Source organism: Xenopus laevis, chromosome 2L (assembly GCF_017654675.1).
Source record: "Xenopus laevis strain J_2021 chromosome 2L, Xenopus_laevis_v10.1, whole genome shotgun sequence".
Lineage (NCBI taxonomy): Eukaryota > Metazoa > Chordata > Amphibia > Anura > Pipidae > Xenopus > Xenopus laevis.
The window spans coordinates 88,598,339-88,670,427 of NC_054373.1; the positions used below are offsets into that span (position 1 = coordinate 88,598,339).

The window sequence follows — 72,089 nt, forward strand, 5'->3', positions numbered from 1 at the left end:
AAATACCCACAAGGGCATTTCACGATATACACTACAAAAGTAGATGTGCAAGTGTAGTATCCCCTGATCTAAATGGGGTTACCCTTACGTGGATGGTACACAGTGTCTCCCTTTTGACAGTTGGAGCAACAGTTACAGGAAAGGCATGGGAAAGTCCCGTTATTTTTTGGGCGTAATACACCTTGCCTCATTTGTTTACCCCCCAGGTCCGATCTCACCAGCATAGAACCAAGGGTTCTGTTTTTGGGGCAAACCACCCGCATGATATGAGAAAGGATACGGGAACACAAGTCCGCCATAAGGTTAAAGAAAATAGATCAGGCGGTTGCAAGCCACTTTGTGGAAAAAGGCCATGGGGTCCAACAATTAAAGTTCCAAGTTTTAGATAATGTGCCCAAACTTCGACGGGGAGGGGATAGAAATAAGGAACTGTTAAAGAAAGAAGCATGGTGGATACGTTGCTTAGAAACCATGGAGCCCCATGGCCTAAATCGTGAATACGATCTACATTCTATATTCCGCTAAGTATGTTTTTAACTGGATTTTTATTTGTGTTTTTAATATTACAGATTTTTGAACAAGGAAATAGCAGCATAGATATGGAGAAGGAGGCTCCACCGACAAAACAAAGTATAGCATGATTAAATCTTTTGTGATCTGTAGTTTATGATGTATTTAAGGATTGAGCCACAAGATAGCGCTATACAAGGTAGTATAAAAATGTGTAACCATGTGTGAAACATTAACTTGATAAAGGGCCATGCGGCTTGAAACGTTGTTGCGATTGTTCAGATGATAAAGCCATGAAGTTACAATAAAGGCTTTTTTAAACAATCTTCAAGACTGGTGCTGTCTACTGTGATTGTGGGATATTGAAGCTGGTGGAAGTGGACACCAATTGACGTGCACCTGGTCGCTACATCTAAAAATCAAAGTGGTGAGTGCTGGCTGACTATTTCCACATTAGCAAGACAACATAAATATCATCAGTCAATAACGCTTCTTGATCAAATTACCGCTGTCAGGAAGGAAATCAAAACTTTATTTTGCAATTATACCAAAAAAGCAATCTTCTACCAAAAACAATTTTATATTGAACATGGGAACAAATGCGGGTCCCAGCTCTAGAGATTAAACAGAGACAAAATGTCACAATCGGCACCCAGAATCCAGAACCAATGCTTGGCTCCCTGGTCTCGGCTCTTTAACAGCCTCCTTTCACCTCGGGATGAGCCCTTGGCTAATTGGATGCCGCCAGGTCTTATAAAGAGAGGAGTCAAGCTAAGGGTTCTGGACCAGCAGAGGGGCACGATCGTTAAACAAAGTCTTTAGGCAGAAGATCACAGTTCAAGGAACAGACATAAAGTGTAGTCAAACAGGCAAGGGTCAAAGCCGGGAGTTCAATTAGAATGGTCAAGACAAGCACGGGTCGGAATACGGATATCAGAATAGTCGGTTTACCAGGCAGAGGTCGGGATAACAGAAATCAGGAAAGTCAGGAAGGCAGGGTCAAAACAGGAATCAGAATACAGGATAAATTAAGCACCCAGGAACTCTCAAAAGATGAACCTAACAACGGGCAATGATAAAAACGGCAAGTCCCCTTTAATACTGTCTGAATTTGGCGCCATTGCGCACTGACGAAAACACGCAGCGCAAGTGCACCTATAAAAACCCAAAGTGCCCTAAGTCACAGTGTCACCAACATTTGAAGGAGGAACACCACGCGTGGGCGTCCCTGCCAAATTGACCCATCAATTTCAAAAACTGGACCCAATCCGGGTCACTATGGGCCTTCCAATTGCTAGATAGCAGAACACTCAAACGTATAGAAAATCATACCAGCATGACAGACATGCGATTGTGCCAAATCCAATACTGGGCACTTAAGGTACATGAGATATGCCCGTTTATGCAATATAAAATAGATGTAAGTAAACCAAAGAAGCAACAGGAGAAGTTTACCCAAAAATAGCATCACTGGTTACAATTAGCAGAATTCCCAAAATATTCTGCTCTGGTTAAATAGCCCATTCAGAGAACCACATGCTTACCTCATTCCTCCACTAAGACCCTTGACGTGACTGGTGGCAAATTATAATTAAGAAATAATTACAATTATAATGATAATTACCATGGAGTAGATTAACATTGCAATCATTGCTGTTCACCCATCATTTTTTATGTTATAATACAGCTAGTTTGTTAATTCTATAAGCTACCTATCATGACATATGTGATCACTCTATGTTATAAGTTACATATAATACAATATGTAGTGCTATGACTATTTGTGATCTGTCAAAAATGTGGATAGGAATTTGGTTTGTTTTATTGAAATTAAAATTGTCCACATGCAGTAACCCATAGCAACTAATAAGATTTTTGCATTTAAGGTAACCAGTAAATGCTACCTGTGTTTGGATGCCATTGGTTACCTCACATGGGCAAACTTAATAGCTTTTATTATATAACATAAATTTGTCAAATCAGATTTTGAAAAGGCAGGTGTTCAGATAGTTATGAGCAGGTACATCTGTTGTTGTAATTGTGCAGGCGACCCTAACATGTCACCTTAACTTTGATGTTGCTTGGTTAGAACTGAAAGCATTCATCAACATCATCAAGGTAAAATGTATGCTGATTAAAGTTAAGAAACAGTTTTTTATGTAGAAACTTAAAACCATATTCAAAATTGATTCTTCACTGGCAAGCAATAACTCCAACAATAAACCGTTTGAAACAGTTGAAACAGTTTGAACCCTAGTTAAAATAAACATCAATCCCTAAAGAGCAGATTTATTAAAATCATATAAATCGCTGTACTTTTCAAATTTTTCCCCAATACTTTTTTTTAACAATAATTATGACCTGACGTTAAAAAAAATGTCATAATTGTGGCAAACTTTTTAAATAAAATTGGCTACAGACTATAATGGTATTTTCTGCCTCACAACTTTAGAACACTTATAAGAAAAGAAGAAATACTTGAAATAGTAAATTGCTTAAAATTTGCATTTTTGTATTCACAACAACAAATCTTTCTTGGTTCAGCAAAAAAAAATGCCACCTTTTCCTTAAGCAATTAGTGTTCCAGCAATTTTAATTATTAAATATCAATAAAGTATCAAAATATGGCTTTTAAATAGTGATGACCGCATCTGTCCAGTTTTGCCAAAAAATTCATGAAACTGCAAGAAAATTTGCAAAATGGAGAAAAATTTGTTAAAAGCATTGTAGTCATCAACAGAAGTAAAACTTGTTTTAAACACGACATTTATTTGCGTGTGCAACAATTTTTTCTCACTCTAAATGCATTAAAGTCAATGGGCGTTTTTCTTGTGGCGACTTTTTTTGTTGTGGCGAAATTTTTCACGGTGGATTTTAACCACAGTTTCACTTAAAAAATTTCAGATGGCGAAATGCAGAATATCGTCCATGCCTGGCAAAAATTTGCTCATCACTACTTTTAAATTATAAGGAGAAATTTTTTCTCCTGGCCCTAAGACTATGTACAGTGCATGTGAACATTCATAAAGGTTATTGCAAATCTTTTTTTTTTACATTAAAAATACTTCTATGGCTTTCTCTTTCATGCACTTCTGATCTCAGACATCTAGAGAATCTAGAGAATTATAATGAGCTGGAAAGTCTTACAGCTGCAGCTCTGCTGATTGATACAGTGAAAAACAAGCAGTCCAGTATTTACAGGAAGCTCAAACACTTCAATATTAAACAAACAGGATGTTTTTAATAGACTTGGTTATACAGCCTAATTGCAAAATGTAATTATTCAATAATTTACAAGGTAAGCAAATTTCATCTATTTTTATTGTGAAATTACCCCTGAAGTAATGGAGAGACAATACATATGGAGAACAATACATATTTATAAGCTCGAGCTTGTAAAAACAATTTGAATCCCAAACTAAAGCTAGTCTCCTGATAAAGCTAAAGCTTTCTTTGTTTTGAATGGCCATCTAGCTTTAGCTTTCTAGTGTTCTGAATGGCTACCTAGCTTTTTACTGATGTAAATCCATTAACAGACAGGCAGAGTGTTCAAACTACTGTGTCTGGGCAAAAGAATCACAAGTCACTGATTTCTCATTTTTCCATCCTACCCCCTTAAAAGTATACAGAATGTACTACTCATTTCAAAGGTGTCCAAGAGTATATTTCTGATATAATATAGTAATATGGTCCTGTACAGGGGAAATACCATTTACAAGCAGATGCTATATCTGAAGGTTACAATTGCTTTTTTTGAAGCTGTGACTCAAAAAAGCTTCACTGGCCTACTCTTAACATGTTTGAACATTTCTATAAAATACTTAATATGCAAACCGTGGAATGCCGTCCATTTGTGGCCTTGTTGGATTTTGTATGGCAGAACAACATGAAAAGCAAAGATAATGCTGTGGGCAACGAACACATAGTTATATCACATTTTTCACCATACATACAAGATTTGTGTTCCATGAACATACAAGCGTACCCTCTTTACATAAGTCAAGCTCTTTGGGATCACTGGATAATGGAAAAATATAGCACAGGGCCCTGAATATATATATATTCTCTTTATAGGTACAGTATAACTGCACTAACCATATACACATAGGGGAACATTTACTAAGGGTCGAATATCGAGGGTTAATAAACCCTCGAATTCGACCCTCAAATAAAAATCCTACGAATTCGAATATCGATTTTGAAGGATTTACCGCAAATCCTATGATTCTATGAGAAAAAATCGTTCGATCTAAGGATTTTTCTTCGATCAAAAAAAGCTTAGAAACTGATGGGGAAGGTCCGCATAGGCTAACATGGTACATCGGTAGGTTTCAAGTGGCGAAGTATGTAGTTGAAGTTTTTTTTAAAGAGACAGTACTTCGACTATTGAATGGTCGAATAGTCAAACGATTTTTAGTTCGAATCATTCGAATCTAAGTTATAGTCGAAGGTCGTAGTAGCCTATTCGATGGTGAAATACCCAAAAAAAATACTTCGAAATTAGAAGTTTTTTTACTTCGAATCCTTCAATCGAGCTTAGTAAATGTGCCCCTTAGTAAATAGTGTGGCTAACCTCATTACTATTAGTTAAATATGCATTAATCACTACTCATTACAATTTGAGTAGTTATTATTATAGAAATAACTTGTATTTATTAAAGTAATCAGGTGTTTGAGAACCTTGCTTTGCCTACGACTAAGGGCAATTACCTATTCACTTGGATATATTTGACTAAATTGGAATCTCCCATAGATTCCATTTTAGTCAAATATATCCATTTTTGAAAAATGATTTCCTTTTTCCATGTAATAACAAAGTAGTACATTGTACTTGATCTCCACTAGGATATAATTAATCCTTATTGAAGGTAAAACAATCCTATTGGGTTTAATGTTTAAATATTTTTTAGCAAACTTAAGGTATAGCAAGGCCCGGATTTGCGGCAAGGCCGCATAGGCCCGGGCCTAGGGCGGCAAAAAATAGGGGCGGCATGCTGCCCAGCCGCATTATGGGGACGTTGGTGTCCCCGTTCAACTACACCAGCTGCGCCGGCGTTTTTTCGCTGGCGCGCTGGGAAGGCGGCCGCTAGGACCGTGCGGCCACCTGGTCGGACCGCACGGCCTAGGGGCGGCCGGAAAAGAAATCCGGCGCAGAATAATCTGTCCCATACCTATTCATAAAATGCTTAGTTCTCATAAACATTTTCAAAAATGTATTACTGACATGATATTAAAAAAACATTCCTGGCCAGCCTACTAGTTAATTACAATTCAAATAACAGAGTTCTATCTGTATACATACAGTAAACTGTCCTGATTTTACTTATTCAATTCAAATCAAGGACCAGTAAATAGTTGTTGTTTTTTAAAAAAACTTTAAAATCCCAAAGCCTTTATTAAGAAATAACTTTCCGAAACTCTGCTTGCACTCCTCTTCAGAAAAGGTGACAGGGCGACGATCCATCGTGCAGCGCTCAATTTCTCCTCCCTGGCTATCTTCTATAAGGAAGGCACGGAGGAGAAATCGAGTCCCGCACCATGGAACACCAGATAGCTTTTCTGAAGAGGAGTGCAAGCGTAGTATTGTTAAGTTGTTTCTTAATAAAGTTTGTTTGTAAATATCCTCATTCATCCAGGTCATGATAAATCTATCGAAACAACTTCATCTCAAAGTGTCTGCAGCCCTAGCCAGAGCAAAACCACCTCCATCAAACCTGACAGTACAGGAAAGGGAAGCACTGACATCCCTCAAAAAGGACTCAAATATCACCATCCTGCCTGCTGATAAAGGAAGATGCATAGAGGCAGTTAAAACAGTGAGAAAATGTTATCTAAAAGACAACACTGTTGACAACAATAAAGCTTAACCCAGAGCAAGTATTTTCCTTACTGGACCGATGCCTAAGTACCACATATTTCAAGTACAAGGATAAGTTATACTGGCAGAAGCATGGCTGCAATGTAATTTCTCCTACCGCACACCTGTAGTTCACCAATCCTGCAAATGGTGGTGCGTTTCTTCCGTTGACCCTGCCGGGTCCCTTAGCAACGTATGTGTATAGAAAACGGATCCGCACACACACTGGTTAATGCAGTCGGGGAGTATCCCCTTTTATTCAGCCACCAAACATTCAACGTTTCGGGGGGAACACCCACCCTTCATAAAGAAGCATGGCTGTGCCATGGGATTGCCAGTTTCACCCATTGTAGCAAACCTGTACATGGAGAAAGTGTAAATAAAGGCCATGGATAGCTTTAAAGGAATCACTCCCAGTCATTGGTTCTGTTATGCAAATGATATATGTGTTAAAAAACACACACAGGAGGTACAGACTTTCACTGAACACATCAACACAGTGAACCACAACACCAAGTTTACACGAGAAGATGTGCAAGATGACACTTTTTTGGACTGTTTGGTAAGAGTCAGAGAGGGTGGAAAGCTGGAAATAGAGGTCTACAGGAAACCTACCCACACAGACCAGTACCGGCTGTTTGACTCCCAACTTCTAGTTTAAAGTTTAATTTGTCTTGGTGTTTTTTTTGTATGTATACTAACGAATTACTTTTTATTATTAATATTTAATATTTAAAGCAGTCAAAATCACACATGAAATTTAGGCTGCTGGAGCTGATGTTGTCCTTATGAAACGTATACCTTTCTTCCATATTACAGAAGTTAATGGTTATATAGCTAAGTATTTAAGACAGCTCAGCACATGTGGTGTATACAGTAACTCACCATATGTTAAAGACCCAGGTGTGTATTAAACTGACCACTTTTGCTTTTGGGCTGAACATTGGGATATGTAGAAAGCTTTGTGGCTCATTTATTGTTTTTTTTTTTTGAAAGAGGCAGAATCTGAAAGAAATTTTAACCCCCTTTGGTGATGACTAAAATAAAATAAAATAAGGTGTGGCAATAAGATTGGTCCAATTGCCAGTCTAAATATATACAAACCTTTTGTTTTGTATAAACATTAAACTGACATAAAATGTGTAAGTTGCTTTACCTACATTTAATACCTGTCTGCATTAGTTAAGCTTTTTATACAGAAAAATAGATTTACCAACTAACAACTTATAAAAAAACAAAAATGATAGACCTCAGTGTTGCATAATGTCATATATTTGGAAATATGTGTCCCATTCTCAGCCACTGGTAAAGGTAACTGTTAAGATTATAATTATATATTTTCTATATCCTTCTAGAAAGCTTTCAGGAAGTGGTTAAAGAACAGTTTTTGTCCTAAGATGTTATCAATCTTGGATTCTGCCAGAACATAAAGAAAGTGCTTTTTTAAATAAATGCTCCAATTTTATAAAATGTTAATTTATAGGATCACAGTCCTGTTCAGCCATTGTTTTCTCTAGTGCTGAAACTGTAAGCTTACATAAAAGTTAAGGACTCCTTGATATTTATCAATGGCTTGTGGCATTATAAATCAATATTTAGAATGCCTTTTTTCATCTCTTGCAGAGCATTAGTTTAGCTTAAAGTTTTGTCATAGAGGTCAAAGCAAGTTATATTGACTCATAATATCTGGCCTTGGCATACAATTCAACTTTTATTTTGTTCCTTCATGGCTGATGGGTCCCATCAAGTAAAATTCAATCTATATAACTTGCACATTTCGAGAAAGGAAGTTAAAAAAGAGGAGTATTTTCCCTGGGAGATATCATTTATTTGTGGTTCTGACTTATTTTTTTTTTCAGCTGTTCAGTCACCAAGGAGGAACACACTATTTTTAAGACAGTAATGAAAGGGGAAATTATTGTAAGTCTAGATAGCTGAACAAAATCCATTTTCTTACCATCTGTGCTTTATACAAAATTCAACCCTAGTATTTGGAATTTGTTTTTTGTTCTTTTATATATTCATTATATATTCAGTATTGACAAGCCCTGAAGAAGTAATGATTATTAAGCATAGACTTAGGGACATATTTATTAAGCTATGTATATGATTAGCCAACACACTTTCCATTCTTCATCATGTAAAAAACAGGGTAAAATTTTTACGCATTTTTTGTTAGAGTGACTTCCACCTGAAGCGATGTAAAATAACGGTGGCAAATCTGGCTTTCTCATGGCATAAAGCTTTTACACCATTTTTTCATATTACATAATTAATATGCCCTTAAGTGTTTAGACCTTCTGCCATGCAGTTCTGTCCTAGGTATCTGCAAGAAGTTTGCATGTTCTTCCCATGTTTGTATGGGTTTCCTCTAGTAGCTGTTTTCGTATTTTCCAATATAATGTTGCCACCACCCAGCCTGAATAGCGAATTAACCAGTAAGGCAGGAAGCATCATGTCCAGAAATATAACCAGAACACTTATTACTCTATTTATAATTGATGCCCACTCTATTACAAGACCTCCTTAAAGGAACAGTTCAGTTTAAAAATAAAAACTGTGTAAATAAAAAAGTTTCTAATATAGTTAGTTAGCCAAAATTGTAATCTATAAAGGCTGGAGTGAGCAGATGTCTAGCATAATAGTCAGAACACTACTTCCTGCTTTACATCTGTTTTACGTTGTAGTCAGTGACTTGAAGGGGGGCCACATGGGACATACATGTTCAGTGAGTTTGCAATTGATCCTTAGCATGCAGGTCAGATTCAAAACAAGCAGTGATGACCCATATGCACCCCCCCCCCCTCAATTCACTAATTGGTTACTGCCTGGTAACCAATCAGTGGTAACCAAAAGAGCTGCAAAGCAGGAAATTGTGTTCTGTTTTGTTATGTTAGACATCTGCTCACTCTAGCCCTTATAGATTACATTTCATTTTTGGCTAACTAACTATATCAGAAACATGTTTTTTATTTTGCACATCCTATCTATTTGCACAGTTATTATTTTTTAAAACACTGGTCAGTTTATATCTATGAGAAATGATAAGTTTTTATTTGATAAACTCAAGAAAGAATTGCTAACTAAATTGGGTTTTATAAGATTTTCTGAATAAGGATATTAAATAGTCAAAATATTTCCTGGACATTTTTCTAATTATTTCCCACGCAGTGTTCTAAGTGCTTTATTGTTTTTATTTCTTTAATGTATTTATTTATTTGTCTTTGTTCTAATGTATTTTATTTTGTTGAGTTTTACGTTTATGATTTTTGTTAGATCTTTTTTTTACTATGGTATCTTTGTGCTTTTACATAAATTTTTTTGGAATTTAGTTTTTTTACTGCTTCATTATTGACTTGTTTATGAATAATAATAAACACGTTGTAAAAATGAAATGAACAAATGATAAATTATCCATCAATGTAAAGTTAATTTTATTGCACTTGCTAGAAAGTTTGAGGAAAACTTATCTTGAATGTTTATTTAATAACACAGGTTGCAACCTAACCATTTAAAAGAGCAGTAACACCAACAAATGAAAGTGTTTTAAAGTAATTAAAATACTGTATAGTGTAGTGTTGCCCTGCACTGGTAAAACTTGTATGTTTATTTCAGAAACACTATTTTAATTTATATAAACAAGCTGCTGTTTAGCCATGGGAGCAGCCATTTAGGGCACAGTTTACATAGCAGATGTACTCTGCAGAAAACCATTGTATTTTATTACATAGTGTATCTGTTATCTGCTAAGTAACCAGTGCCTTTTATCCGTTTTTCCGACTGAATGGCTCTCCCTATGACTATACAGCAGCTTCTTTGTATAAACTATAGTAGCCTTTCTAAAGCAAACACATAACTTTTACCAGTTCAGGTCAACAGTTACAGTATATTATATTCAAATTTCTTTAAAACACTTTCACATTTTGCTGTTACTGTACCTATCCTATGCTACAAAGACTTAATATCTGGGGTTTAGTTTTCCCCAAAGTTGGCTACTACTGACAGTGTCAGCAACTTATTGGCCCATGTATGGAGCTATTTATGGATAATGTATTTATTATTATAGATACAAGCTAGTAATTCAGCTAATATACTGTATACTTTTTTTTTATACTTTTTTACATTTTTTTGTTTTATAAATGCCATGTTTGTATGTTACAAATGTTTTGATGCTATTTATAAATCTTTTTTTTTCTGTTATACTGAAGACCATTTTACTTGTGCATCCAGCACATACAATATGGCCATACTCTTTTGTCACCTTGTATTTTAGTAGATTAATAAAGTAGACTCTTCGAGCATTATGATGTTTAATATACATGCAGTAAAAACCATTCTTAACCACATGCCACTATAAATAACAATTATTAATGTGAATACAGAGGCATAAATATAGTGCACGTCAATTAAGGGAAGATTTTGCTGCTGGTTGCAGAAGGGACAGAAAATGAAAAGTGCATTGCTAGACACTTGCTGATATACATTCAATCCTACTGAAAACTCTCCTTAACATGTTCATTTAAATAGTAACAGAAAAAGCTCAATTAGAATCAGACAGGGATGAAATTGGTTCAGTTTCAGTTCTTGTCTATCATGTATATTTTACATAGAGGGATATCGCTGGGCTCAATAAAGCCTTAATGTTTGACAAATGAGGTGCTGCTCAGATCTCTGGAGTTCCAGTGGGAAACTTGTGAATAGATGATCAGTGAAGCAGGGGGCAATGGAGGATGTAGATGTTTTTCTGGAAGCAGAAGGCAGTGAATTTCCAATTATATGACTTCAAAGACTGCCAATTTCCATTTAAAATTAGAAATACAAAAATCCAATATATTCTTAAGGCTCTTACATAGGAAACCTTGACAAAAATAAGTGTTAGGGGACACAATGGGGGGTATGCTGAAATGTTTGCCTGACCATGTTTCTTTATACTTCCACATTTAAAATGTATATAACCCCTAAGAGGTTACAAATTCAGTGCAGAAATTCTCAAAGCAACAATTACCCCAGACAGCCAGACAGAGCTTATGCTTTGTGCATATTTATGCAGACAGGCCATGAAGTCACACCGGGGCAAATGTACTTACCTTCGAAGTTGCGCCAGTGTTGGCTTCGCCGCACTTCGCCAGGCGTAGATTTGCCAGGGCTGCGCAAATTTCCGAAGATCCGAAGTTGCGCACAAGTTACCGATCGTTTGCGAAGTTGCACTAGCGATGTTACGATCATCGGTTCGGAGTTACGTTAGCGATTGGAAATTTGCATATGGCGTGCAGTTAAAGTACAATGGCTGTATATGCAGCAGAAAACACATTACACTAAACAAGGCCAGGGAACCTTAATAAATGTTTTCTAATGCCCTACACATGTGCCCACAGTATAGTTTAGGTGTCATATTTAGGTGTCAAATGTAGGGGGGAAAGAGGGTACCCTAAAAAAAATTCTCGCTCTTTTTCAGCTCATTACCCTTTAAAAGTAAAAGATGCCAGCGTTTTTTGGCACTTAGAAAAAATTTTAACTTTATTTTGAGAAATCCCTATCTACTCTATTGCACTTCACCTGGTCTGAGGTGGCGAAGTAAAGTCTGGTGCAAGAGGTAACGTTCACGAAAATCCGTAACTTAGTGAATTAGCGTAGTTAGGTCCCTTCGCCATAGGGCAACTTCGCCTGGTGTAAGGGTGCAAAGTAGCGATACAGTAGGTCCACTTCGCTAGTGAATTTACATCAGCAACCGTTAGTAAATCGGCGAAGTGGCAAAATGACGTCACGCTGTCGAATTTGCCCCTCAGTCTCCCTCATCAGGGCATATGTAAAAATATTTTACTCCAAATTCTGATATTACCCATGCCCACAAATTGCATCTCAAAACCTTTTTTTTGCAAGCTCTTTTGGGCAGGGTCCGCTCTATCATTTGTATCAGTTATCTGTTTTTTTTTTTTTTGTATGCAATCTGTTTGTTCATTTCATCCACACATGTATTGTATGTTGGCTATAAATACGTTTATAATACTACTACTACTACTACTAATAGCATATATGCTTTTGGTACATATATACATACATATATGTAATACCTTATTTTACACCAGATCAATAGCCACACATTGAAGTAAAATCATTACATAGTCTTCTGAATATGCCTGATTTTAAACTGTGTACATTGACATTAAGGGGGTCATTTTTGACATTTATTATACCCCAATGCTGCAAGTCCAAAAATCCGTCATCTCAGACCTTTTGAGGTCCTGTATAAGTCAGTGGGAGAGGCAGCTATCCCAAATTCACGTTATCATGGTCTTTGGTGGGTTAAGCCCAAAAATACAGCGTTTTCGTGAAAAAAACAGGGAAAAAAATCAAGCTTTACACTCGATTGACCACAATGTGCCCCGTTTATAAAGGATGGGCAAAGTGCTCTTTTTGCACTATAAACTTTGATCTGTTGCACCCTAAGGTAAAACTTATTGCACACGTAGTACAACTCTGCACACTTATGCTGGAGTGTAAAGAATGCACCATACTCTATATGCAATCCTGTCTATAAAACTGCATTCACAGCGGGTGGCACATGGGCTTATCCCTCTATCTTTCATGCTGTTTAGACACATAAGTTAGGGAGCATTAGCATAGGGAGCACATATTTTAGGGCTGCCCCTTGCTGCTGGGGATCCTGCCATAAGATGTGTGCTCTCTATGCAGTTTGCATGGACCAATGCCACAGGTGAAAATTTTTGCCCTATGGATGAAATTTTGTACAGTGTCACCTGCAAAAATAATACCTCATATCCTTTGTCTCATACACAAGTATCCATACATTCAGTCATACATTTTCTCAAAACTGCATACACACATTCACCTATTGTTATTTTGCAATGGCAATGAAACTGCAATGGCCACAATGTGCATACCTCCCAAGTGTCCCGTTTTTATTGGGACAATCCCTCTTTTGACAGCTCAACCTGCAATCCCTCATTTGTACTGGAAAGTCCCGTTTTCCATGCACTGAACAGCCAGAAAAAGAAACAATGTTTCTAACTTAATTGGTTTTAGGCAGAGAGCCCAGAACAACCACCAGGTGCACTTGGAAACTTTTGTAGCAATTTTTTGTAACAATATAAGATAACAGGTCTCTTGGAGAAGCTGTGACTCACAGCTTAAAGGGCAATTCATCTTCATTAGCAAAACTGTAATAACTGAAAAAAAAACCACAGAAATGTGTTCAAACTTTCATAACCTGCCAAATTTTGTAAAATGAAAATGGTAATTTGTCCCTCTTTTTGTTTTCAAAATGTTGGGAGGTATGCACTGTGTGCATATGAAATTGGATGCAAGGACTTGAACAGCAGACAGAATGTCCATCTATCATCTTGCATTAAAGTTTTTTCTCTAGTCTTTTTTGATTGGAGGTGTTTCCACTTAGATTTGGAGCCTACAACAACTTTGGCGCTATAGTGTAGTGGAAACTTGGCCAAACTACATTGATATTATACACACTAAAGCTTCTGTGCGAGACAGTTCTGTGTTCCCTGCAAGCAATTGGATCCAATTTCATATGTAACCAGACTTAGGGGCAGATTTATCAAGGGTCGAAGTGAATTAGAGGAAATTTTCAAAGTAAAAAAATTCAAAATTCAAAGTAATTTTTTGGATACTTCGACCATCGAATATGATACTATGACTTCAACTTTCGAATTTCATTTGAAGTAAAATAGTTTGAATATTCGACCATTCGATAATCGAAGTACTGTCTCTTTAAAAAAACTTTGACTTCAATACTTTTAAACCTGCCGAAGTGCTATGTTAGCCTATGGGGACCTTCTAGAGCAATTTTTTTGAAGTCAAAGAAAAATCATTTGATCGATCGCTGAAAATCATTCGATTCGAAGGATTTAATCGTTCGATCGAACGATTTTAATTCGATCACAGGATACCCAAATTCGCTGAAAAATACTTCAACTTCGATATTCGAAGTCGGAGTATTTAAATTCGATGGTCGAATTTCGAAGTATTTTTTACTTCAAAATTTGACCCTTGATAATTCTGCCCCTTAATGTTTGCAGCTGCATATAAAATGAGGATGCAAGTGGTCAAGTGAAAGACAAAAGGAATGATATCTAGAGTTCATATAATATTGTGTTTGGCTTATAGTACATAATGCTCATAAATTGCATGATATAATCAGGTATTGTTATTGTTCAACAGGTTGGAAAACTAAAAAAAAGTAGTATTGAAGGAGAAAGATCACAGTACAATTGGGTTGGGTGACAAATCACACTTTGAGGAATGAAGGAGACAGCCAGGACTATTTAATGGCATAATGAAGAGGTAAAGTGATATGTGGCAGAGGAAAAAGCTAGTAATAGTAAGAAAAAAAAATGTTAATTATTACTATATGATGAGAAAGTGAAGAAATGATACACACAAAACATCCATTTGCATACTCACAATCATCTATTAGCTTGTTCAAATATACCCCTAGGAGTAAAAGCGAGACTTGGGAAGGTAGTAAGAAGTGTTTCACTCCAACAAGATGGGTTAGGACCCCGCTAGTATAGGGACTTTGATGGGTGAGTTGAGGACCAGCTAGGGTGCCAAGATACAAGAGCCCAAATTGGGGATCACAGAAAATAGTGAATCATTCCCTGGGAGTAATCTGTGCATAGGAGTGTGGTAATCCTTATAGACCCCCTTATCTTATCTCTGGGAAGGAATGTTATAAACTGAGCTTGATCGACCTCAAATGAGTGTTTGTCACTTTCTATTATTTAGTTGTTGAACATTAATACATAGTTAATTGATGCCAGAAATATCTGTGACCTGGATCATTTACTAAAGGTTTGGAAGGTGCATGGCTAACCGGGTATCCACTTGAATTACTTGGCTGAAATCCTCCTAGTGGATGAGACAGGACAAGGCGGTAATACAGGGTGCCAGGAGTTACAGGGAGTTACAGGGAATAAGGGTTTCAGTAGCACTGGGCAAGCACTAAAGCCATACTTTCACAATACACTCACAGGTGTGCTACATGTACATTTATATATTCATGCCCCACTATTTACAATCCTCCATCTGAATAACTGAGTCAAGAATGAGTATATTAGCTGGTATAATAATATGAGAACTGTATACTATGTATTAGAATCAGCAAATCATAATATCATAATCATGATATAAATTTGTAGAAGAAAATATAAATGGTATTTTAAGAAATAAAAACTTAAGGTCAGGCAACTTTGGCAGGTTTTACTCTTCTAGGGCAAAAAGAGGAACCATTAATTAAACACTACTTGGCTACTGTAATCCGGTGTCCCTATAGCCTTTATTAAACTGCAGTATTCTTCACATAGTTGAAAGTGCTGCAGAGATTATAAATGGCATTCGCAAGTTAGTGGTTCAGGTCACTGCAGTTAAAAGATTTTGTGAAAAAATAAAAAATAAAAACGTTGAGAGAGAAAGTGAAAATGCAGCCAGGGAGATGGATGGCTTCATACTTTAGATGTTTAATGTAACTGGAAATCAGGGGAATGTATGATTATGCATATTGCAGAAAAAGATATCCCCATGAATACAGTAAAGTGTAATTTGTGTCAGTGCTGGCTCTGCAGAGAACACGTCTATGAATTATTAAATCATCACAGAAACTGCTAAAACGAGAAGAACAAAAATGAATTGCGGTTTTTATTTATTCATTTTACTCCGATTTTTAAAGGATAGCTTGAAGGAGAATATTCACTTCTAGATGATCTCTGATCAATAAGGGCCATTCACAGAGGGACTTCTGCTCTAGGAGGTTTTTTTAAGGGCAAAATAGTGGTACTGTACCCATGAGTGTTTGCAACATCCTAACTTGCTACCACACATTTGCAACATTAAGGGGCACATTTACTCGAGTGAAGGATTAGAAGGAAAAAAACTACTTCGACCTTCGACTACGACTTCGAATTGAATGATTCAAACTAAAAATCTTTCGACTATTCGACCATTCGATAGTTGAAGTACTGTCTCTTTAAAAAAAACTTCGACCACCTACTTCGCCACCTAAAACCTACCGAGCACCAATGTTAGCCTATGGTGAAGGTCCCCATAAGCTTTCTAAGTATTTTTTTATCGAAGGAAAATTGTTTGATCGATGAATTAAAATCCTCGATATTCGAAGTCGAAGGATTTTACTTCGACGGTTGAATATTGAGGGTTAATTAACCCTCACATTCGACCAGTTGTAAATGTCCCCCGTAGTAAGGTGTAATTGCTGTTCAGCAGCGTAAAAGTCAACATAATATTATTATGTTTATTAACAAACATTATTCCCTATAATAACATACACTGCCCATTAAAGACAGATGGTGCGTGGTTAATGTATCTTTCCTGGGCCTGCTTTTGATATATGAAATGTAGGTTTACATATTGCATTATATCAAATCAATGAGACATTAGTAGGTTCTTGGGGGCAAAGCTCTCTTAATGTATGCATGTAAATCCTGAATATTCAAGAGAATACTGAAACTGCAATGGGAATTTTACTATTCAAACACGAATTCATTTGTATCTAAGCTCCAGAGTCTATGTATATTATGTGCAGGGGTGTCTCCAGCCCTCATAATGATAGCAGAATTTAACCATCTGCTGAGCTTTCTGAATCACAGTCAATTTGCCAGTTACAGCAAGAAGTAACCTATTGTAATAAAAACATGCAATAGTGGGGTAAAAATATGCTCCTAATGCTAGGTGTGCTTCTGTTATTCATGTGAGTGCTAGAGGACATTACATGTGAGTGTTGAAGGGGGGCAGATTTAATCATTCGATCGAATGATTATTCCTTCGATCGTACGATCGAACTATTTGCGCAAAATCCTTCGATATGATATTTTGATATTCCCAGTCGAATATCGAGGGTTAATTAACCCTCGCCATTCGACCCTTGATGAATTTGCCCCTTAATGTTAATTTTGTAGTGATGTTTATATGATTGAGGCATATTGTCAATGTAATTATAAGCATTTAAAAAAAAAAAATTAAGGACTACCGGTATATGTCAAGTGAAGTCAGGCTACTCATCAGGATAAGCACGTAGAATCCCCCAAGGATCAAGTAAGTTATGTTTTTTTATTTAGAATATCATTTTGAGATTGTAACTATTCTTTTTTCCCAAAGAGAGCTTAAGCTAAAAAGCTATGGCAGTGTACCCTGAGCTCTTTATTGTTATAACACACATGCATTCTCCATTAAGTCAGGGATATGGAATTCATTTTAATAGACTGTATGGAAATTCACATTACATAAACATTCTACAATACATTAGTTTATGTTAAATTAAATAAGTCCTTGTTCAGCAAAATGCAGGCAGTCTCAATAACACTAAAGGACAACTCTTGCTTTTAGCAGAGAAAATGAAGATTAGTAGGTACTGGAGATGTACAGAAAATGTAGTACTTAACAAACAAAGGTATGTATGAGCAAGCTGAACTGGATGGGCTACTGCCTGTTCTCTACTTTGTCCTTTGGTTAATTGTATCTATTATCTCATTCATAAAGCAATCTCAAAAGAAAAACAAAGATTAAATGAATGGACAATCATAGGGCTCATTTACAATGGCATAGGTGAAAAGTGTTTCGTCTGACAGCATTGTGCATATAAACTTGGGAAAATGTGCATTTTTGGCAAAATACTATTGCATTTGGACCGTGTCCCCTTAATATACAGTACGATCCCTTGCGATTCAGTTATTTTGCACCCAAAAAGGGAATAAGGAATTATATTATATATCAGAACCATAATGTTGTTTACTCACTGGCACTGTTAAATATGCGCATGCATTTTTCTATGATAAAAATGATAAAAATGTACAGCCATTATCCCGCCGGGTAATATTTTAATCGAAATATCTCATTACAGTCTGTTAAAATAGCTCCAAGATTTGCAGTTAACAGAAGATTGTTCTCTTGAGCAACATGCTAAAGAAATCAGGCCTGCATACTGAACAAAGGCAGACAGAATGACATTTCTGGTGATACACTCAATATATCATTAAATTACACACTTTGGAACCTTCATGTATGTGTGAAAACTGCCTGATTAGATAACACTTACACCATTCCAGCTGTCTTTTGACATTATCCTCTATAATTCCTAACTGTCCAATTAAAATTACATCCTTAAATCCCCCTGTATTTTGTTATACGGAAGCCAGAATCTGGCCAGAAAAGTCCATCTATTTCCTCATATATTTCTATGTAATCCCTTGTGTGACCAACATAAATCTACTATGACATAGGGGTTTCCCGACATTTGTTATATTCCTCATTTGTTTCCTAATGAGATAACTCCAGATAGCTGTAGGTGGCAGACAGTATAACCATATGTGGCAGACAGTATAACCATATTGTAGACCAAGTACTAGAGTCATACTCTTTCCCATGATACACATTTTTTAATGGGCATAGAGTGTTAAAATTAATTTTCTAATCAAGCTTCATTAAATCATTTGAACAGATAGTTTTGAATATCTGGCAAAATTTTAATCCACTTTACCCAAATTCGAACAATTCATTTTATAATACCATTGAGGTTCATCCATTCATTATTCACTCTCAATTATAAAGATACCTCTGAGACTAACTTCTAAACTCCAAAATTAGCCCAGATAAACAAATATTGAATGCATGGGCTGCGGATAGTACTGGAGGTGACAGTGTGAGCTAACTGAAGCATGGGGGTACCTATTTTCAAGCCAACCCTTCTGCAGTATGAACTCGCTATGAGAACAAGCTAGAACATCACAGAAATAGCAGTTTCCTTATCATCTAACTAAGATAATCATCGCAAGCTTTCAGAACATTTTATTTCTGTTTTCAAGCTGAATACAATGAAGCTGTGGTGTTCCCTAATATATAGGGAACACCACAGAGAGAACCGAAACGCGTTGATGTGGGAGAGTTTGTAATACTCCAATAAAAGATACTTCTTTATCACTACACCTGTGAGTGCTCCTAACTACATTTATATATATATATATATATATATATATATATATATATATATATATATATATATCTATATATATATATATATATATATATATATATATATATATATATATATATATATATATATATACACACAGTATATAAAACATTCAGCTCATAGATCAAATGGCCAACAAAAAAGAATGTCCATCTCTGTTTAAGGTGTAAACTACTGATAGGTGAATTTCTCCCCAAAACATTTGCTGGAAAATTGTGAAATCAGAAAGTTTGAAGTCAATGGGCGTCCGAATAGTGTTGACGAGCACTGACTTTGACGTGAGTGACTTTTCAAAAGCACGTCCGAAAAATTTTGATGCAGATGAAATTTTGCCTGGAAATTTTCACGGGAGATTAGCAAATTTGTTCGTCATTCTCAGACTTGGACCAGTTTCTCCTGTATACAGTCCTTCTTTTGGCATCTGACCACATTGGAAGAAGAACATATATACTGGCTATGGATGCTGTATTCCTCTAATGTGTCCAGAATCTGTATTCTGTCTGAGATCAGGATGTGTGGGCAGGTTTAGCATTATTTTTTGCCACAGGGATATGTTCCATTTTTGGTGGGCTGTGATAGGTCACTTCTTGTTATTAATTTGAAGGCTGCCTAAATGCTCGAAGTAGTGGTTCTGGGAATATGCTTTTGAGCCTCTCATCTTTATGAAGTGTACCCTGTAGGTCCCTGAACCTAAAGGGTCTTTAGTTGTGGATTGTATGCGACAACTAGAGGCACTGATTCATTTTAGGTTTTCTTTATACTGTAGAAGTTGACTCCTGGCAATCCTGGTGGCTCTTTGAATTTATTGATCCACAATCGTTGGGTTGTAACTTGTATCACCTGTTAATGAAGTCTGCTTTGAGTGTTTTGAGGTGGGGATTCCTTTCAGTGGAATCAATTATATACAATTATATCATTAAGCCTGTCTGTAGAGTGTTCGGGGAGAAAGCTGTCATACATTAGATATCATGGTTTGTCCAATGGCTTTTGATATATGGTGGTTTATATAGTGTTGTAACAAGTTACCGTGGTGGTCTAGTGGGAGGGGATCGGAAGGGACGCCTGCTGCGAGCCGCATCCTCTTCTTCGACGTTGTGAGCACTAAGGGCGCGCGCACCTCTGGTCTCTTTACAGGCGCATTCACGCTGACTTGGTTATGTCAGCGCGCACTGGCTCGAAGTTTGAAAGTTTAAAAGGCGCATTAGGGCTGCCTTGCCCATTATAGGTTTCTTCTCATAGAGTTCCTGGTGCCCCTGTGCTGTCTAAGTTTCTGATTCTGATTATCTGTTGTGACCCCTGCCTGTTTGTGATTATCCTGACTTCTGGAATCCTGACCCTGCCTGGTAACCGACTCTTCTGTATCCATATCCCCTCTGATTGATCTCCTGGTTGGACCCTTGCCTGCCTGACTCCGTTTGTACTCTGCCTGTCCCGACCCGGCCTGATCTGACTATGATTTCTGTGTACGCCTTGTACCGCCACCTTCTGCCCAAAAGACTTTGCATTTCCATTGTGCCCCTTTTCTCTTTGCTCGTTCAGAACCCTTTGCTTGGCACCTCTCTTAATAAGACCTGGCGGCATCCGATTAGCCGAGGGCTCCTCCCGAGGTGAAAGGCGGCTGTTAAAGGCGGAAGCAAGAGCCGAGAACAGGGTGCTTAGCATTGGTTCTGGATTTAGGGTGGCGACTGTGACAAGTGTTTTCCCTGATATTAATGGTTTTGTCCAAAATAGTTTCTGCCGCAACCCCTCTAATCAGTAAATGGCAATTTGTTATAGACACAGCTTGGAGTAATTATTTTTTCAGTTATCATATGATGAACCTAGATACTCCAGCAATTACTGAATCACAAGCCTAGCATGATCCAAAAGCAGTCCAACATCAACGCTGTTCTTCATATACAGAGATGGTGCATTGATTACACAATAATATGGTCTACTGTTTCTCTACAGACCATGCAACTCTTTCAGTTTTTTCTAAATAAATGACTCTGATAAGTAATTTTGTGCCTGGTATTCTGCTAATTTCCCCACAGTCTCAGTAAAAGCGTATACTTTATTAGCAGCTAAATAACCCTCTAACTGTTTGCACTCTTTAAAATGTTCAGCTAGGACTGAATGATTATTTGTTCCTTATTAATTCTGCTAAAACCTCATTTAAGTATATTTAATTAGCCTTTATGTTCACTTTACATGCCAAGCACCATAAATAATACCGTTATTAGGATTTGAATACAATGGTCCATCACAGCTCAATCCAAGCATTCCATGGTTTTTATGAGAAAAGGAGATTAAATGGTCTTGTTTCCATTTTGCTAAACTAGCCATATTCACTAGCACCGCAATACTGGTTACTAGCAAAACAACACAATCGCATTTAATACAGTTTCATTGGCGTTTTATTGGCAATGCTGCCAACCTTGGGAAAATATTTGTGATACAACTTTGACCTCCCAGTGTCAGCAAGGTTTTGTTAAATTTGGAAAGTCTTCAAGACTAGTCTTTACTGATTAGGAAGTTTGAAGTCATAAATGGCATACTATAAAAAATTATGGTCAGTGTAATTCACATATTTTTTGCTTGTTTTGCTTGTAAATTAGACTGGCAAAACTAAAAGAATGAAAGGAGTGTCAGTAACAAAAATGCAAGCTTTTATTGAGTGTTATTCCCTGCCCCTGACTCGAACAGGTCATTTTCCCACCCCAGAGGCAGAATCATTCCCACCTTCCGTTCCTTGTTCCAAGTAAAAGCAATGCACTCTGGGAATGGATGTTCTTTCTGCTTTTTTTAAACACAGCTGCACTGCCCATCCTGCCTCTTCAAAGTTCCCATCCAAAACATTCTGCCCTCTCTCTAATAAACTTGACAAAAACGTCACTTGCTATGTATATGCAGTACAATGCTAAAACTTTACTCATGATCTCACGACTTCTGATCAAGTGACATTTGTTATATAAAAAAAACTTTCCCCTTTTACAATAATACACCTTGTGGAATATGTTAAAAAGGCAATAAAACTGCTGGCTTAAAGGGGTGGCACACCAGCCTGGGGTAGTGCTACATCCCACCAATATCTTTTTCATTGACACTCCGGTCCAGGTGCCCATGTGCAGTAGATATAGTGAAACACAAAAAGATTGAAATTTGGAACCCCTAGTGATCTTCTCCTTTAAATACTAGTTAGTGAAATACTAGTTAGTGTTTCTTGTTTTTGACATTTTTTGAGAAATTGAGAATATTGTTGGGGATAAATTAGAATTTTTTTAGTGTAACTAAAAAAAATTCATATGTCTGTTTCTTTTTAATTCAGTGTTTTTCTGAATTTTTGGCTTTATGTACCTCTTACAGGTCCAGAAGATCGACCCCAAATGTCAAGTCTAAAATTTAGGGGGATATTTATTATGCTGTGTAAAATTAAATTAGAGATTTATTATGTGTAAAAACCATGAAAACCTCTAATTCGAAATTCGCCAGGTAAAAGTTGTCGAGGTTCTATCAAAGTCAATGGGAATGCGCTGATTCTATTGGACAGTTTTTAATCACATTCATACTTTTAGAGGTTTTTAGATATTTTTTCACTAGGAATTGTCTGAAAAACTTCTAGAGATTTAGAAGTATTCACATTTTTCAGTGAATCAAGCAGCATAATTTTTCATTCATACTTGTTTTATTCTGATCTTTTAATAAATGTAATGACATTCATAGTTTTACAGTTTGTTAGTTTAGTTGTGGTTTCAAAACCTCTAAAAACTACTAAAATCTGATGTTTGATAAATAGGCCTTTATATGTTGTGCTTTATTTATATAAATACACATAATACACCTGGTTGCTCCACATTTGTAATTTCCCATTGTAGTCAACCAATTACTCTTCTGGACTCTAGGGCGTTATTTACTAAAACTTGAATGAATCTTTGTGTTTTATTAAAACAAAGTCGCCAAAACTCCTTTCCACAAATTGAACTCATTTATCAATAATTTTTCACAAAAAATTGGAGCGACAAAACATCACGACAAAATTGAGCGTCAATTCTTTTGGTAAGAATGATCCTCTGAAAACTCGATTTATCAAATTTTAACTTGCGAAAAACATATACAAAATATTCACAGCTCAGGACCAAAAGCAGATCATATCTTGAGTGAAGATAATGGTAATGAGAAATGTATCTCCTTACAAGGTATAGAACACCTGAAATTAGGAAAGAGAAGGGGCGATATTGAGAAACTTTTGAATAAAAGAGAGGTTTGGTGGTTTAGAAACTGAGCAACCAGCAGGACTAAATAAGGATTGGAAAATCAAATATTACTTAGATATCTAACAATAGATGAAAAGGGTAGTGTATGTGCCTTATTTAAAAGAGTTCATGTAATTAAAGAAAAGGTTGAAAGGTGAATGAGAGAAGTCACACATATGGACTGACAGTATATATAGAGAAAATGAAGTAATATGAGATATAGCATCATACCTCACCTTTGTATATTAGAATCTGATAATAAAAAGGCTTTGCTTTTAAAGAAGTTTTATGTTGATTTAACAAGTGTGTATAACTTGAAATGTTTCTAAGATGGTATGTATCTATAAAGTTATGCCTTTTTGTATGATGTAATTATGCTCACGTGTGAACCACGTCGTCACAAAACGGGTCAGCATTTTGTACATGTAGGCACTGTACCGTTGCGATATCTTTGCTGACAGATTTTTAATGGATGAAATAAAGAGAGAACATTTCATCACGATTATCTGAGAAATTGCGGTTGATCCTGAGCTGTGAATATTTTGCATATGTTGAAAGCTGTTGCCGAGTGGGAGTGGTTGGGAACTTGCAGGTAATTCACGGGAGATTCATGCAGTGAGCTCCTCTGTCGCATACTAGTAAGGATTTTAATTTGCGAAAACTCAACTTTCTTAGATTATCAGACAAAAACCCAGACTTTAACCAGCAAATCACAATGTCAAGAAACAACTTTAGGGACATCTGCCATTGACTTCTACATGACCTCGACAGGTTTGAAATGGAGTACTTTTGGATTTAGATTTTTAGGATCTTTGGGGTATAATACATTTCCCCTTAAAAATCTCAACCAGATAAATTTGAGATTTAATAAATGGGCCCTGTGAACTGGAAACTGGAGAACAGTTTGAAGGGAGATATATTTCCCCTAAATTCATGTCTTAAGATGGCCACAGACGCAAAGATCCGATCATATGAATCAACGTACAATCGGACTTCCCCATCTCCCGACCTGCCACTAACCATTCAGATCAAATAAAGTAGAAAATAACAGATCAGCTGATGTTCTGCCCCTACAGCAATCGTACGAAAGTTATGTCCGACCAAAGCTAGTGACAGTCTCCCACTGAAAATCATACGATCGGCAATACACGCAGAGATATTATCGGCAGCCGACAGAAATCTTTTAACCTGTCCGATCGACCAAACGACCGATCTCTGCCGGACGAAAAATGTCGGACTCTCCACACACAGTCCGAAAATCATACAAATCCTCGATTCATATGATGAGATCTTTGTGTCTATGGCCAGCTTTACTCCCATATGTACAGAAGTCCTGAGTGGGTTAATTCCCCTAGAAAGTCTCACCTGGGGAATAATTAGCAGGCGAGATCTGATATCTGCTAGAGAGGGGAGATTCTCAGATTAGGATTGAGCTACATGCTGAGAGGATTGAGACATGGGATCTGAGTGAAACAGTTTGGAGCTGCTGTTTGTTTTCCCAAAAAAAAAAGGACTCTGTAACGGTACTGCGACTCTGTGAAGTTGTATTTTTGTGTTTGGCCAGGAATCCCAGTAGGGAACCAGTAGTAGAGAGGGGAAAATGCTCTGTGTGTTAGTTAGAGCCCAAGTCTGGCAAGGATTTTGTTTTTTTTATGCTGGTTTGCCCACAGAGTGAACAATAAATGGACTTTACCCTGTTAAAGAACTGTCTGATCCTGCTCACAGCCCCTAGATGTTCCCATACTGGGTGATAATTTATTTCCTAGAGTTTTAGTCCCCCTGGTAAAAAACCTGCAACTATTTCCCAAAATGTTATTCAAAGTGGGATCCATTTGAAGAATCACTAGGTTTTTATTTGACCTTATTAAACTCTGGGCTACAGGTCTCCCCCTCTCTCTTCCTATTGAGAGTTGGACAGATTTGAATATGGCATACTTCTTCAGCTGAAAGTCTTGGGCATGTGCACCTGGACCCATTGAATGAAGTGGTGAGTTTACTTAATACTGTGTTCATTGTCTGTTTTTTTTTTTGTATTTATGGGTATACATTTGTACCAATATTTTTAAGCTGAATTTTTTTTAAATATTTTAAATCTCCCCCTAGTTGTCTTTCAGGATCCCCACCCACTTAAGGGCCAGCATCACAGTTTTGAAAAGTCAGCTATAATGTGTAAACATAATCCAGTACTTTGAATATAAGCAAGGACATACCCTAGTTTTCTTTCCTTTGTGAAAAGAAGCAATAAGTCAAGTCTGATTTCAATTTCCTTGCATACATTGTGACTGCAGGGAATTGATCTTGAACTTTAATATACAGCGTTTGTCCTCTGAAATGTGTTGAACTGTTCAAAAGGCTCCATTACCATTCATTTACATTTTAAGCATTATATCTATGTAGGGAACGACATTACAGATACAATCTGAAAGCAATTTTAAAACAGTTGGTCTTTCTCTAAAACTAAACAACTTAACACAGTACAATAAATAATCACTTCTACACTAGATCAAAATCCTATTTGCAATACAGAAATACCCCTCTGCATTTATGCTAAAGACATGAGCTCTATTATTCAGAAACACATTATCCAGACATTTCCAAAATATAGCCTATTTTTAATATTTAAACAATTTTATTTATTAGGCTGACTTGCTTTTTTTCTTTGGAATCATAAGACAAAGCAAGTTTTTGTTTAAATGTTTTAAAAACCTTTGAAGGGGTTATTCATATATGCTAATATGTTTAATGCCCTGTTCTTAGCAATCTCTTTAAAGGACAAGTCAACCACAAAATAAAAATTTGCCTAATAAAAGAAAAAAACTTTCTAATATACGTTTATTAAAAACTTGTCAGTGCTTTTAAAGTTATGTGTAAAAAAACATTTTGCTATTTAAAGCTGCAATTGCTTAACTCCTGGTTGTTTCCTTTTTAAACAATGTTGCAAGTCTCCAGCAAAGGCAGGTCTGTTATTAAGCTGCCTTGTCTTATATTGTATCAACAGTGAGCCACCGGGGCAGAGATTAGAATTGGACAAACATTGCTTTTAATAGCAATACATATACAAATAACTTAAAAGCCATAGAAAATTTATAATGAATGTATATTGCAAAGTTGCTTAGAATTATGTTTTCTATTTTTCAGGTTGACTTTTTAATTTTTAATTTTTGCGGAGGTTGCGATGTTGTGTAGGGATGGGCGAATTTTTTCACCTTGTTTCACCGATGGCGTTGTGTGTCAAAATTAAAAGCCGTGCGTCAAAAAAATGTTGCCGACGCCCATTAAAGTCTATGGGCGTCGGCGTCATTTCGTCAGCGGCAAATTTTTGCCGAAACAAAATGGGTCCAATTCGCCCATCCCTAATGCTGTGTAGTTACTGTGATAGAATTACCATTGTGTCATGCAACTCAAAGTTGGCTATACATGGGCAGATTAAATCTGATGCGGTCCTACGACCCATCTGCATCCATTTCCTTCATATAATCCAATTGTTTGGCCCAAGGGCTGAACCCTCGTATTAACCTGATATTGCCCTGTCGTTGGTGGGCATATCTGGGAAAGATCCTCTCCAGGCCCAGAACTAGGGGTAGGCAGAAGAGGCATGTGCCTAAGGTGCAACTAATTGAGGGATCCAAGCACGTACCTCTTCTTTCAGCCTACCCCTGGTCCAGTCACTTTCTCTCCCACCAACTCTCCAGCACGAATTGAAATATTGGTTCCAGACGAATGCACAGTTCCGGACGCGCGTGCATGTGCAGTCGAGGCTGTTAGAAATTGATCCCTAACAAAAATACAGTCCAATTTAGGCTTACCAATGGAAGAATTTATTCAAGCTATGCAAGACAGTGAATGTAATAGACCTGACAAAGTTCTTAGATGATGCTAGAGAGTATAAAGTATTGGAATGCAAATTCTTCTTTTCTCCAGTAGTAGTGTTCCAATACCTTCCCTGTTCCTCTGATGGATATTTTCCTCTCTCAGTTTATATGTGAGCTCTCGATGTTTCATTTTTTCTTGATGGTGTTAGAAGTCAAGATGAGCTGAACTGCAGTTTGAGAGCAGTCCATTTATACAACTTTTCCTGAGGAATTCCTTTGATGAACTTTGAACCAATGGCAAAAGAGTTCTTTGTCTTTAAATCAAAAGTCCTTTTGTGTAACCACCAGAAGATGGCAATGTCGTATCACTTATGTTAGAGTCCATATTTCCATATTTTTGCAAGTCCTTTTAAATCCCTGAAACCTTACAATTTATCACAGAAAACTACTTAAAAAGACATATACACAAACTAACTAATATTAATATTAAAAACCTACCAAACATACAAATAGGGATGTCGCGGACTGTTCGCCGGCGAACTTGTTCGCGCGAACATCGACTGTTCGCGCTCGCCGAATGTTCGCGAACGTCGTGCGACGTTCGCCAATTTAGGTTCGCCTTAGCTGGCGCTTGGCTGCCAGACCAGCAGATACATGGCAGCCAATCAGGAAGCTCTCCCTCCTGGACCACTCCCCTTCCATATATAAACTGAAGCCCTGCAGCGTTTTTTCATTCTGCCTGTGTGTGCTTGGAAGAGCTAGTGTAGGGAGAGAGCTGTTAGTGATTTGAGGGACAGTTGACAGTAAGTTTGCTGGCTAGTAATCTACTTGATACTGCTCTGTATTGTAGGGACAGAACTCTGCAGGGATTTGAGGGACATTTTAGGTTAGGTAGCTTTGCTGGCTAGTAATCTACCTTCTACTGCAGTGCTCTGTATGTAGCTGCTGTGGGCACTGCTTCTGATCTCTCATCTGCTGACTGCTGCCTGTAACCCAATAGTCCTTGTAAGGACTGCTTTTATTTTCTTTCTTGTTTTTTTACTTTGCTACTATAAGAGCCCAGTGCTATTAGTCTAGCTGTGTTGGGGAGTGGGACTGGTGTGCTGCTCCTCCTAGTAGTTCACCACCACCAGCACCAACCAGAGTCAAAATTGTTACAAAGTATCTTGTTTGCACCTGTTAGCTGTTCTGAGCTCTCTGCCAAAAGCTAATTAAGTTAGAAACTGTTTTTTTTCTGGCTGTTCAGTGCAGAGAAAAGAGGGACTTTCCAGTACAAAAGAGGGACAGGGGGTTGAGTGGTCAAAAGAGGGACAGTTGGGAGGTATGCAAGTGCCACCTAGCTGTGTGAGCTTTTTCACATTCTGTCTAAATAACAATAATAATTCCGTGTCCGTAAACATCACCTGAGTGATGTTTTTACAGCAGCAATAATATATTCCGTATCCACTATTGTATACGTTGCCCTTGCAGGCATTGTTTGCCCAGTCTTTAACCAAGTGCCACCTAGCTGTGTGAGCTTTTTCACATTCCGTGTCCAGAAACATCACCTGAGTGACGTAGTGTGATTTCTGCCCTTTACAGCACAAAACGCAGCGCTGTGTCAACAATGTATTTTTCAGATACATTTTTGCCCTTGATCCCCCTCTGGCATGCCACTGTCCAGGTCGTTGCACCCTTTAAACAACTTTAAAATCATTTTTCTGGCCAGAAATGTCTTTTCTAGCTTTTAAAATTCGCCTTCCCATTGAAGTCTATGGGGTTCGCGACGTTCGCGAACCGTTCGCATTTTTGACGCAAGTTCGCGAATATGTTCGAACTTTTTTTCCGACGTTCGCTACATCCCTACATACAAAGCATACAATGAATATATAAAACAAACCTCCTTAAAAAGGATTGGGATCTTTACCAATTGTCTTTGTTTTCACAGTTGTTTGACCCCAGGCATCTGAGACACCTTTAAATGTAGGTTCCCATGCCATTAAATGCCAGTCATCCTCTTAAAAAGTAAATATACCTTGTCTTTACATCGTTTCTCCAAGATACAATCTCCGACATTCTCAGTCACCCAGTCTACATCAGATCATTAATTTCCAGACATCTGTCCCTAGACACACTTCATTATCCTTGTGAGATTGGAATATCAGGCCTGTTCCCATGAGAGAATATCTATGTTTAGGACAATATCAAAAAATACAATCTATGAGCCCAATATTCTTCAGAGGCCATGCCAGCGGCCTGCCGGGTTGCCTTAGGCACCCATCTGGCTTGGCCTGATCCTTTCGTTTGTCGACCACCAAGGTAAAGAAAGAACAGCATTGTATGTAACAGGTGGCCCCTGTAAAAGGCGGTTTGTTAGCATTTGAAAACGCTTGTTAGGGGGTCCCCATTTATGAATTCTACCAATCTGTTTTATTTTTCTTTGATTATTAGTGTCAAATTCAGAAAGATCCACTATAAACATATGTATTTTCAATGTTAGAAAATTGCTACTTTGTAGATTTATGCTCCATTGAGAAAGGTCCTTGTTACCTTCTGTATTGATTAGTATTTGTTTGATGTATACACCCTTCTGTTGTATAGTACAGTGGAATGTGCTGGTGCTTTAGAAATACGTGTTAATATTATTAATACTTAGTATTGAATTGCATGCTGCAGAAAAAGGAGTGGTGTTAAATGTTAATCTATTTAGTATAGACATAATATACATGGCTCATTTAGTATGGACAGAGGTGCAAACTTGTGCCACTTACTGCCATACACTTAGCACCTCTGCCCATACATGGAATGTTACTATGTTTTGCATCTTTCTATTCTTTAGCAGGGCACAGAGTGCATCTCTGGATGCATCTACTTGCAAACTGTTGCAAATTAGGGTGTTATTTGCAACTGGGGGAAGATGACTAAGTGCATTGTGGCAAAAGGAATTATTATTATTATTATTATTATTGTTGTTGAAATAATGATTGACTCCATGTAGTTCCTTCTTGGCTATATGTACAAAGAAAAATTCTTTTGTATGCAGATTTGAAACTTTTGTGCACAGTTTTTAAAAACTGCGCCCCCTTTCAGAATTTTTTGTGCATAACACAATTTGTTTGATCTGGCCTCAAAATTAGTGTGCACAAGCGCACACCTTAGAGGGAACATTGGACTCATTTTACCATTTAAGGTTCTTGTAGACAGGGTTGTTTTCTTTGGTGTGCATTTAGCATGCATTTAAAACAGGTTAACACTCCCCTAAATGCATCAACTGATTTATTCAATTATATTCTCAGGTGAGTTCAGCATTGTGTTTTATTGCAGTTGAGTTTTACTGCAACCTTTAAACGTGACATGCTCTATTTGTTTTGTGCTTGGTATAGGGTTGCCTATTTCCACATCGCTAACTCGAGGTGGTGTGGTGACATAGCAGGGGCGTGGTGGTGATGGTGCAGTGACCTCATGGGCGGGCTTTGATGTGGGATCATTGATTGGCCAATCGCTGCGTCAATCTGGGGAGTCCGATCCCTTCCCAAATCCAAACTGTCTAAGTCAAAACTGGACAGGTGGCAACCCTAGCTTGATAGACATTCATAATATAGAACAGCGAGATTCCTCTAACTCACAAATATACACTTATGCACCATGTGTAAAGTGGACATCCTTCAGGGGTAATGGGCATTGGAAAGGCCTTTTCTGTGTAATGTAGACATCTCAAACGTCAATGCGGTGAATCAGGCAGGCTTTATTAAAGTAGCTCCACACAGGGGATGGCAAGTGCACAAAACATGTGATCTGATTTGACTTTGGTATATCTTCAGTTACTATCACTACAATAACTACTTTCATAGCATTCTCGCTCTCGCAGAAGTCTCCAGTACCCCGGTCCTGTGAAATGGTACTAGTAGAGTGTGATTAGCCATTCCAGACATCCTCCTTGTGTACCTGAATAAAAATTTGATGTCAGATGCGGAGGCTGCTCTTTGAGTGCCTGCTCTTCATCATCATTGCAGCTATTTAATGACCTCTGAGGTGATCCCAACACATTGAACTTCTTTGTACCATAGTCCTTGCTAAGTCCAGCTGCCTTTTCCTTCAGACTGGGCAAGTTGCCTATTCTGCTAATAGTTCCTCTTAGACCAGAAGCGGAATTGCCTGGCTCTCCCTTTTATAAACTCCTGAAGAGGAATTCCCTACAAGCCAACCTTAGAGATTGGTGCCACCTGCTGGACAAACTATCTACACTGGAATAACTGAATGCATTTCACATCCTCCTTACACGTGTAAAAGAGCCATACAAAGATCCATCAGAAAAAAGAGAAATAAGGGTTTACAAAGTTTGTGGCATCTGCAGTAGAATTTCACCATGCATTTTGTTTTAAGCAGGAAAAAAATGTGAGTAAAAATGGCCATTAAATCCAATGCATTTGCTGCAAGGAAAAAAGCTGAGAAAAAAACCCAATGGCAAAAAAGACCCAACAGATCCTTTGACTCCCAGGCATATTGGGGAATTTTTTGCAATTTTTTAAGCAAAGTAAAATAGGGCAGATGCCCTCACCACTGGACATGAGGTTAGTTTACATGCCTTTAATCCTCACCTAGTCACCTCTTAATATTAGCCCATATGTGACTATTTTTAAAGGGTGGCCTTGTAAAATTTACAGTAGATACCAGGGAAATATCCGCTTCATTAGGGTAACATTTTGTTGATAAAAACAAAAAAAACAATTCTGAGATATTGTGTTGTGTAAGAGCCTATTAAATTAAATCCCAGCGTTCAGCAGTGTACATATAAAACATTAATTTATGTTGCCAGATTTCGGGGCTGACTGTAATGGGTTTACAGTGACATTGTGTGGTTGCTTGGGTTTACTGCAAGTCTAAGAATCCCATGAGATTAATCAAGAGCGATACATAAATATCCCATGTAAGATAAATATCAGCACAGTGTCCTCACGTTGTCTTCTGTACTTGCTATTCCTGTTTTGCTTTTTCTGCAGTTGTACATTAAAAAGTTATCAACATAACTGCAAGTCTCTTTCTGGCAGAAGGATTGCTAATTTGGGTTTTATATAAAATACTGTATCTACTTCTTTATTAGTTATAACATTAGACATCTTTCAAGTTAATTGTGTTTGAATAAAGATTTCAGCCTGCACCTCTGCAGTCAATCATTGCTGACACTAATTAGAATAATGAAAAGGCATGTTATGTTAATAAAGAATCAGATTAGGAGCCAAGTGTTAGAGACACAGTTATGTCACTCACAATTGTCAAGGAATTCACTCCAAACATTGCCACCTAACCTCTAATTATTTTACTGCCCACTTTGATGCTTGGGGATTTAATTGGAAAAGACAAGAGATGGGAAATCAATCTAGATCTTTTAGCTCTGAAGTTGGCTGCTTCCAAAGTTGTGTGTTTAGCGATGCATTAAATGTGAACTGCAGCAGGTGTCTGTGTGATATTGGCAGGTCAGGCTAATATCCGACCTCTGCTGTGTAAAGGAGGCATCTGAAGGGTGATTAACTGTAAACCCCCCCCCCCCCAACACTGTGCTGCTATTATGATAAAGTATGCCCTTTGGTGAAGGTAGCTTTATTAGAAATCAACTATAGGTTAGACTGCGGAAGAATAAGAAATCATTTATAAAAGAAATCAAAGGGTAAAAACTTTCCCTTTTAAAGGATCCCAGCCTACCTCTTCAAGGTAGGCATCACAAAATTAATGAGGTTGTAGTAATGATTCTTAACCTATGACTCGGGAAAATACTGGATTTTGTTGAATGAAATCTACCTAGGCATTTTATTGCCAATAGATTACCCACAACAGTGCAAGCAAGGACACCTTTTTATACTTTAGAATTCTTTTCTATACCTGAGTAAACATCTCTAGACAATATCTCCATTAGCTTGCTGTGACATCATTTCCTGCCTAAGTCTCTCCCTGCTCGCTCATAGCGCTGAGATCAGATTATAGCAGGGAGGGGAGGAGGGAGGGGGTAGAGGAGCAAACTGAGCATACTCAAGCCCAAGCTCTGGAGGTTTAACTGAAAACATAAAGTCTGATACAGAAGTCCATGTATACACAATAGGAAAAAAAAGGAATGTGGTGTTTCTTTTGACAGAGGACTCTGCACAGCATTACTTTGAGGGTTTACTAGTGTATTTGTATAGACCTTTCTTAAAAAAGGTTACTTAGTTTTAATTGTCCCTTCTCCTTTAATTTATTTATTATTTGGGTCCTATTCAAAAGTTAAGGGGGAACTATCGTGAAAATAAAAATGTGACCTCTAAATCTAGATACTTCTTTTTTTTTTTACCATTCAGAAGTTATTCTTCACTATCCACATCTCAGCAATCTCTTTATGCACAAGTCAAAGCTATATCTACTGCATCATGGTGTGTTCACCCTTTGTCTAGACTATGTGCTAGAGCAAACTTTCTTTCAAAATAAAGATAGTTTGAAGAGAGAAAAAAAAATGCTGAAAAAAATATAGTGAAATCAATTTTATTTAAAAACTATCACAGAATTTTCAGTTGACTATATTTGGAAAGTTTTGCGTTTCTATGAGGATACTAAAAAATTATACAGAAAAATAGTGTGCACTTTGTTTTTTTAAGCTTGAATTCCTTTCTTAAAAATGCTCCCTGTGAGTGCTAGACTGCCTGCACTAGGAGAGAGCTTGCAGTGTGGGTAGCCATGTTTAGTGGCTCATTTGTATAATGCACAGTTCTCCTGGCCCCACAGCTTTGTGTATAGCAAGCAAAAGCTATGGTACAACATGGCCACAGGCACCAGGAGCTCCGTCCCAGCACTTGTCCTAAAGCTACGGGAGGAACATTTAAAAAACAAAAAACATATTTCATCCCTACCAGAGTGCAGTCTCTAGTCGCCTGCTCCTCCCATGAGAGACACAATTCAGGGATGATAACTTCCCCATGTATGCCTTCCGATACAATCAGTATTTGTGTCTGGATGCACATAATATTTCTTGCTTTGAAAAATATTCTATGGATCATTTACCACTGTGCCATTGCATCGTTTGTACTGAATGATGTGCCAGGGAACACCCAAGTCCTGCATACATGCTTCCCATATAGTAAATTTGCATGCACAAGTGCTGCCAAACTGCATCTATAAGCATAACTCTTTGCTCTCCATTCTGTAAATCTTCTTCCTCTGTTGTAAATGGGCCCATATAGCCACATGTTTGAATACATATAAAATAAAAAAATTAAATCGTAATCTCATACATTTTTTAAATGTGGTAGATGAAAAAAAAAAAAAATCTCTCCCAATAAACACGGTAGAACACATGCTAGCAACTTTTACATTTGGTATGTTAATATAAATGTAATATTTTCCTGGGTTACATCTCATTTCTGTAATTCATTTGCTTGCTTTTTTTTTTTCTGTTGTGACTCTTAACTTGTATCTGGGAGGTGAAAATGTTACTTTTAAAATGTCAACCAATTTCTGATGTAAGCATTCAGATGCTGAACTTCCAAGCTAATACCTAACATTTGTACAGACTGCATTCTGTCTGCAGATGGCAATTTCTTCTTTTTCACGGTTCTTATGTAGGCAAGGCATTCTGAAGTACCATATTTTGCCCTTTTTATCTAATTTATTTAAAATTTTTGGTCAAGTTTAGAATACTTTAAAGAGAAGTATAAGGTATATTTAACTACAGTATGTCTTCTTCAAAATCATATCTTAAATTTAATCCATAAAAATACATTACAATTAGGAAAATGAATAAGGATTCATTATATATTAAACGGGATTAAGTACAAGGTGGTGTTTTAATATTACAGAGAAAAGGGTAATCATTTTTAAAAATGTAAACTATTTGATTAAAATGGAGTCTATGGGAGATGGATGACCTTCCTGTAATTTGAAGCTTTCTTGATAATGGATCCTGTATCCATGGGGTTATGAGAGCTGTTTGTGCATTATTAACATTTACAACAGGAAGACATCCATGAACATTTGTCAGATAGACAGTGAAATAAAGTCACACAGTTTACCTTGGGACTACCACCCCCTAGCAACTAATAATCAAATCACATTTACTGGTCACATGTTTGAAAACATTGCAACCTTTATTATGTCATTGGTATGTGTGATGCTGAATTCCCTAGAAACCTTTCTATTATACTGATTGGACTCTGCATGTAGGGAATCTACTGTAATTTAAAACAAAGTGCAGCACATAGACAAACAGCCTTTTCATTCCTTATTTTTCTTCAATATCTACACTAAATTAAATATTGTTTGGCCAAAGGCGGAGAGAAGGTTTTTTTTTTTTTGTTTTTTTTTGAGATGTCAAACAGAATCCTAAATATTCATACTTTAAATCAATATAAAGATATTTAGATTTATTCTATTCATAAATCCCAGCTTGAGACGGATGTATGATTAAACTGAGTGCATGGGTTATGTGTCCTGACCATGATTTTCGAAGCCTGAAATAAACCTCTGGATTTATTTTCTTATGATTTCAGATACCATCAGTGGTTGAATCCATTCTCCTTAAATCCATCCTTTCCTGACAAAATTTCCCTTATCTTTGCACAGCAGACGACCTGTGGTCACCTTACATCAAGCACAGTAATGCATCTGGCACCTGAGCAGACACTGTACTAGCAATCTCTCTTCACAGCTGCCCTGCTCAGGTCCCCACAACATCAAGATTAATGGAATCATGCATCTAATTGAATGGCGTCACCACAGCTAATTTATTCAGCATAGACGTCTACATTAAATAAAAATCCATGCACAATGTTATAATTTCAGATCCTATTAGTTAGGATCCTATAATTGTTGGTAACAAGGGAAATCGAAAGAAAAATAGTATATTCTGAATGGAACACATTTGTATCTTCAAACAAATATTAGTTTTTGTATTAACATATGAAGTTGTGTTAATATCAATACAGAACAAATTACAGTATGTTCTGCTTCTTTTAAAATAACATAATTTTCTTAAGACAGGCCAGGTACATTATAGACCTTTTTAGAAGAAAAAAAATTGTCTGTAATTTTGTAGTATCAAAAATGCAACTCAATAGGCCTGAGCATTATGTAAATAAAGCAGCTAATATAGCCCACAGAGGAGAAAGAAAGCAGCATTTCTGTACATGGGGGGCATTGGATGGAAGTCCCATGATGCCACTGTACATTGCCTGACATGGTAAACCAGTTCAGGATGGGGGTAACTTTACTTTTAAATAACTGTACTATTACAATAGAAGTTTAACCTTTTGATTGAGACATCTTGATCTGAATATACGTGTGGCCAGACCATGAAACAAAGTGTTTATCTTGTGTAAGTTTTTAGTATATAATCCTTATTAGTTACTATTCACAGAAATATAATTCACAGAAAGAATCTGGATGGAAGACCTTGCTGTCTCAATAAAAAGTCATATTAATGATATGGTCCTTGTAGTCTTATGTCTAATATTCAAATTGCTGCATATCAAGCATCTAGAGATACAGGAAATTCAGAATTTTACAAAAGAGATCAATTCTTAAAGCAATGCTGCATGATAAACATTGTTCAAGGGTCAATGGTTTGTTTTATGCAATGCACCTGCCAATGAGTATCTTCTATGCTTGATGTTTTCGATTCTTCTGAGCTTTATATAATCCTCACCTAATGCATTAAACTGTTCTATCTAGATCTGAAAACCTAAAGCACTATATCTGCCCTTCTCATGTTTAAATACAATGTAACTTCTGCAAATAAAAGTGCATGCTGATCTCATTAACAGTGAAATGATTCAAGTACCACTAAAAGACATGCTTCTGATTGAGAAACCACTTGCATCTATACTTAAATTTGGGGGTTGATATTAGAAGAGGTTTATATCCCTTTTAAATCTCTGGATGGACAACTGAAGGTAATACAATATTGTTCTCCATACAGTTGTTGATTTGGTTTAAAAGTTGACCATTTTTGTTTTTATTTCATTACTTGGCAAATCAGTTTGTGCTCACTCTACCACACGGAACACAGATGGAATGCCACACATTTGCTGTTTCCCTGTGGCACAGTTAATATAAGCTGATTGAAAAGAACAGGCTGTATTTGTAAATGCACTTCTTTGTGGTGGAACGTATGAAAGATCCACCACAAGGAACCCACATGAAGAAACACTTGTGTGAAGCGTCCACCTCCTTTGGTGAAAACATAATTGGTTCAACCAGGTAAGTCCTTGAAACAAAATCAATTTCTAAAGTAGTCACATACCATAGCATATGAGTCTTTTAAAGGGCACCTATCACAGGACTCTGTTTTCCCCACCAAAGATGCCAGCACTCCGGTTAGAGGAAACAATAATATTTTGCCCAAATGTTCGTAGTGAGTGTCTCTATTATGTGCTCTGTCCATAAAGTGAGGTTTTAGCAGAAATGTATATTAACAAAGGTTACTAGTTGATGAAAAGAACGAAATGTTCATATGTATACCTGTGTCCAAAAAAGGTCGCCAGCATCATTGTATATAGCTTATAAGCTCCTACTGATAAAGAAAAACCTTAAAAACTTGTCTCTTGAAGAACAAAAAGAGTTGTGCTGATTAAAAAGCAATAATTATAGAGCGTTCAACAACATTGACAAATGTAGCGCTGTGGTGTTGGGTTTCAGTACAATGAGAAGGCATTTAGGCAACTTAATACCACAGGGCATTACACTAAAATTAACATACTGAAATGGATACAAGTAGTGTGGCTCAATTTAGCATTTGAGTATTATGACCAGAGATAAATAGTTGGGGACCACCATATGGGTTTTACCTTGATGTGGTATGGTGGCCTATCAATTTTATGATCAAATTTTGCAACTTAAAAAACCTTTTGTAAATACATGCATCTGCATACATTACTCATGTGACTCATGTGACAGGGGACCAGGGAATGTGACTTGATCAATCGGTCTTCTTTTTCTCTGTCTGTAGTTTCTCCAATAGGAAGTACAAAAAAATAAACATGTGTATGAGAGACACAACAACTCTTCTCTGTAGACTGTACACTTCCAAAGCCAAGAGGCTTTACTTGATGCAAAATTGTGGATTCAAAAAAAAACTTTTTTCAGTTTGAATGCCTTAATGTGCTACTAAGTGGAACATATTTTACCTTTACTGGCAAACAACGTATGTAAATGGGGTAGACAGTATTTTAAAACCCCATCTTTTAAAAACCTTAAAACTTTACCAGAGCAGGGAACCAGCCGTTTCATATTTGGATGCATGTTCTGGATGGCATCCTCTTGTTTTGAAATGGGTCGTTCAGAGATACTGGAACAATAAACACTAAAGCTAATGAGAGCCACAATACTAAGTTCACTTATGAAAGGTCAAGGTCTGAACTCCATTTACATGATATGAAAATCAGTATTGCTGATTGGGCAGTTATTTTTAGATCCCCCTTATAAAAGAGGTCTTACATTAAAGTATATACTATGCCCCTCAGATACTAGGATTAGGAAGTTCATGTTTTTTGGGAAGCCCAGTTGGGACATTTACTTGGTTAAAAGCAAACATCTTATTAGTTGCTATGACTTCTTGCTCATGGGCAAACTTTAAACTTTGTGCAGTGCATATTTATTTTTATGTGATAGTTTTGCACAAGTTTCCCCCTAAATGCTAAAATATTGCACTGCTGTGCTCATCTTTCCTATTTTTGCTGTGAGATTCACATAGTCCAGAAATATTTACAAATTGTTTGCACATGGCTGTTTGCCTGAATGTGACCACTGTGCATAGTTGTGGTGCAAGAATGGGACTTTTACCTTGAGGTAAACACCATTTTCACTTTAAGCTATGTGTGTTGGTTCCTGTTGTACAAATTGTATTTTTACCTTGAGGGGTGCTGCTATGGGTAATATGTTTTAATAGATACTGGAACTACAACAGTGGTGAGAGATATTTTAGCTGAATGTTAGAATGGAAAATATGCCTGTAACTGAAAAAATGTAAGATGTCTTCCCTTACTTAAAATACTGCTTTTATCACGTTTCTAACACCCTCACCTAAATTTATATGAAAGGCTTGGTTGAGAATTTGCTTTGTGTTATGATAGATTCATGAGCACCCCACTGCTGAATCCAAAAATCTCATCTTCTAATTTCCCTGATGATTGCTCAGTTGATTAAAGACTCAGCTACGTGGAGCTACAGAGCAATGTTCAGCTCTCACGCTGTGTAAAATTGCAGAGACTTTTACATTATAATGAAATTGATCAAATACCTCCCCCCCACTCAAAGAACCTACCATTTCATTGTCCATACTCACTCACTCACTCACTCACTGACTGACTGTCTTTCTGCTGAGATGAAGTTGCAAAAGGAGCAGTGAAGTGAAACTCTGCATTGGTAATTTAGGCTGACAAGATGACAAAATCATACAACACTTTGCAATGAGTGAGTAGCGTACAGCTTAATAATTACAATGCAACACAATTAATATAGTTTTACTGATGTGATCTAACTGTTTTCTTTTTTTTAATTATTCTCAGCTAAAATATTTCTAATATTCTAATATTTCTAATAAATACAGATTACATTACAGAAAACTGGTCCAGGTTGCTGTCAAAATAAATTGAATCACTGGAACAGAGGTAGTGTGGAGCTCACCTTGTAAGACTTTGAGTAGGGAAAGAGCAAGCAATTACATTTGCATCTGAGTGGACTGCTTGATTGCCTCATTTCTACTTATAACTATTGGGTCTGATTGGACTCCTTGTGGGAAATGTAATATAATTTGCAAAGAGAACAAATTTGTAAATAAAAATTTGCATGTCACAATGTAATATTATTGCATTGTGAATCTTAATTGCGCATTGCCAACCTTTGAGAGTTTTGGAGTAAACGTAACAACTTTTTCATGAAGATTTCTTTATTACATACACTGGGGCAAATTCACTAAGCAGCGAAAATGCGCTAGCGATGCCTTCGCCGCACTTCGCCAGGCGAATTTTCGGCAGGGCGCTGCTAATTCACTAAAATCCGAAGTGCGCTCAGGGAGGAGAACGGTAGCAAATTTGCGCAAGCGTTGATTCGTCAAGCAAAGCGAAGTTACGCTAGCGATGCCTAATTTGCATACGGCGCTAAGTTAAACTTGAATGGACGTATATGTAGCAGCAAATACATTACATTACACTACACAAGCCTGGGAAACCTTCATAAAATAAAATAGTTGTTATTTTGCCCTACACATGTGCCCACTGTATAGTTTAGGTGCCATATGTTAGGAAATGTAGGGGGGGAAGAGGGTACCCCCAAAAAAATTTACGATCTTTTTCAGCCTATCACCCTTAAAAAAGTAAAAGACGCCAACGTTTTTTGGGACTTTTTCAACTATTTTTGAAGCAAGCCCTATCTACTCTATTGAACTTCGCCTGGTCTGAGGTGGCGAAGGCAACTATAATTCGCAATTGCTATCTACTGTCATGTGAGGAGTAAAGTGTTTGCAAAGGCAAAATTATTCATTTTGCAAACATTTATTTGCATTGCGTTCCATTAGCGACCAATATTACTATTCCCCACTTGAGTCTGTCCTTTGATTTTGTCATTTAGAAGCACTTAACTTGTGACAAAAGCCCAAGGTCAGTTATGACCTGGAGGCCACGCTTTTACCATAGTAACTTCTGTATCAACCATGGGCAGTGACCCCACCCTTGGCCTCCATTGGCCTAATCGCCTGAAAGCCTTTTGTGTGTTTTATGTTGACAGTGGCATTTAAAATATTATCATTTTACCAGATTCATATTTTTCCTGAACAAACTGTTTTTTCAGAAAGGTGAAGAGCTATAAACCTTCCCCATTCTGCCACAGAAGCATGTTTGTTTGTCATTATGGCTACAAAAAAAAGGAAGTATTTCAGGCTATAATGGAGCTGTTGATTTCTCTAAACTGACCCACAGGAAGGCTTATTCAAATGATCCAACCCGTGTGGAGATTTTGTTTCATTCCTTTAAAATGACGCAGAGAAAAGTAGTTATTGTAATCAAAGCATCTAGCTCTGCCCTCCCTTGTATTTTTCTTCGTCCTTGCCTTTCAGTTGAATCTTAGGGAAATCTGTAGTCACACTGCGCTTTCAATGAAAAAAAAAAAAGAAAAAGCGTACACATGTAAATTATTCACTCCAAAGGGGAGCAAAGAAAAAGCTTTTTTGAAATAAAAGCCTCTTTATTTACCGAATGTCAAACAGCTTTAGTCGGCTACATTCCTGTGTGATTGAAATAAACAAAACAAATCAGGAAATTCTGTCTTGCAATAAAATTAAATATAAAAGAGACCGCTTGCTACTGTCACCCCAAATATACCCTATCCTCTTCATCAGGGAATTTTCTCCTCATGGTACTGATAAGAATCCAAGAACATCTACCAAATCAATACGAAAAAGCAGATTTCCTTTTTCTTTTTCTTTGTTGCTTATTTACTTTCTCTATAATTTTACAACCTGCAAGACATGGCCTGCAGTCCTGCACATAAACTTTAGGGGGCTTAGTTCACTAAATGTCAGTAAAACATGAAGGGGCAAATTCACTAAGATTCGTAGTTGCGCCAGGCGCAACTTCGCCGCACTTCGCCAGGCGTAGTTTCGCCAGCGCTCCGCAAATTCACTAAAATCCGAAGTTGCGCACAGGGGTAACTTAAGGTTGCGAAGTTGCGCTAGTGTTGATTCGCTAAGTGAAGTGAAGTTACGCTAGCAAAGGTTAATTTGAATACGGTGCCAAATTCAAATTTCAATGGAGGAATACGTAGAATCACTACAAATGCCTGGGAAACCTTCAAAACATCAAATATTTTTTTTTTTTGCCCTACACATGTGCCCACTGTATAGTTAAGTTGCCATGAGTTAGGAAATGTAGGGGGGAAGCCCCAAAAAAATTCTCGATCTTTTTCAGCCTATCACCCATAATGTAGAAAACACGCCAGCGTTTTTTGGGACTTAGAAAAAATGTGACCTTTTTTGGAAGCAATCCCTATCTACTCTATTGCGCTTCGCCTGGTCTGAGGTGGCGAAGGAAGTCTAGCGTAAAAGGTACACTGCGCGCGTTGGTGAATTTGCGTAGTTACGTCCGTAGCGAAAATTCGCCAGGCGTAAGGGTGCGAAGTAACACTAGCGAATCTACGCCAGCGTTCATTAGTGAATTTGCGAAGTAACGAAAATGCCCAACGCTAGCGAATTGACGCTAGCGTTCGGCGCTTAGTGAATTTGCCCCGAAGTATTCTAACCTGCTGCTTCTACTGTTATTTAAAAACTATTTACTTCATTCACTAAGGTGTCTGCAAAATTGAAACAATGCAAAAGAGTGGTGATCTTGATGTGGCATAGATTGTAAGCAATAGTATTCAATAATATTCAGCAAAGCTGACAACAAATCAGTATAGCAGATGCAGAACAAATAAACACTGACATATCAACTGTCTTACCTGCAGCATAGTAATAGTAATAAGTGCAATAGTTATACAGAAATCTTTGGACAGAGACAACTTTTTTTTCTAATTTTGGTTCTGTACATTACCACAATGAATTTTAAATTAAATAACTCCGATGCAGTTGAACTGCAGACTTTCAGCTTTAACTCAGTGGGTTAAACAAAAAGATTGCATAAAATGTGAGGAACTAAAGCTTTTTTTTTTTAGCTTCATTTCAGGGACTCAAAAGTAATTGGACTATTGACTCAAAGGCTATTTCATAGGCAGGTGTGGGGAATTCCTTCATTATGTCATTGTCAATGAAGCAGACAAAAGCCCTGGAGTTGATTGGGGGGGGGGGGTGCTTGTATGTGGATGATTTTGACAACATGCAGGTGAAACAAGTCATCCTTAAGCTGCAAAAACAGAAAAAAAAACATCTGGAAAATTGCTACAATATTAGGAGTGGCAAAATCTACAGTTTTGTACATTCTGAGAAAGAAAGCACTGGTTAACTCGGCAATGCTGATTATCTCAGAATCATTTCCATGGTGAAGAGAGAGCCCTTCACAACAGCCAAACAAGTGAACAACTCTCTCCAGGAGGTAGGCATATTGATATCCAAGTCTACCCCAAGGGTAGGACTCCACAAGCGTTTTTGTCGCAATCCGACGCACTGCGACAAACCGCATGCAACAAAAATAAGGTAAATAATAGAATTGTCGCATGGTATCGTAGCGTTGATCCGACGCGATCGGATCGCGACAAAAATGCTAGTGGAGTCCTACCCTAAAGAGAAGACTGCATGAAAGTAAATACAGAGGGTGCACTGCAAGGTGCAAGCCACTTATAGGTATCAAGAATAGAAAGGCTACATTGGACTTTGCTAAAAAAAAACATCTAAAAAAGCCAGCACAGTTGTGAAAAAACATTCTTTGGACAGATGAAACCAAGATCAACCTCTACCAGAATGATGGCAAGAAAAAAGTATGGAGAAGGCGTGGAACAGCTCATGATCCAAAGCATACCACATCTCTATAAAAAGGAGGAGGCAGTGTGATGGCTTGGGCAAGCATGGCTGCCAGTGGCACTGGGACACTAGTGTTTATCCATGATGTGACACAGGACAGAAGCAGCTAAATGAATTCTGAGGTGTTCAGAGACACACTGTCTTCTCAAATCCAACTAAATGCAGTCAAATTGATTGGGAGGCATTTCATAATGACCAAAAACATACAGCCAAAGCAACCCAGGAGTTTATTAAAGCAAAAGAAGTGGCATATTCTTGAATGGCCAAGTCAGTCACCTGATCTGAACCCAATTGAGCTGCATTTCACTTGTTGAAGAACTTCAGGTAGAAAGGCCCACAAACAAAAAGCAACTGAAAGCTGCTGCAGGCCTGGCAGAGCATTAAAAAGGAGGAAACCCAGAATCCGGTGATGTTCAAGACTTCAGGCTGTCATTGCCAGCAAAGGTTTTTCAACCAAGTATTAGACATGATCATTTTATTTTGAGTTTTTTTAATTTGTACAATTACTTTTGAGCCCCTGAAATGAAGCGATTGTGTTGAAAAAAGACTTTAGTTCCTCACATTTTTAAACAATCTTTTTGTTCAACCCACTGAATTAAAGCTGAAAGTCTTCAGTTCAACTGCATCTGAGTTGTTTCATTTAAAATTTCTTGTGGTAATGTACAGAACCAAAATTAGAAGTTGTCTCTGTTCAAAAATTGATGGGCCTAACTGTAAATATTCTAAATGTCTTATACACTGTGTATAGATGTGTGCAATTTGTATTTCTAAAACATTTTATCTTTGTATAAAAGAGTATGGATCAAGATATTGTTTAGTAACTGATACAGAATAATAAATATTTGAGTGACTTTTTTATTTATTAACCAACAGCCTGAAAGCAAAATCTCATATAGGTGATATTTCTCTGGATCAATAAAATATTTTATGCTGTTGCTATTAGGAAAGGGTGGCTGCCAGTGCCTCTTCCAATTAGCAGCATACAGGCTTAGTTACAGGAGGGAATGTAGTATACTGGGGGATTTCAAAGTTAAGTAAAGGAGAAATAGGAACTTAACCCTAATTGCATAAAGCTGTGTAGCATGGAAAGCTACAAATGTATTGTTATTGCTACTTTTTATTACTCATATTTCAATTCAGACCCTCTCCTATTCATATTCCAGTCTCTTATTCAAATCAGGGTATGGTTGCTATGGTAATTTGGACCCTAGTAACCAGATTGCTGAAATTGCAACCTGGAGAGCTGCTGAACAAAAAGCTAAATATCTCAAAAATCACAAATGCTAAGTAACTTTCCAATATGAATTTCTTAATTGTTAGTGCTTTAATAGTTTTGTGTATATGTAATTGCTACTGAAAGCAGCATTTGCTTAACTCCTGGTTGTTACTTTTTAAACAATGTTGCAAAAGCCAGTCTCCTCCAGCAAGACAGGTCTGTTAATCCCTTGTCTTGTCTTACATTGTTTCAAAAGCCAAAGCCCCTAGGGAGAAGAATAGAAAGTGGCAAATGTTGCTTTTAATAGCAATGCATATACAAATAACTAAAACATCATATAAAATTTTTAATAAATATATTGCAAAATTGCTTGTTTTCTTTAATTAGACAACATATTATTTGGGTGGGCATGTCCTTTAAAAGGAAAATATATCCCTTTTTGACATGAACTCATTCAGTTGGGCATATGTAGAAACAAATTACTGTACTATTTGAGCTTTCCAAAATAAATATAAATGGTTTTTTTTTACCCAAACAAATCCGACTCTACATATTGAAAGGAAACCATGATAGCCTGCCTGTGCTGCAGGAACCAGCTCCCCACCCTGTCATGTTCACAGAATGATCCATCCCTTTATTATGAAAGAGTAAGGTCCTTGTTGTTTTTCAATAAGCTCTGCAATGGCTAAAGCAATTAAAGCTTGACTTTGACTGGGTTTCTAACAGAAAAACTCCATCTAGCTATTTAATGAGTCGGGTGTAAACTTGCTTTCCATGTACTGAACACTCATTTAAAATCATCATATTCATTTTCTAAATATAATTTAACAAATAGTATTATTTTCAGTTGACTTTCACATTCCTCTTCTCTCCCATTACTTTATAAATTATTTATCTTCTGGCAGAAAGTAACAGCTATGTGCCTTTGTGCACTGACCTACTTTAAATATAGTAGATTTAGAAAGTGCTGTTTTCAGTAAGTACAATTTGCAACTGATGGCTGTTGTGCCGACCTCTTAGCTGTGCATCCTAGGCTGTGATATATGGATGATGTACCTTTACCTGTAAATTTCCCAGGAATAAGAAATATCATATGGATATGCCTAAAAAAAAACATATAGACAAATACGAGATGTCCTCTGCACTCAACCAATTATCAATATATTTAAGACAGACATTTTGTAAATACTGCTACTGAAAAATGCCTTACCCTTAAAACAACACAGCGATTGTTTGTCCATATATTGCAATATATTTAAGCTGGCCAACAAGTCATCCCATATCTGGCCAGTCCTACGCTCAATTTTATCTGATTCATTAAGAATTCTATTGCTTCATTATACATTTTGCACAGGGACTAAGTTTAACCTGCAACTTACTTGCTGCTTTCAAAGTAAACCTCCATACTTGGCTGCCCTTTTATTAGACACCAGCGAGATCACCTGACTATAGCTGGGAAGGGTGGGAGCTACAACATGGAGCTGGTCACTGCTCCTGTATAACTGTAACAAACAAGGGAAAGTTGTGCTCACCACTAATTTTTAAAACCATTAGGCGGGTGCAACGAGGCTGTGACCACAAAATACATATAGACAAATACAAGAGGTCCTCTTTATATAGTCAGGTGATCCCACTGGTGTCTAATAAAAGGGCAGCCAAGTTTGGGAGTTTTACTCCCAAACTTGGCTTTACCCTATCCAACTGATCGACAAGTTTCATTGCTGCTGTTCCTTCCTACATTGGAGATCTGAGTAGCTTCAGGTTCTTTACTGTCATGCACAACCCACAGCATGAGCGCAACACTTATTTACGAAAACAAAATATATCTCCTATTTGTATTAAACCAAGCTCATCCAAACTTCCACCCAGGATTATATCTTATTTATCAATAAAATAGCTCAAAAAAGTCGGGTCGGTAAAAGACTCGATAAAATTGAGTGAAAACTCAAATCGTATGAAATTTTCAGATTTGGTGCCAAAATTGCTAGATTTTTTTGGAATTTTTCTGAATGTTTTGGATTATCGGACAAACTCCAGTGCAGGTTAACTTCAGCTTGTAAAAGGGCCATATCCCATTGACCTCTACATGACCTCGGCAGTTTTGAGATGGCGGAGTTTCGGATTAGGACTTTAAGCAGTTTATGGGTTTAATTCCAATATTTATTCCAAAAGCTCGGATATATGGGAATGCCATTTTCTATAATGTCTCTTTTAAAAGACTATTCCTCTTATTTATGATGTTGGAAAACTATATCCTTTTCTTTTTAATGCTTTCAATACCCTAAAGAAATGGAAAAGTCCAGGTTCTCAGTATCTCCAATAATGTATTATTGTTATTGCTTAAAGGGATTCTGTCATGGGAAAACATGTTTTTTACAAAATGCCGTTAATTGCGCTCCTCCATCAGAATCCTGCATTGAAATTTGTTTTTCAAAAGAGCAAGTAAAGATATGTCATTTTCCCAGGTGCCCCCAGTTATGTGACACGTGCTCTGATAAACTTCAGTCGCTATTTACTGCTGCACTGCAAGGTGGAGTGATATCACCACCTCCCTCCCCCTCCCCTCAAGCAGCCTATGAACAGAACAATGGGAAGGTAACCAGATAACAGCTCCCAGACACCTGCATTGCTAAAAATGTTCCCATATTCAGTATTTAAAAATCCAAGGCTAGCCCAAGTTGCAACTTCTTCAGTTACAATGAGTAGGAGAAACAGTACCTTATCTAAAAGTAGCGCTGGCTCTTTCTGAAAGCACATGACCAGGTACAATGGCTTGAGATGGCTGCCTACACACCAATATTACTTAATTAATTTAATTTTACACCTACTTTGCTGTATTACAGCTACCACAATAAAATAATAATAATAATAAATGTACCTCTATTTAAGGGCTAACAGCTATCCCGAAATCAAATGCAAAACTTTCACTGTGATCTTCCACCTTAAATATAATGGTCTTTTTGGATCCTCTTCAAATGTATTGGCAACCAGCAATTCTAGATTGTGAAATGCCTCTCTGTGTGCCAAGGTAAAAATATGCCATTGTTTCCAGCTTTTGCAGCAGATTTTAAAAAATCACAGCATAACTGAAGTTTCCATAATACATATTTATTAACTGTCCCAGACACAGAAATAGGAACAATAACAATGGATCCCTGATGCTATAGGGGTCTGGCTGGGGAGGGAAATATTTTTTACATTTACCCATGAACTCTGTGCTATAGCAACATTACCAGAGTAAGTTTTTGAAAATGATTTGTGTCCTGAAATAGCACAAACTATCAAATGCATTAACCCGGGTGTTGCAAAGGGGTTTTGCCAGCTACCTGCTGAACCTCTTCGTTCAACCTATCTTTTAAAGTGATCTTTTGAAGCTTGCAGCTTTTTCCCACTGTGTTTTGCATGGCACAATCAAACTCCACATAAAATATTTTTTATTTATTTAATAGTCACTGCTGCGGCTATAGTTTATGTCTTGTGTGACGCTGTTGTCTCTTTTGTTTCTGCTTATTTCATGCTAGCACGGGGCCACTTCTGTATAATAAGGAAGATCAGAAAGAATTACAAAGCTCTGCTTTCCCTTCACATTCAGGTCAGGTGCAGACAGAGAGGCAGTGTCTCTGATGTGGTTACCTGGTTTGCGTGATTCATTTGCAAATTGTCTCTCCAGCCAAAAGATACTGTATTAGGTTCTAGGAGGCAGTTTTTTTGCTGACATGAACAAAAACACAACAATTAAATTAAGAAACAAATATGGGTTTACTACAATAAAAGAAACACTTTATGTATTTATGTATTTTACACTTTATGTATTAAAGCTCAGCACGACCAAACATAGCATAGCTTCTTCATAGCAAGCAATGAATAATCTGTTACAAACTGTTTTTTTTTTTATACAAACTGTGGTTTTTGTTATACAGTATATGATTCATAAGTAAAATATTAGCCTTCATAACAAACTAACTGAATAATATTATAGAGCTGCTTTAACAAAGCAGACCAGGCTGGCTTACGTAGTCTGTGCTGGGTAGAAGCACACATCAAAAGGGGCCCTGGTGGAACAATGATCTTTCCTCTGACAAAGAGACCTGGGCCCTGTACTTTTATCTATTCTCTGGCTGAGGATTTAGTGTGATTGCCCTTGGCTGTCCAAGATGCAATAAATAGTTGATCCTTCTTCCTAGCTTCTAGGAAGGTGTTGCCAGGCCAAAAAGTAAGTTTGCTCGAAACAAGCCCCTTCCATCATCTGCACCCCCTCCCTATCACATAACTTCAACCTAACCCTGCTACTTGGCAACTCCTATAGCCAACATCCCCCAACTCCCCCTGCCACTTCCTTCTAATTCTTGCATAGGGCCAGTGTTCCAGATAGTATGGGATGGGACTAGGAACCTAACACCCCCTCCCCCCAGGAATGTGCCTATTCTGTCCCTACCCCTAGTTCCTGTCCTGTTGACTAAGGACCAAGTTACCTGGTATCAAGATGAGGCCTGGCCACTAGGACAGATACTTAACCTTTGAAGAGGTTACAGAACTATAAAAATGTTATCATTTGTATTCTACCTTAAAATACTCCTATCTGAGACTGTTATACAATAAGGGCTGGTAGGAGATGGGATATGCTCCAGCCATCAGTCGACAGTGAATGTATGATTGTTCTTTGTCATGCGCCTGTCAGTGCTGCCTATAAATATGACCGTGTAGAGAGGTAGAAATTTATATAGATGAATGAGTAATGCTGTCTCACTGTGATTTATAGTCCTTAAAATTTCTAAGTTTTATGACCTGGAATAATTTCAAGTGTAGTTTAGAAGAAGCAGAATTTATTAAATATTACACATTGGAAGGGGAAAACACCTTTGCAGTCATTCACTGTACATAACTCATCTCGACCTGTCAGAATGTAAATAAACTTCTATTTCATGTGATTGCTGCAATTGGTATCAGGGGCCCACCTTCTGATGGATAGTTAATGGACACTGACGGATATTCATTATTTGATGTGCATAAGTTATTTACTCCTGCTTATCTAAGTAAATGTACTGTATTTCCCAGTAAAACAAATGGTTACTTGTTCCTTGTAGTAGTAAAAACCTACTGCTTTTTAATGCCTTACTCAAAAGTAATTAAACCATTCTCGATAATTACTGTGCTTTTTAAAAAATGTATGTTTGTAGACATCATTCCTGCAATAAATATGTAGGGGACATTCGATTGCATTTTTCAAAATTATAAATGACCAGGTAATTTTTCATAAATTTTTGAAAATACTACAACTCATACTAGGACAGTATAGGTAGGGGATGTAACCAAAAGAGTGGTCCAACATTTGGTCAAGGAGCCCCCCTTAGCTTTTATCAAGGCAAAAGATATACGAAAACAGATGAATTGGCCAAATAAGTGTTCATCCCAAATCTCACTCTAAATGACCTCCAAGCAGGGCTTGCAGTTGTATTTAGACAAGTAGCAAGCATAAAAATGTGAGGAACTAAAGCTTTTTTTTAACATAATCACTTCATTTCAGGGGCTCAAAAATAATTGGACAAATTAAAAAACTAAAATGTTAATTTGTAATACTTGGTTGAAAACCCTTCGCCGACAATGACAGCCTGAAGTCTTGAACTCATGGACATCACCAGATTCTGGGTTTCCTCCTTTTTAATGCTCTGCCAGGCCTTTACTGCAGCGGCTTTCAGTTGCTGTTTGAGTTTCACTTTGAGTCAATTGTCCAATTACTTTTGAGCCCCTGATTGTGTTAAAAAAGGCTTTAGTTCCTCAAATGTTTATGCAATCTTTTTGTTCAACCCACTGAATTAAAGCTGAAAGTCTGCAGTTCAACTGCTTCTGAGTTGTTTCATTTAAAATTCATTGTGGCAAATGTACAGAGCCAAAATTGGATGGACCTAACTTTATATAAATATATATCTGCACTCCAGTGCCAAAGTGTATAAACGGGTTGCTCGGTTAAATGATCTATATATCCACGAATATCAATGATCCGGCACACCCATGTGTAAATGATTCACCTCTTTATTGTTATATCATTATCCAACGTTTCGGTCCTTGTTGGGACCTTTTTCAAGGATGACCTACATAGGGCCTGTTGCCTGGCCTTACCATTGAAGCTTGCTGATCAGAGGTAGACCGTAGTGATGAGCGAGTCTGTCCTGTTTCGCTTTGCTGAAATATTTGCGAAACTGAAAAAAAATTGCAAAATGCATTGAAGTCACTGGGGCTCATTTATCAACACTGGGCAAAATTGCTCATGGGCAGTTTCCTATAATGCTTCAGTGTACCACATGTGTATTTGCTTGGTCTTGGCAGTTTAACATATTTAGTGCTGGCGTCTAAAATTGCATACTTTTACTTTGTAGTACACGTTTTTATTATCCAGTGTCTTTTAGTTTTCTGTATAATTTCCCCACTGCTTTTCCCTATTTCCAGGTAGCTATGTTTTAACTCACCCTTTGTGAACTTTAGTACTATTTTGTTGTGCTGTTAAGATTATGTTATTACTCCACGGACAGATAGCTATTCCTGTTAGTCTGGCTGACCCTTGCTAATCACTATAATCAATATATTAGTCTTCATTAAACAATTAGTTATTAAAATGAATATTTTATTTGCACAGTGTGCATATTTGTGCAAAGTGCACAGTATTATTGCATGTACTGCACACTGGTAAAAAACAGTCACAATGTTTTATTCTATTGGCAGATAGGTCGCTAAATACTTTTGCATAATTTAGGCAGTAAAAATATCCCATTCATCCTCCCCGTGAGTGGGAAGAGCACTTGTTTGGTGGTTTTTTTTTAAAAAAATAATCTTTTTTTTTCTTCCATTAAGTGTGTGCTCTTTTAGCCCACACCTCCTGTGGGTGATACAATGTGGGTGCCATTTAATAATGAAATGCATTATGATCTCTAGGTGCAAAAAATGGATTCAAAATTGTGTCCATTAAAATTGTGCTCATCCGGTATTGCTGTGTTCCAGCTTCTTTAGTGCATAAGGCTAAAGTTTTAAGGTGCAGCATGCACTGAAGCAAGGGAGCCCTGTACCTAACATTTGCCTTTTGCACTTGCAGGTATTTAGTGTTGTAACAATAGAATCACATGCAAGTGAAGAAGCGCAAGTGTACGCCCATACCCCACGCACCTACAGCTTCTCATTTAGCAGGCAAAAGTTGCACCCATTTTGGCACCTCCGGTATCTGGCACAAAATTTTATTGAAAACAATTTTGACAAACAAAATAATAATTATGTGCCAAAAAGTACTTGATTACTCAGTGTTACTTATCTGACAAGTATACTGCTGTACACGGTTAGAAATGGGTTAATGATATCTAAGTTAAGCCCTCCAAATGAGTGAAGCTCCAGGCAGGAAAAAAATAAGGCTTAAAAGACAGCAAACAGCCTCTACATAAAGGAGAGTGCATTATTCCTCTAAATTGCTGTAATTTCCAGCAAACACAGCTAGGTCCCATAACTTCAAAGGCAGCAACAGAAAAGCAAACTACAAGATGGCTCTAAACAGCTGTGACATAATGAAGACGAAACCGTTTCTAATGTTTCCTAATTGCCAGGCACATCAAACACCGAAGTTAGAACTGAAATGGACACCTTGCTTCATGATGGAAGATGGGGGGGAGAGGAACCAAGCAGTGAACAAAAAAGGGGTGTCAAGATTGGAGGGCAGCTTTTAAGAGTATTCATATATTACATCTGTTCTGTGTGGAACACCTAAAACATTTCAATAAAAATCCTAGGGAATCCTGATGTGCTTTAATATTGACTGTGCAAACAAGTACACATGAAAATACAAATGAATAGGAAGTGAGGATAAAAATGCATCAGGCACCCAAATCACCATATATTATACAATTTTTGCCAGTGTTATTTAGGGAGTGCCATATAGACTCTCACTTTTTGAACAGTCTTGGATAGTCACAACAACATTCCTACACTCAAGAAGAGGGTTACAGTATTCATGAAGGTCATTACACTGGCCTGCAATGCTACATTTATTTGTTAAAGGAACAATGCCGTGTAATAAAAGTGGATGAATAGGCTGTGCAAAAGAAAATGTTTTCAATATAGTTAGCCAACATGGGGAGGCACACTTATCAAAGGTCGAATTTCGAAATCATGTGAGATTTTAAAAACTCCCCTAAACTCGCATAAATTCTAAATTAGACCAATTGAAATTTATTAAAAAAACTGCACTTTTTTCGGGATGAATGGAATCAACCCGAAAACTCGAATCAAATTCAAATCTAATTTGAATTCGAATTTTAAAGACTCGATTGAGATTTTTCTCTAAAGAAAACTCATACGTCAGGACGGCTGCAAACATCTCAAAATTGATCCCTGGATCTCTTCCATTGACTAAAAGCCATACTGACACGTTACTATAAAAAAAATCATAGGAACGTGTCCGTATCAAGTAGTTGCTGCACCCGGAATATTTTCCCTCAAGGCCCATCTCAAAGCCCCGCCCCAGCCCTGCTCACACTACTAACGGATCTTCTGCCTCGCTTCCATGACGCTGGGCTGGGGGCGGAGCGATCCTTCCATAGGCTGAAGTCCTGTTTTCATAGTAGCCTATGGAAGGATTGTGCCACCCCTAGCCCAGCGTCACTGAAACAGCACAGAAGATCTTTTAGCAGTGTCAGAGGGTCGGGTCAAAATCAGGTTCGTGGGCCTGGGGGGGGCTTTGAGGGAAAATATTCTGGGTGAGCAACTATTTGATACGGACACGTTCCTATGATTTTTATAGGAACATGTTGGTATCGCTTTAAACGGCAATTGGCAGGTTTTAGGTTGTAAATAGTCTATAGTTCTTAAAGGGCCAGAATTATAGACATACAGGATATTTTCTCCTCAGAATTGAATAATGAAAAGGATGTACCAGAATTTAATTTACAGGCACATATGCTTAAATTGGAGAAGCTGATGAACAAGGAGGTTAGACTATGGTGGGATATTACTACTTTGGAAAAATATTTAGAATTGGATATGGTCCCAAAAGGGCTAACACTGGAAAAAACATCCAGTTTTAAAGGGAATTGCAATACTTACTTATGCGGATAAATGGGACCAGATTTTAAAGAGAGCGTCCTTTGAACTAATGAGCCTAATTATCTTTGATCACCGGCAAGAAATGGAATCTATGGAAATTGAGATTAAAGAATTACAGAAAACACTTGAACCATATAAAGATAGTGAAATATATAAGGAAGTCTCCACGGGAATAGGATACAGGTTACAAAAATTAGAACAGGATGTAATGCAAAAAAAGAAATCTAAATTTAGGAGGGATATGAAATTGGGTCAATCGAAAAGTAGTGAGGAACAGATGGTGCCAAAATATAAGGATCATAATAACATTAATCGCGTCAAATCGGATAAAATAATAAAGATAGGAGGGTACACCGAAAAAACTAGAGAATACAACTATACACCAAGGAGGGATTTGAATTTAGGAAAGGAGAGGAATTATTATGGTGAATACAAGAAGGACTATCGGGCAAAATATCAACATAGGGACTACAGAAATAATAATAGTGATTGGAGGAGGGAAAACAATTATAATAATAAGAATCGAATTGAAAAACCGCATCATTATGTACCAACTAGAAACAGATATACACCTTTATCGATAGAGGGTAATAGAGACAGAACAAGTCCTATAAGGAGCAGATCACCAGTTCGAGAGAATATCCCTTTTCATCCATTACGGGAAAGAAGTCCACATTTAGTAGAAAATTTCAAAAGTCCACAGTTAAAAAGAAAACGAAGAGAGGAAATAGAGGAAAAGGAAAAAAGGAGAAGTCTAAACTAAAGAATAAAGTAATAGGGGGGACGAAGATATTTAACATAAGTTCAACAGCTTTAAGTGAATCTCAACTAAGTGTATTACAAAAAGGCTTGAAATTCGCCCCGACTGAGGGATTAGATAAAATACAAACCTATATTGATATCCACAAATTTATCAGAAGATTGAGTATTAAGAAGTTTTTTGTTAACAGAAACTTGGATATAGAGAAGACTAGCATCTACACTCACACCACTTTGAGTAATAAATCGAAGTTTAACCCTGTACACTGTGTTTCAAACAATATGGAAACTTTTAAACAGCTAGTAATTAAGGACTTAGAAAACTTAAACGATAAACGCATCTGTAACAACCTAAGTAAAATTGAGAAGGAAGTCCTAACTGAATTAAGTGAAAATAAGGATATTGTGATTAAACCTGCAGATAAAGGAGGAGGGATTGTGGTAATGGATAGGATTCAGTATACGACAGCAATAGAGCGACAACTAAGTGATACAGTAACGTACAAAAAACTTAAGGGGGATCCGACTACAAGCACAAAACAGAGACTATTCACACTAATAGATACTGCATTCTCTCAGGACATTATTAACAATAAAGAAAAAGAATTTCTAAAAATTTTGTATCCAAAAATTCCCGTTATTTACATTTTACCAAAAATCCACAAAGATTTACAAAACCCTCCTGGGAGACCAATTATATCTGGGATTGGGTCATTAACAAGCAATTTATCTAAATACATTGATAATTTTTTACAGAAGTATGTGAGTTCCCTACCGTCCTATATCAAAGATACAAAGGACACCATCAATTTTATAGAGAAGCAAACATGGTGTGAAGATTATTTTCTTGTAACCTGTGATGTTTCATCACTGTACACCTGTATCAATCATGATCAGGGCATAGAAGCCGTTACACATTTTCTATTGAATGACAGTCTTATTTTACCCCCTCAAAGAGAATTTATTATAGAAGGCATTCGGTTTATACTTCAAAATAATTATTTTTGGTACGAAGGGGAATACTACCTCCAGAGTAATGGCACAGCTATGGGAAGTAAGTTCGCCCCGAGTTATGCCAATCTTTTTATGGGGTACTGGGAGAAAATTGTGATAGAACCAATTTTACAAACTAAGAACAATTTAATCACCTGGAGGCGCTATATCGATGATTGTATTATTATCTGGAAAGGCAGTGAGGAACTTCTTAAAACCTTTATACAAGATATAAATAATAATAGTTTTAATTTAAGATTCACCTATGAATATAGTAAAGTTTCTATCAATTTCTTGGATCTTAATGTTTACACTACAAAAGAGGGATTGAAAACACGCTTGTTTAAAAAAGAAACGGATTGTAATGGGTATATACCGTATGATAGTGGGCACCATAGGAAATGGTTGAACAATATCCCTAGGGGACAATTTGGCAGAATCAAGAGAAATTGTTCGAACCCAGTCGATTACCAGCAAAATTGCGAACTTATGAAAGTTGATTTTCTGGAAAAAGGATATGACCCAAAACTTATAGAGGAATCAAGGAAATTTGTGGATGAAATTGATAGATCAGCGTTATTGGGGACGAAAACCAAAGAAAAAGATTCAAAATGTGTACCCTTTGTTACTAAATTTAGCAAAGGGGGATATAAACTCGCCAACATTTTTAAAAAACATTGGCACATCCTACAAATGGATAAGGATTTGCGGGGAGAAATTGGGGAACAACCATCGATTGTATTTACTCGCCCAAACACATTGCGACAGTCATTGGCTCCTAGCTACCTGAAGAAGGAGATAGGTAATCCCACTTGGTTGGGTAAAAATAAAGGTTTCTTTAAGTGTATGCAGTGTATTGCCTGCAAAACGCTGAAAAACAATGCGAGAAATGTATGTGATTTTAAATCGAATCAGACAAATAAGCAATATAAAATTAATAAATTAATAACCTGTGATTCAGTTAATGTTGTATATCTATTAGAATGCCCCTGCAAAAAAACAGTATGTTGGAAGAACTACTAGGAAATTAAAATTGAGAATAGCAGAACACATAAGGAACATCAGAAAAGGTCTAAAAACACATAGTGTTTCAGAACACTTCTCCTTATTTCACAATAGTGATCCTAGTGAGTTAAAGTTTATGGGAATTGCACACAAAACAAAAACCTGGAGGGGTGGCAACAATGTCCAAATAATATCACAAGAAGAAACCAGATGGATAATATCCCTAAAGACGTTACAACCAATGGGTTTGAATATAGATCTTGATATAAATTGTTTTATCTGAGTAAAGTGTTTTTAATATTTATATTAATATTTAATACATATAAATGTCTAATTTCGAGAATTTGTATTTTTAATTATTTAAAATGTATCAATTTTAAATGCATTAAGTTAAAGCATCTATCCCCTTTTTACATCCTTTCTGAATGTTAATTGTTGGTGATTGAAAGGAGGTAACCAATTATGCCAATTAGGCAGACTATAAAGGAGTGACCAAGTAAAGTGAACTTTAGCCTCTGAGGAAGTGATTGATTCACGAAACGTGTTAGGCAGAGCATTTTGAAGTGTAAGTAACTACTATGTTTATGAATAAAAGGCATTCAAATATTTGAGTTTCCCTCTTGTTGCTTGTACAATTCCCCAGTACAAGGCATCTCTTATCCGCTAACTTATCCCGTGAGGATCTGACCCTGGTTGAACTAGGAAGTGGATGAAAGGACGCCGAGACTGTGGGACACAAGGCAACTAGTGCGTCCAGGAGCGAGATCGCAAAGATATTGAGCGCAACATACTGTGAAGAGAGCAGCAACACCGCTTGGATGGACGGTTTGAGCCTTCCTACACTGCGGATCGGTTTCTATCTGTAGCCGTGTCTGGGAAATCCTGTGAGTACTAACTAAGCAGGGCCCTGATACCGGCTCTTACGATATTTCACATTGTTGCGTTTTGTCTTTTATTTTATTTTAAAGATAAGAAGCGATCGCCAGTTGTGAACGCAATATCGGGACAAATCTTTTGGCTCCGGATTCCTGTAGAATACAGGGAACTTTTGAGACATTTTGGGGGACACAAAAGTTGGTGTACTTTATTCTATAAACGGAAGCGCATATCAAACCAATTGTCTTAAAGGGCCAGAGTTTGATAAATCACGGAAATCAATTTTTTTTTTAAAAAAACTCCCTAGTTGACCGTTTTGACCAAAAAACAAAATTTGGAATTTGAATTAAACTGTCGCTGATTAGTACATCACAGATACAGTATACTGAAATAAACAAATCAAATAATAAGACGCCTATTAATCAAATATAACCGTTAGGGAGCTGCTAGGTGACACACACACACACATTTTTGCCAATGGTAAGCAACTGATTTGATGTCTATCGAAACAATTTGGATATCAGTATGCAGTCCCTTAAGAACCTTTTTAACAACCATATTCATAATTTCTTTCTGAAGTGATGCTGATTAAAGGTCAGATTGATCATAATTTATAGTGATATTTTAAAAACCTATTAATGAAATTATAGATTACCCTGAGCCATTAAATTTAGAGCCAAAAGGCTTTCTGACAACTTAATTCCAGTACAACTCACGTGTCCGTATCCCTTCTTCCTCACTTGGGGTGGACCTCCCGCTGTTGTTAACTGCTGGTCTCCAAAGCAGCCAATTATATTCAGACATCCAAAGAAAAGTTAATGAGTGTGTCCAAACTGCGGTTCATTAAAATCAACAAGCTTTATTCTAGTTTACATTTAAAAACAGTAGACAGGCAGATTGGCTAATGAGAAACGGAAGCTATAGATGTGGAAGTAATATATGTAAAGTGTGTAAACATATACTTGTACAGACCACATTTAAAAGTAACATAACAGGAGACATTTCAAATAAAAAGTTTATATTAACTGCAATTTCAGAGGTATTGTATATTTAGCCACTTGTACTTGTAGCAAAGACTATGTGGGTAGAACCTACAGATCCCTCAAAGAATGTGCCAGAGAGCACTTTATACCAATTGATAAAGAAAAATTGGAGCAGAACAATCAAACACTAAAATTTCAGCTATAGGGAAACATGTTATGTATGAGCATGATGAAGATTTCAACCATACTAAATTTCAAGGCATTGAAAGTGTTAAATTAGGAGTAAGGGGAGGAGACCTAAATAGAATCATTGATCAAAGAGAAGTATACTGGATATTTACCCTTAAAACACTGTATCCACTAGGATTGAACAGTGTTTGGGAGGTATCCTGTTTCCTCTAATAAATGTAATGTAAAATAAAGTTTATACTATCCACCCTACCTTGAAATGCCATTAGAAATACATCGCAATATCGCAATATCGCCTGAATTAACTACATTTCCTAAAACAAAATTTTGCACTAGGTCTTCATTTTCATATGCGTCAGCCAGTCAGAGCTTTGTCCTCCCATTCTAAGCCCTTCTATTTTGTAATTTGTTTGTGTCCTGCTTCTCCACCGCAACTATCCCAATCCAGTCTCTCTTTTGTCCCATTTGTCATGGCCTAATGGCTCTTATGATGCTCAAATCTGTCTGCAAAGCACTGAAAGCTTTAATCCATGCAGAAGTCAGAGGCAGGCAGCCATAAGAGTAGTCAGACAGAGGGTCAGGAACCAGGAATCCGTTAAAATAGCAAAATTTAGCGCTTTGCTGGAACTCACAGAAGCAAAACCTATATGCGGGCATCAAAATCATGTATCTCAACATCTTTTGTTTTGAATTTGGGCTCAAAACTGAGTTGCCATGACATCTCTATGCCAGTGGCGCGATACACATGTGGATCATGGGTGCCAACATTTTAGATGTGGTGCCGGCAGGGAGAGGAGTGCCATTGGGCACACCTTACACCAGTCTGGTCTTTTCTGCTTTTTCACCTGCTCCAGTTTGTCCTGCTTCTCTGCCTGCTCCATTTTGCACCTGTCCTTCTATCTGATCCATCTCATTCCAGACTGTCCTGCTTTTCTTCCAAATTCAGACTGTCCTGCTTCACCCCCTTCTCCATCCCACTCCAATCTGTCCTGCTTTTCCATACATTCTGTTCTGTTCCAAATGTTTGACCTGTTCTCCTTGTCTAGTTTCTTACTTGTCTCTAACTGCATATTAGCAATTCATTACACTATAGGAACCCATGAGATGGGGCTTTTTACAGGGTTTGAAGGGTGGTTCACCTTTAAATTAACTTTTAATATATTATAGAATAGCTAATTGGAAGCAACTTTTCAGCTGGCCTTCATTTTATATTTTTCATAGTTTTTTAATTATTTGTCTTCTTCTGAGCTTTCAGATGGGGATCACTGACCCCATGTAAAAAAAATTCTCTGTCAAGATACAAATGTATTGTTATTGCTACTTTTTTTTACTATACTTTCTATTCAGGCGCTCTCCTATTCAAATTCCAGTCTCTTATTCGAATCAGTGCCTGGTTGTAAGGGTAATTTGGACCATAGCAACTACATTGCTGAAATGCCAACTGGACAGCTGCTAAATTAAAAAGGTAAATAACTCAAAAACCACAAATAATAAAAAATTAAAACCAATTGCAAATTATCTCAGGATAGCAATCTCTAAATCATACTCAAAATTAATCTAAAGATGAACAATCTAATGTAAGGGTAAAAATTTACGCCAGCTTTCCAACTAGTGACCAGTAAATTCTACCTGGTGATTGATTGCTAAGATTTACTAGAACGCTAATGAAAGAAACCCTGGAATGTTCCAGTGTCTGAATGAAGAATGAATAGGAAACTGTTATCTGGTTTCTAGGGTAACAATCTAGCAAGCATTTATTATTTTGGCCGAAACAAGTGGAATGGACTGAAATCGAAAGATAATCAATAAAAAAAACAATAACAACATAAAATCTAGTTTTACCATCAAACTGCTTGCCGATAACCGAATCACTAACACGAGGAACTGATTGGCATTGAGACTAGTTGCAAGATTGGTTACACTGTTTTTATCTGCAATATACTAGAATGCATTAATGATGATTTTTTCATGTATGTAACATTAAGATAACTAACTGTAATAAAGCAAGACATGGGTGCCCGAGAAAATGCAAATAATTATGCAACAAAGGGAAAAATCAATTGGTATTAAACACAATAACCTAAGTTTCTTAATTTTGCCTGCATTTACAGAGGTATTGTTTGGAGGCACTTGGACATATTAACTGAACAAGTCAGTCCATTCCACTCACTCCTAGTAGGTTATAATCTGACTTCCACAGATTATCCGCAAATCACACCATGCTTACGACCAGTATGGGACTTGCAATCCAGAATGTTCGGGACCTGGGGTTTTCAAGATAATAGATCTTTCAGTAATTTGGATCTTCATGCTTTTAAGCCTGCTAGAAAATCATGTAAACATTAAATAAGCCAAGAAACTGTTTTTCTTCCAATAAGGATTACTTATAACTTAGTTTGGATCAAGTATAAGGTTCTGTTATATTATTACAGAGAAAAATGATATAATTTAGTCTAAGGGAGTTTTTTTTTAATTCGGAACTTTCTGGATAATGAGTTTAACAGATCCCATGTCAGTATATGTGCAGTAGCATTTCAAGGGCTAGGATGGGTGTGTTTATTAATTTTATGTTCAAGGTATGCGTATGATAAAAGTCCCACATTAAAGGACAAAGCAACTCAATCAGCCAAAGTATGTATGCCATAAAGCTATATAAAAATCATTGCTGCATGATGCAAATTTCTGTCTTTATGACTGTAATAAATATGAAGTCTGATGACTGTCATAAAAAGCTCAATGAAAATATTTTTTTAACAGGGCCATTACGAAATGATTAAAAACCATTAATAAACCTTTATGGTTTGATGCATGTTATGGTATAACAGACTTATTTATAATATTCTTATTTACATTATTAAAGAATATTCATTATGAAAATGTGATGATACAAAATTATATTATATATTATAGAGTAAGATGATCGAGAGAGATGGAGAGGGAGATAGATAAAATAGGAATGATGTATAATTCCCATTACCTTTATATTTATATATCTCTCATGTCATATTGTCATATCATTGCTTACCAATAGCTGACCGTGACAATATAAAAACTATGCACAATATAATGCGAAAGACACATGTAGCATGACCAGTAGCACATTAAGCTTTTGCCATACTGTTTTGCCTATTTATTTAACAAAAAAAAGTGCATTGCTTTGTCCACTACTTAAAAGCATTCCTTCTAACAGAAAGCAGTGGCAAAAAAAATTAGCAGTGACCTTGCATTGCCTGTTCATCGAAAAGCTAGAAGACAGCACTTTGAGGATGGCATAAAACCATGGCTCATGCTTTTTTCAAGGATCTGTTACAAATCTGACATAAAAATAGCAACTTTAATGTGCCAATATTATTGTGAAACTATGTAACATTTCCTTACCGTGTCTCTACTAAAGTGAATTGCTGTAATATGGTTTTGTAAAATGGAGTTACTGTATATTTCTTTTATGATAGTAATAAAACAATCTGCAATAAGCTGTAACTCACTCCCAGCACTTAGTGCAAGAGTAATGTATGGGCTTTCATAGGTATTATTTAAAGAGCTATATGTGATTCTAAACCCTAACAGGGTCCAGATCTATCTATCTATCTATCTATCTATCTATCTATCTATCTATCTATCTATCTATCATTCATCCATCTAGAGCAAAAGGCAAAGTTGTACTTACAACTAAACATAGCTTGGGGGGCTGCTATGAGATTTTATAAATGTATATCCTATGGTGATTGACATTTCTTCTTATTTATAGATACTAGTTATTTTGATTTTATTTTTGTGTACAACATATACAAGGTAGGCAAGCAGTTTGGCACTATACAGACATAAGATGACTATTTTGGAATGTATATGTTAACTACTTATGAAATAATTCTGTGTTCTAGCTCTAAGTTTGAAGATTGCCCCTAATGCACAACATCCTGTACATGGGTTGGTAGAAAGGAGCCCTGCATTTTTGGAGAAAATGTGAAGATATGGTTATTTTATTGAAGACCTGAAACCTTAAAGAATAAAATCATATTTAGATATAAGTTTAGAAGAATTGAAATTGTATAGACATGACAGGTGCAGTGTCGAGTCTGTACCCCTCCCCTCTGAGTGAAACCCCATACCTCCTGCCCAATGATACACACACACAACACTGGTTTGGAAAGAGATGGCCGCAGTTGTTTATTTAACAAAATAATACCATACTTAACATGTATAACATATTTAACTTAACAAGCAGTTTGTATAACAAACCATTTTACCCCACCTTAATATCATCCCCCCCCAGGGACAAAAGGGGGGGGGGTGTGGGTGCTGAGCCTCAACTGGTAAGCTTGGTTCCTCCTCCATTTTCCCGGGCCCTAAACCAGGCTACATACCATTGCTGCAAAATACCCCATTTTAACTCCCCCTGGGGGTCCTTGTAAAGGTACCCTCCGCTAACTGCGACAGTAACCGCCATGCTACAGGGAGGGGGGGCGGGATGCTGCGTCCTGCTGCTTCCACGTCCCGGCGCCGACTGGTGAGTATCCTGTAACTCTGCCTCCTCTGCCGAACCCGGGAACAAATTGGCCAATCCTAGCGCACCACAGCAAAAGGGGGCGGGGAGTGGCCCTCTCCTTAACCCTGTCAGGCCCTGCTTCCCTAACCGGCTCATTGGGTTCCATGATGAAATAATGCCACAATGTGCTAATGGTGTATGATTGGGGCTTATTCCTGCACTTACTGTAAGATTCAAGGGAATTCTTTTTCTTACCTGAAACCGAGCCATGTCATTGTGGAGTGTGTTACATACAAGTCAGTTAAAGCAGGCATGTTTCATTTGCAGTACTTTGTCAAGAAAATTCCTGCAAATTTATTCGACAGGCATGGATTCACCGCAAATTTCCTCACTTCGCCACCTGCATATTTTTTGTGAAACTGCTGCAAAAATTTGCCGCATTTGCGACAAAAAAAGTTGAGCACGTAAAAATTGTCATGCAGAAAAATGTTTTTGACTCCCATTGACTTTAATGTATTTGGACAAAAAAGTTGTGCGTGCAAAAATTGCCTCTCGCATAAAGATTGCTTGTTGTCAACTCTCTTGTCCGTCTCTTTTTTTTTTTTTTTGTCCACAGTATCTCCAGACAAGCACTCAATTACGCAAGAATTGAAAGCTGTAAAATTTATGAACAGAGCATATTCAGGGCAGCTGCAATGCAGCAGACACATATTTAACACTGACACCAACCAAGGCATCAAGTGGCCTAATAAATTTAGCTCATTTTTAAATCTTGGTTATGTACCTGTCTGTCACTTGAGACTTCTGTTGATGCAACTTTTCTCTAAACTAAAGAGCTTGTTGGGTTAACACAAAGTTTGTTTTGCTTTAATTAATAGACATTAATGCAGAGGCTTGATCCTATTTCAGTAATTGTTTTGCAAAATTTAAAGGCCAATGTAACACTGTGAAGAGGTAAGTGGAAATGTGATTATGGCTACCATTTTGCCTAAAATTCCTAGTTAGTAGTTTGTTTATCGATCCCTGCCACTAGTAAGTTTTTTATTTGTATAAAAAAGGCACTTAATCTGAAAACTGAGACTGATACATCAAAGTTTAGTTCAGTGATCCCCAACCAGTAGCTTGTGAGCAACATGTTGCTCTCCAACCCCTTGGATGTTGCTCTCATTTACCGCAGAGCAGGTACTGTATTTATTTTTGAATTTTTTAAAACCTTTTTTTACTGCCAAACAGAAGCTCCTGTATGCTGCAATTCCACATGGAGGCTACCAATGGCCAATCACAGCCCTCATTTGGCACCCCCAGGAACATTTTTCATGCTTGTGTTGCTATCCAACTCTTTTTACATATAATACAAATGTTGTTCAGGGGTGAAAAAGGTTGAGGACCCCTGCTCTACATCATACTAAAAGTGTATGGTTATTTCTTTTAAAACCAACTTTGGGAACATGGTATGGCAACCAAAGAAACCAGTCTGCAATTAGCAGATCATTCTGGTGTTAGAAAAATAAAACCGAAGCCTATTTATAAAGCATCAAGATTAAAAATGGTAAATAGCCAATTTTTCCAACTTGTTATATCAAAAAATATTATTTTAATCTGAGCAGTTCTAATTTCTTTTTACAGTTTTTTTTATAGGTCACCCTATAAAAAAGGACTGACATCTTAAAATGTCGGTGCTTTAGACTTCATGAAATGCCAACATTTTTGTAGGATAGTGAATAACTTATTTTTGGGAAAAACAGAGAGGTTATAAATATTTTACTTCCCATCTAGAAGTAATTATAATTCTATCACCTGGCAGGGTATTCCCCTATAACCTCATTGCCCTCACCATGAAGAACCATTTTTGCTGCTTCTAATTAAAGCTTATTTCCTCAAGTCTAAATGGGTGGGCTCTGATTCTTTGTTGTTTGTAAAAATAAAGACCCCCCACTATCCACCTATAATGGTCTTTAATGTACTTAAAAAGAGTAACGATGGCTCCTGAGAAGCACCTTTTCTACAAAAATATTTCCAACCTTAAAGGAGAAGGAAAGTTACCAAGGCAGTTTATTGCAAATAGATTAGCCACAACAGAGCAAGCCAGAATGCCAGTTTTATTCTTTAGAATGCTTTTCCATACCTGAGTAAACAGTTCTTTACTCTATCTCTGTTGGTTTAGGGTAGCAGCTGCCATGTTAGCTTGCTGTGACATCACTTCCTGCCTGAGTCTCTCCCTTCTCGCTCATAGCTCTGAGCTCAGATTACAGCTGAAGAAATTGCAGTATTTATCATGAAGGAGGTAATGCATGAGCTGGTGGGGCTGGGGGACTTTGGAAGCAAGCACAAGGAGCAGACGACAAGGAGATTTTAGATGGGTCAGTGCATATGTATTCTTGTTCCTGTACATTCATTGTAAATTCATTAATACATCAACTTGGTAAACATTAATGTCTTTGCTCTTATCTATTTTGCTTTTCTGCAGTTTGGCCTCCACAAGAGCAAAACTACTAGCGAACTGCTTTTTGTTAGTATTCCATTGTCTTATAAACTTTTGCTGCACGCTAGTTGTTATATCATAAAATGCTACAAGTTAAATAGCCATTTTTGCTTTCTTGCTATTTGCATCATCTGTGTATGGGGCCATGTGATATTTTCTGTGTGTTTATCTCTATAGGCAGAACAATGATAACAGATTACAGTGGTTAAAATTAATGAGACCCCATGAACTAGCCTCCCACAGAGGCCTCAGTTTACAAACTATGTGCTACAACACATGCCTCAATCAGAGACTCACAGAGGTCCAAATCAGTTATTTCCTGGAACATGAGTGTGAATAATAGCAGGACATTACAGTCAAACTGCAAATCCCCCTTTTTGCTCAAGACTGCTTGATTACAATATTTATTATTCCAAGGAGGAGGTAGTCAGGGTGGAAATGCCATTTATACTGTCTCCTTTCAGCTATTACTGAAACAGGACCAAAAAAGAATGTGATGATTTGATGTGAAGGAAAGGTGAACAAAATGTCACCAGTTAGCTCATCTGTGATTAGTATATGTGGAGGGAGGGGAGACAGCTGGGTTTATCTTCAGCACTGGCATTTTCACTGTTGAAGGAGCATTCAAAACAACAATGGCAATGTACAATTATAATGTTTTGACAAGAAAAACAGACTTTGCGTAAGTCTATGACCTACAAACTTAAGATCAGGGAATGAGATAGCAGCGTTCTCATATCTGTGCAATAAATTAAGTCTGGAAATGTTCTCTGAACAACATGGGAATCTGTGAATTAATACGAAATAGCTAGATTAATTAATGTTAATTTTCCAGGTATGATTCTAATATGGTGCTGTGGATTCCTCAATGTGCTGCACAGTAGGTTCCTTATCCACACACAAAAATTCTTTGTGTATAGTTGCCTCCAAATGTGTGTGTGTGTGCAAGAGTACACAGCTTAGAGGGAAAATTGTTTTTGGTATGAGGTTGCGCCAACCTAGTGGCACTTCTGATTGAAATCCAGCCCCTTGAAATCACAAATGGCCTCCGTTCCAACAAGATGCGAAGAGTTATTACCATATTGCAAATTAACTAAATGTAAAACAAAAAAAAAGAGTTCATTCATTCCTGAATATAAGCTACATCTCATCCTTATACATGCAAAATATACAATGTCATCCCTTGTATTATAGGGTTAACTGCCAAAAAAAGCACAGTCTTATTCAATACACTTTAATAGATAATTAAATATATTTATTTACTATAACCCCTATTTTATTTCATCCTTATGTCTTGCTTGATCTTCAATGACATTAGTTGCATTTGGTGCTTTAACATCTGGTATGTTCTCACTCTAGTGACTCCTTAATAAGGTCACTAGAAATACTTCTGTGATACAGTAGGTCATCAGTCAATGCTTGGCCAAGCATTGCCCCCATTCGTACTGTAATAAATGTTACAGGATCAATCTGCTATTTTTATTGCTTTTGTGGGAAGAATTATTGACTGCACATTGCTTTTAAAATCCTGGTTATGTCCAATATAGACTTAAGTTGCAATGAAACGCTCTCCATTTTAGAACATAAACCAGCAATTAAAACAAACTTGTTAAATCACTGCTTTAATTTTAGGGAAAAAATAGTGAACAAATTCATTATTTGTTTCATATCAAGGTGACTTTTCTTGTCCAAATGCATGAGTGAATGGGCGTTTTTTTTCTTATGGCAACTTTTTTGTCCAAATGCAATAAAGTCAATGGATGTTTTTTATGGGCATTTCTTCTTGAGGTGCGAAAAAAATTGGATGACAGAATGCTGAATTTTGCGGCAAATCCATGGCTGGCCAAAAAATGTGCTAATCACTAATGATTATGCATTGTTGTGCTGCCCACATTTGTTAAAATTTGTGGGCTTCTCTGTAAGGATCAGCCCGGGACTTGAACCTTTATTTCCCAGATTCTGGACATTGTGTGTTCTTTTGAGCCACTGGGGGCTCTTTGAGGCTGATCCTTACCCTTGTGTGTCTTGTGTTTCATGTACCTGTCAGTTTCTAGTGTGTTCCTCCCCATTCTCCACCCACCTCGTTTACCCTCATGTGTTTCCCATTCCCAATTACCGTCCCTTTATTAACCCCGCCCTGAGCCTTGCTCAGGGCTGAGTCATTAATTGTAATCGTATCCTGTATCTTGTTCCAGTGATTCCTTACCTGTATCCCAAGCTCCTGGATTCCAAGCTCCTGTGTTGCCTTGTTCCAGCATTGTTTCCTTATCCTCACCTTCCTGGTAATTACCTTATTTTGAACTGTTCCTGTGTTATTTGCAAGCTCCAAGTAAACCTGCTTTATTTTCACCATGTCTGCCTCCCTTACCATCTATGGGTACACCCCTGGGCTTCCGCCATATCCTCTCCCAATGGAATGGCTATCCACTATCACAGCAGTTCCACGCTGTAACCCTTACATTCTCCTTGTCCAAGATTTTCTTAAGTAAACACCCAGAAAATCCAGATAGTCAGCCCTACCTTTATCGGCATAGAGGTGGTTGATTTGATTTGATGCATTCCTCTTTACCCCTCCACTCACATGAACTCAATTTTTTTGATTTTTTTTCTCAACAGCTGCTCAGAGCCCACTGAGCATGTAAGTGTCACAGACACTTTCCAAGATGGTCACCCCCTTTTGACAAGTTTGAAGTTCTGGATCATTGCTGTTATTGAGAAGCTGAAACTTTCGTCTGGTGCAATAAATTCAGTATGTAAAATATGGCATTTTTAACCATATTAATTTTTTAGGGTTTAGGTCTCCTTTAAATGGTTCCTCTTCGTCTGCAGATTCTTAACTCAAATAGAGCCCTACTCATCTGCCTCTTGAATGATATTTTCTGGTTCAGGATTCAATGAACCATTAGCATTTGAGGCTTCTTCTAAGACCTGGCCACATGAGTTGTCTGTCTACTCAGCTCCCTGCCTGGCCACCTCTTCAACACCAGTATCAGGATGCATTTGAGGTTTCTTCAATAATTCCTGCGGCCTGGTCACATGAGCCATCTTCCTCATCAGTCTCATTTTCAGTGTTAGGTTCAGGATTACATAAACCATCATCATAAACTGAGGCTTCTTATTTTTTTTCAGTGACCTGTTCCCATAAACCATTTAGCTGAATAGATTCTCCCTCATCTGATCCATTGGAAAGCTCTTTATATTCATCAGCTTCAGGATCTAAATTCATTTAAACATAATCACACTATAGAAAATCACAAAAAAGTAGTAGAAGTACTTTTTGAATTTACTTTAGACATAAATACACACTCTGATAAATGAATCTCTGTTGTACATCTCTAATACAAATACTGTTTATTTTGCTACCCCTATGTGTGAGGCATGTACACTAGGGATGACAATTTTTTTTCAGATGATACAAATTAATTATTTTGCAAATGGTGAACATTTTTTGTAAATCTGCAGTATAATTTTGCCATGCATTTTGTTTTGTCTGAAAAACAATTGTGTGTTTTTTGCTCTATAAGGATACACAGTGTTATACAAACTTACAACCGTACACAGGAAGGGCAACCCATTATAATAAATAAAATAAGTAGTGATGGGCGAATTTGCGCCATTTCGCTTCGCCGAAAAATGTGTGAAATTCGCGAAACGGTGAAAAAATCGTGAAACGGCGCCAGCGTCTCGTTTTTGACGCCGGCGCCCGTTTTTTCGGAAAATTTTTTTTGGACGCCGGCTAATTTTCTCGGGCGTTTCGCGAATTTATTCGCTGGCGGCGAATCACGCAAATTCGCCATGAATTCGCGCCTGGCGAATAAATTCGCCCATCACTAAAAATAAGTATAACTGTACAGAGATTAAGTTCCATGCTGTAAAACAGTAGGTAGGAGCTTGGAGTCTTAAGGAGCTTGGAGTCTTAAGTGGGTGGAAAATACAGGCACAAATTGGAGGGCAAAAATACACATGGTTTGGCCCTTAAACGCCAGGACTGGACATCTTTTACATTAGATAAACTCTTGTGCTTCTAATCATCCTTGGCAGTAGACAACGGTCTAATAAACTACAACTTTGTCACATTCACGTTATATTAGAAATCCATTTAGTAGTTTCTTCAGTATTTTCCTCCATTTTCTTCCTCGCTTGAAAAATATCTTCAGTGGGTTAAGTTTACCCTTGAAAGGTGTACTTTGCCTTTTACATTGGATGGTCTCTTGTAATTCTAAACAAAGGGGAAGGGGGATATCATAGTTACTCCACTATTTCTTTAATCCAGTTACATTTTCATGTAAAGGATGACTTTATCTCCGCTTATATTGCCTTTGTTTGTGGGATGTTAAGTATTTATATATTAAGGAAAATGTATTTGATTCTTCAAATTATTATAGTTTTAAAGTCCCCACTAATTTACCTTTTGTGAGGTTTTGGCATCACATTATTCCTCACTTTTGCTGTCACTTGGTTTCTTTTGTGATTTTAGATAAGACACCCCTTGTGAAGCTCTAGAAAGTATTTTCTTCCTAACTTTCCTCTTCGCTTGAGAACTTTATAGTGAGCAGATTTTCCTTTTTTTAGTGTGCTCCACTTTTTAACATGTATGCTTGGATTTCTCTCTAAAAAACAAAGTGTCACTTTGATTAAAGAACTGTACCTATAAACATCCTAAAACTAGATTTTATAGATACAAGGTTAGGTTGCAGCGTATTTATTTCTTATCTGCATTATATATAATTGTAAAGTATATAAGATAATGCAATTGGGTAATAAGAAAATGCCTTACCCTTTAAGCAAAACAGGGATTGTTTGTCCATATATTGCAATTTATTTAAGATGGCCAACTTACATCAAAGTCATCCCAAACCTGGCCAGTCCTACATTTAAATTGCATTTGATTCATTAAGAATTCTATTGCTTCATTATACATTTTACAGAAGGTCTAAGTTTTACCTGCAACCTACTGTATTTGCTGCTTTTTAAGGCTAAACAGTGTCACACTGGCCCATCGGGAAACCAGGAGAAGTCCCGGTGGGCCCAGGTGTCAGTGGGCTCTCATGCTGCTAAACATTTGGACTATTTCATGGCCATTCCCTATTTTTATGAGAACAAAGTGGCTAAAAAGATGGAATAACAGATTATAGTATTATAGTATATAGAGAAAAAAGACTAGGAAAATAGAGGTTGAGTGAGGAGAGGAAGAATCCTAGTTCTACAGTGGGCCTTGGTCTAAGATTAATTGGTGGGCCCCTAGTCCTTTGTTCTTTTATTGGCCACCACTGGGATCATCTGATCTCACCTCTTTGCACACCCGCTTAATGATTAAAAATCATAGTATATATTTATATAACCTATGGCTGCTATATTCCAGTAAGATGTAGAATATATCTCTTTTTTTTTTTAATAACATATGGTTATATTTTAATAGATACTGGCTATTTTTCAGACAATCTCCAACTTAGAACATGTTCTAAAAGCAATTTACTAAATTGTAAATTGTTAATTTCTGCAATATAATTATTTGTTTATGTACAAGCTCCTTCGTTTAAAATTAAACTTGATCATAATATTTATATTGAAGTACCTACCATTAAAAGTTAATTCTCAATAATTTCACAATACACAATTAAAATTATACTCTACCTATAATCACAATTTTCAATTAACTTTTACTATGTTTTTTACTATGTTTTTAAATGATGGCAATATATCTGTAAATTTAGATGCTGCATGCATAGAACATATAAAACGATGAGTCAAAGAACTCCCCACTCAATACAATACAATTAGATGCTATAGCTAAGCTGCAATGTAGAATGGCATTCATTCAGGGAGTCCTCCCTATGATGTAGGTTTGTGCAAATGTTTCTGTTAAGAGCTTTATTACATTCCCCCCAAGAGTAGGATCTGCAAGGAAGATCAGCTTTAGGGTCAGCCATGAAACTTTGCCTAGATGTATGTAAATGGATATTCCAAGAAACACTTGCCAAATACCAGCATCATTTAAATAGTCAATGTAACTTTAAAACCATGTTTATTTAAAGTAATCCAGGACTCACGTTTAATTTAAAGTAAAATTTGGAAACATACCAAAACACATTTTTTTTTGTTTTCAATTCAAATATGGAGTATCACATTAATATTTATTTCAGATCATTAAGCGC

The 72,089-nt window shown here is 37.1% G+C and overlaps 1 long non-coding RNA gene across 1 annotated transcript; it reads left to right on the plus strand.

Annotated features, from left to right (window-relative positions):
• Positions 1-25,036: 25,036 nt before the first annotated feature.
• LOC108708240 lies at positions 25,037-37,178 on the plus strand. The gene is made up of 2 exons (XR_005965442.1): positions 25,037-25,601; positions 35,916-37,178. It is a non-coding gene; the product is annotated as an uncharacterized LOC108708240 (long non-coding RNA).
• The last annotated feature ends 34,911 nt before the right edge of the window (positions 37,179-72,089 follow it).